At 37.6% G+C, this 61,099-nt stretch overlaps 5 protein-coding genes across 5 annotated transcripts; 4 read left to right on the top strand and 1 right to left on the bottom strand.

Moving 5' to 3' along the window:
- The first annotated feature begins 594 nt into the window (after nucleotides 1-594).
- Nucleotides 595-23,171, top strand: LOC142540730 (polynucleotide 3'-phosphatase ZDP-like). Its single transcript, XM_075647081.1, has 9 exons — nucleotides 595-1,003; nucleotides 1,571-1,630; nucleotides 2,194-2,250; nucleotides 3,310-3,378; nucleotides 3,981-4,054; nucleotides 4,544-4,625; nucleotides 18,771-18,868; nucleotides 18,961-22,172; nucleotides 22,262-23,171. Exons 1-7 carry the CDS (start codon nucleotides 770-772, stop codon nucleotides 18,786-18,788), a joined length of 594 nt encoding a protein of 197 aa, XP_075503196.1. The 5' UTR covers nucleotides 595-769; the 3' UTR covers nucleotides 18,789-18,868; nucleotides 18,961-22,172; nucleotides 22,262-23,171.
- A 1,038-nt stretch (nucleotides 23,172-24,209) lies between these two features.
- Nucleotides 24,210-26,238, top strand: LOC142540728 (peptide-N4-(N-acetyl-beta-glucosaminyl)asparagine amidase A-like). Its single transcript, XM_075647079.1, has one exon. It carries the CDS (start codon nucleotides 24,278-24,280, stop codon nucleotides 26,048-26,050), a length of 1,773 nt encoding a protein of 590 aa, XP_075503194.1. The 5' UTR covers nucleotides 24,210-24,277; the 3' UTR covers nucleotides 26,051-26,238.
- A 357-nt stretch (nucleotides 26,239-26,595) lies between these two features.
- Nucleotides 26,596-27,396, top strand: LOC142540729 (anther-specific protein LAT52-like). Its single transcript, XM_075647080.1, has 2 exons — nucleotides 26,596-26,832; nucleotides 26,939-27,396. Exons 1-2 carry the CDS (start codon nucleotides 26,673-26,675, stop codon nucleotides 27,265-27,267), a joined length of 489 nt encoding a protein of 162 aa, XP_075503195.1. The 5' UTR covers nucleotides 26,596-26,672; the 3' UTR covers nucleotides 27,268-27,396.
- Nucleotides 27,397-46,782: 19,386 nt separating this feature from the next.
- Nucleotides 46,783-51,197, top strand: LOC142540727 (ubiquitin-conjugating enzyme E2 36). The gene is made up of 8 exons (XM_075647078.1): nucleotides 46,783-46,945; nucleotides 47,083-47,110; nucleotides 47,706-47,792; nucleotides 48,544-48,602; nucleotides 50,214-50,255; nucleotides 50,336-50,409; nucleotides 50,627-50,724; nucleotides 50,985-51,197. Exons 1-8 carry the CDS (start codon nucleotides 46,910-46,912, stop codon nucleotides 51,020-51,022), a joined length of 462 nt encoding a protein of 153 aa, XP_075503193.1. The 5' UTR covers nucleotides 46,783-46,909; the 3' UTR covers nucleotides 51,023-51,197.
- A 2,916-nt stretch (nucleotides 51,198-54,113) lies between these two features.
- On the bottom strand, nucleotides 54,114-58,215 carry LOC142540726 (homogentisate 1,2-dioxygenase). Its single transcript, XM_075647076.1, is given in 10 exon segments — nucleotides 54,114-54,513; nucleotides 55,059-55,142; nucleotides 55,360-55,514; nucleotides 55,660-55,729; nucleotides 55,866-56,041; nucleotides 56,137-56,304; nucleotides 56,735-56,814; nucleotides 57,615-57,757; nucleotides 57,759-57,846; nucleotides 57,938-58,215. Coding segments are annotated over 10 exon segments (1,416 nt in total). The 5' UTR covers nucleotides 58,162-58,215; the 3' UTR covers nucleotides 54,114-54,285.
- Between the last annotated feature and the right edge of the window lie 2,884 nt (nucleotides 58,216-61,099).

Genomic DNA, 61,099 nt, shown 5'->3' with positions numbered 1-61,099 from the left:
ATTCTCCGGATATATCACTCACAAAATTTTCACTTACAAAAGTATATTGTACATAAACGAAACTAGCGGAAGCCCATGAGTTGGTACTCGGTAGTTTTGCTTGGGAGGCACGGGCAAGTTACATTGAATTAATAGATATTCTAGAAGTTTCTAGAATTTTCATATCAAATAACAAATTATAGGTCTCTAACCCATCGACTGTAATTCGGTTGAAATCATCTATTACGAACTATGCTACATTTCGTACTACAAATATTAAATCTACGAAGTGGAATATCTTATCTCAACCAATCACCTAAATTAAGAATCACCGTGCCTGTATTATAATTTGTGATTCTTATGAATAATTTAAAATTTTTAATATTTAAAATTTAGGATTATATTTCAAAGATAGAGGTGTCTGTTGGGAAATGATCTCATGAATATTTATTTGTGAGACGAAATATTCACAATAAAAAATAATATTTTTAACATCAAAAATAATAATTTTTGATAGATAATCTAAATAAGAAATTCGTGTGACAAATACTACCCGTGGTTCTGTATTGCAGTTTATCTTGACTGACTTGATTCTCAGTATCTACAGACGCATATGAAACTCAGGTTTGTGCTTAAAAAAATGTTCCATTCGCGCGAAGGAACGAGCATTTCCTAAAAGAACAAACGTATCCCCAAATCAATTTTCCCTAAATCAAATTTGTCTTTAACATCGATCTTGACCAAAATATAAATTGCTGTCATTTGCTCCTTTTCATGGTGATCTCCTGCAATGTCGTCGTCTCCAGCTGCAGCAAAAGTCGTGGTTGAATATGCAAAGTCGGGCCGATCATTGTGTGAAATATGCTCAAAATCTATTGCTTCCGGTGCTCCAAGGTTGGGTATGGTGAGCAAAGACCCCCGAGGGTTTGACATGACCAAATGTCATCACTTGAATTGCTTTCCTTCTAGTGGGTCTAGTTCTATTTCACCAGCTGAGTCCATCGCTGGTTTCTCATCCCTGAAGGTGAACATGTTTTTCTGGTTGTTTTTGGTCAATTTATTCAATATTTCAGCTGCAAATATCTCGTGAATGTAAGAAGATTTGGTTGGCTATATTGACCCGTAATGTGATTTTGTAGAGGGTTTTTCAAAAAAATTGCGAAGATATGAGTTTGTAGTAATATTTCACTTTTGAAAGACAACCATCATCCTATTTGTTGGTCCACTGGCGGTAATTTGAGAAAACCCCTAAAAATTATTAGGGTTTTACGGTATACAACCACTCGCTGTGTTTCCAAAGAGAACACGCACTAACTTAATACAGGAGAACAAAGACCTCACAAATATTATAGAACTAAGCACTTAAATGCTATAGGATGAAAGAAAACTCGAAAAAGAGATGATTTCAGAATGAAGAAGGAGCTCTATTTATAAAGACCCTTTGTCCGTGTAAAACGCGTCTTCCGTCTTCTGAATTATTAATCAAACAACCCACGTTTTTGCCACCAAAATTATTAAATAGAGTCTGTCACCTTTGGCCCCACCAATTGCCGATACTATTTATATATTATCCGATCGTATGCAATTGCAGAGCAGTGATCAGATTTTTTTAAAAAAATTAGAGAATGAAGTGACTCAAGCGTCAAATAAGGTAACGCTGCCACGGAGAATTGCCTACAAGTTAGACTTCTTCAGGAACAGCAATGTAACCGAGAAACTTCTAATATGTAGCATGTTGGATATTTGATCCAGTACTGAAGCTAAAGATGTTGGAGAATGAACTGTTTTGTTTGTTTTTTCTTCGTGTTTTGGACTTGGACCCAGTCGAGACCACGCCAATCCTATCTCGTACTTGGAATTGAGAATAACTATCAGTCACTTGCAACATTGATTTTTAGAATTTTCCAGTCATTTAATCCCCCCTCGGGCTTCTTCCTTGTATTGTCAAAAGTCTTTCTGCGCTTCTTTTTAATGTTAAGGAGCTCTCATTTTGGCATGGCTCACCATTTCAAGATTGCTGATTCCTGAAGAATAGAAGAATTGCGTTTACTCTCCATCATGCTTTATCATCATCAGTTTGAGCATAAATCTAACCTTGGGACAGCTGATGGAGCTTCTAAATGAGTTCCTTGAAGATGGCATACAATTAAATTGTTTTCATTATCTCTCCCTGACTTATATACGTGATACTGTAATTTTTTTCACATATATTAGGTTTGTGTCACAGACGAAGAGGAAGAGTTGGAGCAAGGAAACTTGAAGAAACAAAAGGTAGACTACTGCACGTTTTATCGATCATGGAACCAAATTGATGATACAATTATGATGTATAACATTGTTATTTCCTTCTCTCTTTTTTCGAGTTTTGAGATTTTGGTCATGATCTAAGCACGATAGATATAGATATATGCATCTACTCCAATTTTTCAGCACTTCTCAGAATTACTCTTTTTTATCATATTATTTTTTATTCCAATAAGTTATATTTTAAAATTTTAACATTTTACCACAAATATCAATTCAGTTATAATATTTACTTGACAAAACATGATTTCACCTGCATGCTAAAAATTATACCCCTAAAAAATAATTTTACACCTTTTTTCATCTCCCAAAACCATTTCCCCAAAAGAATATTATTCATGTTTTCTGTTTTAGACATGCACTCCTAGCTACAAAGCGTAGAAGGCCGAGCTATATGAAAGTCAGCCTGGAAATGTAATAATTTTGAAATCCACTTTCTTTTTCTGAATTTTTGGAGATTTAAGATCTGTACGTAGTAAATTGTTTATTGAATTCAGTTATGGATTATATTATAATATATCCTGTAGCCTAGTTAGTGAATAGAGAAAGTGAGACTTTGAGAGGTGTTTGGATGCATCAGCTCTTTGATGTATTGATTTTCTAAGGTGTCATGCCAGCTTAAGCCCTTTAAACCTTACAGTTATGGTTGTCTACTATCTGAGTTTAATGACTGACCAAGCTTCTGTGGATTTTACCAGTGTTCTTGTGGCTGTTTTTTCGAATTTGCCTTTGCAATTGTATGTTCTCTAGTGTGAATAAATTGCTTAAAAAGTCGCTCCTTCCTAAAAGGTTTATCCTTTACAACACCAGTTTTCTGCCTGTATCACTGATTTTGGTGATCCCTACGATCATACATTACTAATTGGGGAGTTATTTTTAAGATATTTATATTCAGTTGTTGAGTCCTTCGATGATGCTATCAAGTATCATGGTGCTTTTCGAATTGTTTTTAGCTAATAAATTTTCCAGGATATTTGGAAGCAATGCTTTTGTTTATATTCTGTTACGTGACAAACTTTCTTATAGTTTGGATATGAGGATGAGGGAAAGATGGAGATGTCCATATCCACTTCTGATAACAAAGACGGGTACGAGGTATGAACCATAATAACTTTTTATGCAAGATTGTATTTGTGGTTGTTTTTGGGAGTTTTCGTACTGTATGATGCACTTATTGCATCTCTCTACAGGCCATCTCTAACTTAAATATTTCTTTTGGGTATTTTATTCTATAATTTTTTGTTTTACCAGAATTTCCGCTTTTACAAAGTTTTTTGAAATCATTCCCTCATTTCAGGATGCTATATTGGCCTAAATGGAAGGCATTCCAGACCATCATATTTCTTGAACGTGTAAAGACATCTCTTAAATGATGGTGTTTTTCATTACTAAGAGTTGCAAGGATGATAGACTACTGGATTACCAAATTTGTATCAATATTGTTTTTCAATACAATATCCATGTTCTGTGTAAATAGTTACTGGTTTATTGACTCTCTCTCTACATGTCCCTAAGTTGCTTCTAACTGAAATATCATTTTAATGTTCTGACTTTGGAAAATTTATTCTTTTATTTCTGCCGATCTAATTTGTATATCTCTGTTTATGTGCGAGTAATAGTAATCAACTTTAGAGAATTTTCATGCGACATAACCCAAGAACTTCTGGAAATCAGCTTTTTGGAATTTTTATTGGCAGGATGTTGGTCTTGATGATTCAAAAGATGCAGCCTTTGATTTTGATGGGTGCCTTGCAAGGGCATTTGTGAAAAGGTATAAGTTTACTGGTGTTGAAGGCACTTTATGATATTTTGAACTGTTTTTTTTAACTGCGAGATTCTTGTATGTATGGTATACTGTATGAGGCCGTGCCTAATTGTTGTAATATGTTGTTCTTGTAAGACCGTGAACAATTGATTCTACCTTACTGAACAGCTGATACAAAACGGAAAATTATTCTAGAGGGTCCTTGAACAAATTATATTCTATTGTTAATGATTTTCCCTTGCTGAGATTAGTAGTTCTATGCTTGCTGCTATTCGTGGAAGAAAATTAACAGTATGCATGAGTCTGCTTAACCTGAAGCCTTTTTTTAGTTAATTGCATCAGATCATTGTTAAATGCAGTAATATTTTGACATATCATGGTCACTTGGTGATTGATCTAATATGACCAGAACTTATTGGATTGATTAAGACTTTTCTGCAGCTGAATCACCTGATGCATTAAAATGATTATTCAATTGTGTTCTTTTTATCCTAGAGTGGGTGCCGATGCATGGTCTATTATGTATCCTTCAATACCTGAGAAACTTCAGAACTTGTATAATGATGGCTACAAGCTGGTCTGTGCTCCTTTTTCTTTCAGGCTCTCTGAATCTGTTTGAATGATACTGTATTATTGTGGATTAACTAAAAATTTGAAATGAATGTTGACTGAATAATTGGTCCCTTCAATGGGTTATTTGTCCAATATAGAGCGCTGGAAGAATAAGAGGCAGGTAGCTGTTGATTCCAAACTTGGACGACTTGAGAATTTCATTAAGCTTGTAAAGGTCCCTATTCAGGTTTATTTGCTGTCTCTACTGAGACTCGTGTTCTGTTTGGCAAAGCTTTGGAACATTTGTGATCCATGATATACTTGTCAAGAATTTTTTTTAGCTTTAATACGTGTTCTCAAATGATAAATGTGCTTGTGACCTCCACATATGATATGTTCTGTTGACTTATCAGTGTGAATTCTCTTTCATTTTGTATGTCAACCTTGTCCTTTTTCCCCGAAATAAATATTATTTTATTGATTGCTTTATGCTTGTGGTAACACTAATATCTATCAGAAATGTAAGGCTCGAGAATTTGATTATCATAATCAGACATGTTTTGTGGATAATTAAGGTGATTGTAGACGCATTGTATCGGACCGGAAGAGACGAGAAAGTAGATGCAAATTGTGTGCGAGATGAGCTCTCGCGCGTATGCGCCACCAGCCCGGCGCATATGCGCGCAATTTCCAGAACCATTGGCGCACATGCGCGAATAGATACGCGCACATGCGCGAGGGGTCCAGAAGACCTCGCGTATATGCGCGAGGGGTCCAGAAGACCTCGCGTATATGCGCGAGATGAGGCGCGCATATGCGCGAGGGGTCCAGAAGACCTCGCGTATATGCGCGAGATGAGGCGCGCATATGCGCGAGGTGTTGAAATGGACATTGCCGAGACCCGTAGGTCTCGCGCATATGCGCGGGTGGTGTCGCGCATATGCGCGAGACGTGTAGTCCAAAAAAATAGGACACTTGTCCCTTGCCATGCATATATGATATATGTGTCCTTCATTCTTCATTCCTTCCTGGATGGAACACTAGGATAACCGAGAGAAAGAGAGATTCAAAGAAGGGGCAAGGTTCTTTCATTTTGAAGCTAGCTTGTGCAAGATTTACTCATCCAAATTTCAATCCAAGTTCAGATTTGTGTTGTTCTCATCAAAGGCTACAAGAGGATGTAAGTATTGTTCACTTTCAACATGCTTTGAAGTTGAGATGTTGGGGAAATCAGATATCGGTTGTTATTATGTGTTCTTATGATGATTCCGAACGTATATTTGAAAACGGATCGAAGAAATGTTACGTATGTAATTGTTATGAATTTCCAGCATATATATGTATGAACTTATGCAGAATTTCAGAGTTTGAAGTGTATATGATAGTGGTTATGAGTTATTGATATGGAGTATTGATATTTGAGTTGATTTGGTATTACAAGACCACGTCGTTATGCCGTCGAAATATACCGAGAATGAATATTGCTACGTACATGTATTGGTTGAGTTGAATGTTGATCTTGTATCTATTGAACATTGCCATTTCAGATTCATCGTGCCTCACTTCGACTTCGAGACCTCGACATCGATAAAGGTTTAACAAGAAAGGTATAATTCATGTTTAATTTGGGAAGACACAACTCAAATGAGATTCAATTTGAGTTTCCCAACAAAATCACATACTAGATTGTTGTTTCTACTTTGATATGTTGTGCCTTGTTTATAGATTCATATTCAAGCCTTTAAGATAGGTGAGTCATTTGGTAGATTCTCCAAATAACTAGACGTTCGGTGGTATCGACGCCTCGGATCAGAATCACTCGGATTGTAGATATTCGATACAGTCAGGACCGAAGTCTAGGAATAAGATGTAACGCCACCCTGAATGGGAGAGCAGGTGGGAGATCTGTTATATCTTATTCACACCGGGATCCCTAGAGTTAGACAAGAGTCAAGTCCAAGATATGAGTTGGATTTTTAGTTGATTATTTTCTATTGCTCATGTTTCATAGACTATGTGGAACATGTTATTATTGATTTCATTCATGATAGTATGTTCATGTTTTATTTTGTATATTCATGTATTATGGTTTGTATTCTCTTGCATGATATGCATGTATACATGTTTTATACTGGGATTTGTTCTCACCGGAGTATCCGGCTGTTGTTGTGTCTGTATGCGTGCATAACGACAGGTGGGACAGGATCTGGGTCGAGACAGAGATGAGAGGACGAGATAGCGTGGAGATCACGGGCCAAGAAGAGGAACTAGGAATGTTTCCTTTTAATATGTAGTATGTTGTGAACTTTAGTGTGTATGATGGAAATAAAACAAGACTTGTATCTATTTATGCTAGAATGAATAAAGATGTTGTTGTGTATGATCTATGTACATTTGATACAATGTTTAAAAGAAATTTTTTTTTACGACCCACATTTTCTAGCAAATATCCAGTTAATCCCAAAAAAAATCGAGTTAGAGCCCGGGTCCCCACAACAGGTGGTATCAGAGCGATAAATCCTTTAGATTGAGATAGAATAGAATGAGCGGGGTAGATCGAGTCGTCTTCCTTGCTCTTATTGTGCTAGCATGATTTATTGCTTTCCCTATTACATGTTGTTTGTTATCTGAGTTGATTTACAGCATGTATTCGCAAAAACTGAATCAGAACCGATTCTGGATCAGAGGTATATGATCAGAGGAGGGCTGAGACAGATTATATAGATTGTGTATTAATCTGTTTGATATTCAGATATGCCGCCTCGACGAGTACCGCAACCAGTAGCAGGTCGGGCACCAGAACAGGGCAGTACATCCAATGATCTGATGGACGTTACTGCTACACCGATGGAGACCTTGTTGAAACGGTTTCAGTCTTTCCGACCACCGACCCTGAAAGCTACAGAAAATGCAGTCGAGTGTGAAAGTTGGCTAGAGGATATCGAGATGCTATTTGATTCCCTTGAGTACACTGATGACCGACGAGTGAAATTGGTGGGACATCAACTGCAAGAAGTAGCAAAGAACTGGTGGTTGACTACAAAAAGAGCATTGGAGCACCGTGGCACACCGATTACTTGGAAGGTGTTCAAGACTGAGTTTTATCAGCGATTCTTTCCTGTGTCCTACCGAAAAGACAAAGGTGCTGAATTTGCCAATTTAAGACAGGGACCGTTGAACATCGAGGAGTATGTTGCCAAGTTCTCGTCATTGCTCAGATTCGCTCCTCATGTTGCTGAAAATGAAGAGGCCGTTGCGGATCAGTTTATTAATGGCTTGAATCCAGAAATCTTTACCCTGGTAAATACCGATAGGCCCAATAACTTTACTGATGCGTTGAACCGTGCCAAGGGGGCAGAAGCTGGATTGCTTAGGCAACGAAATATTCCCTATATTGCTCCGACTCCTAGGCCGCCACAACCTTCAATGCAACCGCCTCGCAGATTTGAGAGTGGTGGTAGTAGCAGCGGGAGGAAAGATCAGCTGAAAGTAAAAGGGAAACAGTTCAAGAGATCAGGGAGCAGTTCGTCGAGCTCCAGTGGGTCACGACAGAGAGGTCCTAGCCAGAGTACAGAGTATACAAGTGTGTATTGCAGTTCTTGTGGAGGTAGACATGCCACCGAGCAGTGTCAGGGTGTGATGGGCAGATGTAACATATGTAGGCAGCAGGGACATTTCGCCAAAGTCTGTCCACAGAAAGGTGCACAGAGATTTCAGGGTGCCGGGTCATCTGCATCAGTGGCTCCGCCTGAGAGGCAAGCTTCGTCTATCCATTCCTTCCAGCCAACCCCTACACAGTCCCAGCCTAGAGCCAGAGGTGGCCAGACAGTGAGCCAGCCTCCCAGACAACAGGCTCAGGTGTTTGCATTGACAGAAGAGCAGGCCCAAGATGCACCGGACGATGTGATCGCAGGTAACTGTTTTCTTTGCGGTTATCCTGCTTATGTATTGATAGATACAGGTGCATCTCATACATTCATATCAGAACGTTTTGCATTGTTGCATTCATTGCCTGTCGAGTCATTATCGACTGTAGTGTCTATTTCTTCTCCGTTGGGAAATGGTCTTATATCTGTGACTTCAGTTAGATATTGTATGCTACAGTTTGAGAGTCATGAGCTTGACTTAGATTGTATTGTGCTTGGGATAGCTGATTTTGATTGTATTGTTGGGATTGATATGTTAACCAAGTATCGAGCTACTGTAGATTGTTTCCAGAAGATTGTCAGGTTCAGACCAGAGATGACTGACGAGTGGAAATTCTACGGTAAGGGTTCCAGATCTCGGATTCCCTTAGTATCTGCTTTGACTATGAGTAGATTGTTACAGAAAAGAGCAGAAGGGTTCCTTGTCTATGCAGTAGATCTACTGAAACCGAGTCCGTCATTGGCATATCTGCCAGTGGTACGTGAGTTTGCCGATGTATTCCCCGACGAGATTCCAGTGTTACCTCCAGCTCGAGAGGTAGATTTTAGTATTGATCTCATTCCAGGTACTGTTCTTATATCTCGAACTCCGTATAGAATGGCGCCGATAGAGTTGAAAGAACTGAAAACACAACTAGAAGATCTTCTAGCCAAGGGATATATCAGACCCAGTGTATCTCCTTGGGGCGCTCCAGTGTTATTTGTACGAAAGAAAGATGGTTCGATGCGATTGTGTATTGATTACCGGCAACTAAACAAAGCAACGGTAAAGAATAAATATCCATTGCCGCGTATCGACGACTTATTTGATCAGTTGCAGGGATCATCTGTCTATTCTAAGATTGATTTGAGATCCGGGTATCACCAGCTGAGAGTTCGAGATATTGATATACCAAAGACCGCATTCCGAACCAGGTATGGACATTACGAATTTATTGTCATGCCTTTTGGTTTAACGAATGCACCAGCGGTGTTTATGGGACTGATGAATCGTGTATTTCAGAGGTATTTGGATGAGTTTGTTATCGTTTTTATTGATGATATTTTGGTATATTCCAAGAATGAAACTGAGCATGCCGAGCATTTAAGAATTGTGTTGCATACATTGAGAACAGAGAAACTATATGCTAAATTGTCAAAGTGTGAGTTTTGGCTGAGACAGGTTGTCTTTTTGGGACATATTATATCTGGAGACGGTATTTCTGTGGATCCGAGTAAAGTTGAAGCTATGATCAGTTGGCCTAGACCGACTTCTGTGCCAGAGATACGCAGTTTCATGGGTTTGGCAGGATACTATCGACGATTCATTAAAGATTTCTCCAGTATAGCGAAGCCGATTACTCAGTTGACACAGAAGAATACACCATTTGTGTGGTCTGAAGCTTGTGAGTCTAGTTTTGTGGAGTTGAAGAGACGACTGACCAGTGCTCCAGTGTTGACGATACCATCAGGTACGGGTGATTTCGTTGTATATTGTGATGCATCTCACAGAGGATTAGGATGTGTTCTTATGCAGCGAGGGCATGTGATTTCGTATGCCTCGAGACAGTTGAAGCCACACGAGATTCGATACCCAATTCATGACCTTGAATTGGCGGCCATAGTATTTGCATTAAAGATCTGGCGTCACTATCTTTATGGCGAGAAATTTGAAATCTACTCTGATCACAAAAGCCTGAAGTATCTATTTTCTCAGTCAGAGTTGAACATGAGACAGCGTAGATGGCTTGATCTGCTGAAGGATTTTGATTGCGAGATCAAATACTATCCAGGTAAGTCAAATGCAGCAGCGGATGCCTTAAGTCGAAAGGTATGTTCCCTACGCAGTCCGAACCAGCTACGTACATGTATTGGTTGAGTTGAATGTTGATCTTGTATCTATTGAACATTGCCATTTCAGATTCATCGTGCCTCACTTCGACTTCGAGACCTCGACATCGATAAAGGTTTAACAAGAAAGGTATAATTCATGTTTAATTTGGGAAGACACAACTCAAATGAGATTCAATTTGAGTTTCCCAACAAAATCACATACTAGATTGTTGTTTCTACTTTGATATGTTGTGCCTTGTTTATAGATTCATATTCAAGCCTTTAAGATAGGTGAGTCATTTGGTAGATTCTCCAAATAACTAGACGTTCGGTGGTATCGACGCCTCGGATCAGAATCACTCGGATTGTAGATATTCGATACAGTCAGGACCGAAGTCTAGGAATAAGATGTAACGCCACCCTGAATGGGAGAGCAGGTGGGAGATCTGTTATATCTTATTCACACCGGGATCCCTAGAGTTAGACAAGAGTCAAGTCCAAGATATGAGTTGGATTTTTAGTTGATTATTTTCTATTGCTCATGTTTCATAGACTATGTGGAACATGTTATTATTGATTTCATTCATGATAGTATGTTCATGTTTTATTTTGTATATTCATGTATTATGGTTTGTATTCTCTTGCATGATATGCATGTATACATGTTTTATACTGGGATTTGTTCTCACCGGAGTATCCGGCTGTTGTTGTGTCTGTATGCGTGCATAACGACAGGTGGGACAGGATCTGGGTCGAGACAGAGATGAGAGGACGAGATAGCGTGGAGATCACGGGCCAAGAAGAGGAACTAGGAATGTTTACTTTTAATATGTAGTATGTTGTGAACTTTAGTGTGTATGATGGAAATAAAACAAGACTTGTATCTATTTATGCTAGAATGAATAAAGATGTTGTTGTGTATGATCTATGTACATTTGATACAATGTTTAAAAGAATTTTTTTTTTACGACCCACATTTTCTAGCAAATATCCAGTTAATCCCAAAAAAAATCGAGTTAGAGCCCGGGTCCCCACAACAGGTGGTATCAGAGCGATAAATCCTTTAGATTGAGATAGAATAGAATGAGCGGGGTAGATCGAGTCGTCTTCCTTGCTCTTATTGTGCTAGCATGATTTATTGCTTTCCCTATTACATGTTGTTTGTTATCTGAGTTGATTTACAGCATGTATTCGCAAAAACTGAATCAGAACCGATTCTGGATCAGAGGTATATGATCAGAGGAGGGCTGAGACAGATTATATAGATTGTGTATTAATCTGTTTGATATTCAGATATGCCGCCTCGACGAGTACCGCAACCAGTAGCAGGTCGGGCACCAGAACAGGGCAGTACATCCAATGATCTGATGGACGTTACTGCTACACCGATGGAGACCTTGTTGAAACGGTTTCAGTCTTTCCGACCACCGACCCTGAAAGCTACAGAAAATGCAGTCGAGTGTGAAAGTTGGCTAGAGGATATCGAGATGCTATTTGATTCCCTTGAGTACACTGATGACCGACGAGTGAAATTGGTGGGACATCAACTGCAAGAAGTAGCAAAGAACTGGTGGTTGACTACAAAAAGAGCATTGGAGCACCGTGGCACACCGATTACTTGGAAGGTGTTCAAGACTGAGTTTTATCAGCGATTCTTTCCTGTGTCCTACCGAAAAGACAAAGGTGCTGAATTTGCCAATTTAAGACAGGGACCGTTGAACATCGAGGAGTATGTTGCCAAGTTCTCGTCATTGCTCAGATTCGCTCCTCATGTTGCTGAAAATGAAGAGGCCGTTGCGGATCAGTTTATTAATGGCTTGAATCCAGAAATCTTTACCCTGGTAAATACCGATAGGCCCAATAACTTTACTGATGCGTTGAACCGTGCCAAGGGGGCAGAAGCTGGATTGCTTAGGCAACGAAATATTCCCTATATTGCTCCGACTCCTAGGCCGCCACAACCTTCAATGCAACCGCCTCGCAGATTTGAGAGTGGTGGTAGTAGCAGCGGGAGGAAAGATCAGCTGAAAGTAAAAGGGAAACAGTTCAAGAGATCAGGGAGCAGTTCGTCGAGCTCCAGTGGGTCACGACAGAGAGGTCCTAGCCAGAGTACAGAGTATACAAGTGTGTATTGCAGTTCTTGTGGAGGTAGACATGCCACCGAGCAGTGTCAGGGTGTGATGGGCAGATGTAACATATGTAGGCAGCAGGGACATTTCGCCAAAGTCTGTCCACAGAAAGGTGCACAGAGATTTCAGGGTGCCGGGTCATCTGCATCAGTGGCTCCGCCTGAGAGGCAAGCTTCGTCTATCCATTCCTTCCAGCCAACCCCTACACAGTCCCAGCCTAGAGCCAGAGGTGGCCAGACAGTGAGCCAGCCTCCCAGACAACAGGCTCAGGTGTTTGCATTGACAGAAGAGCAGGCCCAAGATGCACCGGACGATGTGATCGCAGGTAACTGTTTTCTTTGCGGTTATCCTGCTTATGTATTGATAGATACAGGTGCATCTCATACATTCATATCAGAACGTTTTGCATTGTTGCATTCATTGCCTGTCGAGTCATTATCGACTGTAGTGTCTATTTCTTCTCCGTTGGGAAATGGTCTTATATCTGTGACTTCAGTTAGATATTGTATGCTACAGTTTGAGAGTCATGAGCTTGACTTAGATTGTATTGTGCTTGGGATAGCTGATTTTGATTGTATTGTTGGGATTGATATGTTAACCAAGTATCGAGCTACTGTAGATTGTTTCCAGAAGATTGTCAGGTTCAGACCAGAGATGACTGACGAGTGGAAATTCTACGGTAAGGGTTCCAGATCTCGGATTCCCTTAGTATCTGCTTTGACTATGAGTAGATTGTTACAGAAAAGAGCAGAAGGGTTCCTTGTCTATGCAGTAGATCTACTGAAACCGAGTCCGTCATTGGCATATCTGCCAGTGGTACGTGAGTTTGCCGATGTATTCCCCGACGAGATTCCAGTGTTACCTCCAGCTCGAGAGGTAGATTTTAGTATTGATCTCATTCCAGGTACTGTTCTTATATCTCGAACTCCGTATAGAATGGCGCCGATAGAGTTGAAAGAACTGAAAACACAACTAGAAGATCTTCTAGCCAAGGGATATATCAGACCCAGTGTATCTCCTTGGGGCGCTCCAGTGTTATTTGTACGAAAGAAAGATGGTTCGATGCGATTGTGTATTGATTACCGGCAACTAAACAAAGCAACGGTAAAGAATAAATATCCATTGCCGCGTATCGACGACTTATTTGATCAGTTGCAGGGATCATCTGTCTATTCTAAGATTGATTTGAGATCCGGGTATCACCAGCTGAGAGTTCGAGATATTGATATACCAAAGACCGCATTCCGAACCAGGTATGGACATTACGAATTTATTGTCATGCCTTTTGGTTTAACGAATGCACCAGCGGTGTTTATGGGACTGATGAATCGTGTATTTCAGAGGTATTTGGATGAGTTTGTTATCGTTTTTATTGATGATATTTTGGTATATTCCAAGAATGAAACTGAGCATGCCGAGCATTTAAGAATTGTGTTGCATACATTGAGAACAGAGAAACTATATGCTAAATTGTCAAAGTGTGAGTTTTGGCTGAGACAGGTTGTCTTTTTGGGACATATTATATCTGGAGACGGTATTTCTGTGGATCCGAGTAAAGTTGAAGCTATGATCAGTTGGCCTAGACCGACTTCTGTGCCAGAGATACGCAGTTTCATGGGTTTGGCAGGATACTATCGACGATTCATTAAAGATTTCTCCAGTATAGCGAAGCCGATTACTCAGTTGACACAGAAGAATACACCATTTGTGTGGTCTGAAGCTTGTGAGTCTAGTTTTGTGGAGTTGAAGAGACGACTGACCAGTGCTCCAGTGTTGACGATACCATCAGGTACGGGTGATTTCGTTGTATATTGTGATGCATCTCACAGAGGATTAGGATGTGTTCTTATGCAGCGAGGGCATGTGATTTCGTATGCCTCGAGACAGTTGAAGCCACACGAGATTCGATACCCAATTCATGACCTTGAATTGGCGGCCATAGTATTTGCATTAAAGATCTGGCGTCACTATCTTTATGGCGAGAAATTTGAAATCTACTCTGATCACAAAAGCCTGAAGTATCTATTTTCTCAGTCAGAGTTGAACATGAGACAGCGTAGATGGCTTGATCTGCTGAAGGATTTTGATTGCGAGATCAAATACTATCCAGGTAAGTCAAATGCAGCAGCGGATGCCTTAAGTCGAAAGGTATGTTCCCTATCCTTATCGACGATAGGTGTTTCGAATATGATTGAAGATTGTTGTTTGTCTGGATTAGCGTTTGACACATATAGTAGACCATTGAGACTTGCTACGATTCAAGTTGAGCCAGATTTGATTTTGAGAATTAAAGCAGCACAAAGAACTGATCAGAATATTCAGAAGTCGATTCAGATGGTCAGATCAGGGCATTTGTCAGAATATCAGGTACTTGATCATGTTCTGTATGTGAATAACCGTCTTGTAGTGCCAGATGTCTCAGATTTGAAACAACAGATATTGTCAGAGGCGCACTCTAGTCGGTTCAGTATTTATCCTGGTGGCAGGAAGATGTACAACGATCTTAAGACACAATTCTGGTGGAAACAGATGAAGTCAGATATTGCAGAGTTTGTGTCTAAGTGCTTGAATTGCCAACAGATGAAGGCCGAGAGGAAGAAGCCCGGAGGTTTACTTCAGAGTTTATCTATTCCTGAATGGAAATGAGATCACATTTCCATGGATTTCGTTACGAAATTACCGCGATCATCCCGGGATTGTGATGCGATTTGGGTCATTATTGACAGATTGACCAAATCAGCTTGTTTTATTCCGTACAAAATGACGTACCGACATGATCAGATGGCAGAGATATATATCAGAGAGGTGGTCAGATTGCATGGTGTGCCGAAGTCGATCGTATCAGATCGTGATCCACGATTCACTTCTCATTTCTGGCACAGTTTGCAGCAAGCCTTAGGTACGACATTGCATCTGAGCACTGCTTATCATCCCCAGACAGACGGACAGTCAGAACGGACTATCCAGACTTTAGAGGATATGCTAAGAGCTGTAGTGCTAGACTTTGGCGCTAGTTGGCAAGATTCACTCCCTCTTTGTGAATTCTCGTACAACAACAGCTATCAGACGAGCATTGAAATGGCTCCAGTTTGAGGCATTATATGGCAAGAAGTGCAGATCTCCTCTGTATTGGGATGATATCTCTGAGGTACCAGAACTTGGGGCTGATATGATTCGTGAAATGACTGAGAAAGTGAAGATAATTCAGAAGCGAATGAAGACGTCACAAGATAGGCAAGCCAAGTATGCCAATATCAGACGTAGACCGTTAGTATTTGAACTGGGAGATAGAGTATTCTTGAAGATTTCTCCTTTCAGAGGCATTGTCAGATTTGGCAAACGCGGGAAGTTGTCTCCTAGATACATCGGTCCGTACGAGATTCTTGAGAAGATTGGTGATCGAGCATATAGATTAGCTCTTCCTCCTTCTTTATATGGAATACACGACGTTTTTCATGTATCGATGCTGCGTAGATATATGCCTGATGCTTCTCATGTCATTCAGCCTGACGAGGCCGAGCTTGACGATACACTGAGTTATATTGAGCAACCAGTACAGATTTTGCATCGAAAAGAAAAACAACTCAGAACGAAGAGTATTCCGCTAGTGAAAGTCCAGTGGAGTCGTCATGGCACTGAAGAAGCGACTTGGGAGACAGAATCAGAGATGAGACAGAGATATCCCGAGCTATTTTCATGATGTGAGTATTTAATCAGTTTTGAGTATATTGCATCTAGTATATATTTTGATTGATTGCCTGTGAGTTCGAGGACGAACTCTTATCTAAGAGGGGGAGAAAATGTAAGGCCCGAGAATTTGATTATCATAATCAGACATGTTTTGTGGATAATTAAGGTGATTGTAGACGCATTGTATCGGACCGGAAGAGACAAGAAAGTAGATGCAAATTGTGTGCGAGATGAGCTCTCGCGCACATGCGCCACCAGCCCGGCGCATATGCGCGCAATTTCCAGAACCATTGGCGCACATGCGCGAGTAGATACGCGCACATGCACGAGGGGTCGATCTCGCGCATATGCGCGAGGTGTTGAAATGGACATTGCCGAGACCCGTAGGTCTCGCGCATATGCGTGAGTGAGTGTCGCGCATATGCGCGAGACGTGTAGTCCAAAAAAATAGGACACTTGTCCCTTGCCATGCATATATGATATATGTGTCCTTCATTCTTCATTCCTTCCTGGATGGAACACTAGGATAACCGAGAGAAAGAGAGATTCAAAGAAGGGGCAAGGTTATTTCATTTTGAAGCTAGCTTGTGCAAGATTTACTCATCCAAATTTCAATCCAAGTTCAGATTTGTGTTGTTCTCATCAAAGGCTACAAGAGGATGTAAGTATTGTTCACTTTCAACATGCTTTGAAGTTGAGATGTTGGGGAAATCAGATATTGGTTGTTATTATGTGTTCTTATGATGATTCCGAACGTATATTTGAAAACGGATCGAAGAAATGTTATCGTATGTAATTGTTATGAATTTCCAGCATATATATGTATGAACTTATGCAGAATTTCAGAGTTTGAAGTGTATATGATAGTGGTTATGAGTTATTGATATGGAGTATTGATATTTGAGTTGATTTGGTATTACAAGATCACGTCGTTATGCCGTCGAAATATACGGAGAATGAATATTGCTACGTACATGTATTGGTTGAGTTGAATGTTGATCTTGTATCTATTGAATATTGCCATTTCAGATTCATCGTGCCTCACTTCGACTTCGAGAACTCGACATCGATAAAGGTTTAACAAGAAAGGTATAATTCATGTTTAATTTGGGAAGACACAACTCAAATGAGATTCAATTTGAGTTTTCCAACAAAATCACATACTAGATTGTTGTTTCTACTTTGATATGTTGTGCCTTGTTTATAGATTCATATTCAAGCCTTTAAGATAGGTGAGTCATTTGGTAGAATTCTCCAAATAACTAGACGTTCGGTGGTATCGACGCCTCGGATCAGAATCACTCGGATTGTAGATATTCGATACAGTCAGGACCGAAGTCTAGGAATAAGATGTAACGCCACCCCGAATGGGAGAGTAGGTGGGAGATCTGTTATATCTTATTCACACCGGGATCCCTAGAGTTAGACAAGAGTCAAGTCCAAGATATGAGTTGGATTTTTAGTTGATTATTTTCTATTGCTCATGTTTCATAGACTATGTGGAACATGTTATTATTGATTTCATTCATGATAGTATGTTCATGTTTTATTTTGTATATTCATGTATTATGGTTTGTATTCCTTTGCATGATATGCATGTATACATGTTTTATACTGGGATTTGTTCTCACCGGAGTATCCGGCTGTTGTTGTGTCTGTATGCGTGCATAACGACAGGTGGGACAGGATCTGGGTACGAGACAGAGATGAGAGGACGAGATAGCGTGGAGATCACGGGCCAAGAAGAGGAACTAGGAATGTTTACTTTTAATATGTAGTATGTTGTGAACTTTAGTGTGTATGATGGAAATAAAACAAGACTTGTATCTATTTATGCTAGAATGAATAAAGATGTTGTTGTGTATGATCTATGTACATTTGATACAATGTTTAAAAGAAATTTTTTTTTAACGACCCACATTTTCTAGCTAATATCCAGTTAATCCCAAAAAGAATCGAGTTAGAGCCCGGGTCCCCACAAGAAAACAGTTCCGATTTATTTTGAATAAATCTTCTTTATTTTATTCTTCATATTAATGAGTTTACTGTATTGTGATTTCTACTCAACCCCACTTATATTAGTTGTTAAATATGAGAAACAAGATTAGTAGATTCAGTTGAATCCTATAATGTAATGTGGACCAAAGTGTTAAGATTATGGATTTGAGCCTAATTTCACCCCAAAAATTAACTAAGGGGGATTGTCCTAGTCTATAATCCAACCGATGTAGGACATCTAACGCGGCCTCTCACTCTCAAGAATGAACAATTGGAGCGTGAAATTTACAAGATATTGGCGAGTTATCCATAAGGACAGTTCAACATATAATAGTGGGTCTGTGTTCAGATACAATGTTAAGATTATAGTCTTTGACCTTCAAAAGCTAGCTCAAGGGGGAGAATAGTCCAAATCCATATACACAACTCCCAAAAATTTAATTTAGTCGATATGATACATTTAACATAAATAAAGCTCTTTGAATTTATTGTAAGACTGGAGATCTGCTTGATGCAGTCTCTAATTTGGACTAGTTCTAGCATTTCAAATGTTTGTTGCGTATCCTGTTGTTTTGCTTGAGTGTTCAAAGTTCATTATTAATTGTTGTTTTGCAGACACCAGCTCCAGCTTAGAAGTAATCAAGCTGGAAATATAATGGGAAAAAGGTGGCCTTTGATGATGGAAACTCTGTTTTTAGAGTAAAAACTTCCATGTATACTTCCTTTCTGTATAACCATTATAACAGCCCCAGTATTTTACAGCATACCGCTGCTCTAATGAAAAAAATATGGTTTCTGGATGCAGAAATGTGTGACGTTTCATTGGCTGATACCCCTTTTTTCGAGTGTGCATGTGATGAAGTAATGATTGCGTGAACAACTGGAAACATTAAGAAAAGTAACATTTAAGGTTTTTATTGCTTGTGGTTTGAGTTATGGTGTACAGAGGATCCCTTTCTTAAGCCAAAACCAGGGATGTGGAAAATTATGGAAAAGGAATTCAATTCTGGTCTCCCAGTTGACACGAATCAGTTATTGTTTACTTCCTCTTTCTCCTTATACTGATGCGAAAAATTTATATGCTAGCTTAATGGCCTGACTTATTTACTCTACTGTATAGATCCTTTTATGTGGGTGATGCGGCTGGAAGACCATGACTTGTTTCTTTTAGCTTAGTCATCTCTACAGATTCTTGAACTAATGCTGCAATTAGATCTAAGTTTGGGATTTGGTGGGGAGTTAGAGGAAACAAGGGAACTTGCATACCCCATCTATTCCTTTTCCCCCTTTCTTACCCATGACTGCCTCGGTTTTATTTGAATTTCTACTCAAGTCCTGAGAAACCAACAAAAGCTCCACCGTGGAACTACTTTTTTTTATCTGTCCACCATGGAGCTAATTGGTTAACCACAACATGTCTCATTGCCTCTGCAAGCACTTGCATTGTTGCTCAATCTCTACACATTGTTGTGTGGTTGGAGCTTATGTTTTTTTGTGGATCGCCATGTCTGTGTCATCATAGTGTACCGTACCCCTTTCATAAGCCTATTCAATATCTTACATATTACATTATGATTAACTTCTCTGGAATGTGGATATTTGCAGGCTACCGGACTAAAATTTTATGTTCCTGAGGAGTACTTCATCAATTTGGACTAGCGATTGGTTTTCCTTTTTTTCCTTTATTGGTTGTGAGACCTGAGACATGCTGCCGGTTTACGGTGCTTGTTGAGAAGACGAAAACACGGACATGCAAATTGTCCAACTGTGAATATTCATTTTCATGAATAGGCCCTTCTTGTTCTGATGCCCATGTGATCTGTTCTTCGCTCGATCAGAGTTTTTGCTCTGTTTGAAGAAAAAAAACCGAAATCTGATGTAGGTAAGTTGAATGGTAACGTAGATTGGCCACCAAAGTATGAGAGAGTTTGGATTGAACAATTTAAAATTCACATCATATCAACTGCGAGATTCTTGTATGTATGGTATACTGTATGAGGCCGTGCCTAATTGTTGTAATATGTTGTTCTTGTAAGACCGTGAACAATTGATTCTACCTTACTGAACAGCTGATACAAAACGGAAAATTATTCTAGAGGGTCCTTGAACAAATTATATTCTATTGTTAATGATTTTCCCTTGCTGAGATTAGTAGTTCTATGCTTGCTGCTATTCGTGGAAGAAAATTAACGGTATGCATGAGTCTGCTTAACCTGAAGCCTTTTTTTAGTTAATTGCATCAGATCATTGTTAAATGCAGTAATATTTTGACATATCATGGTCACTTGGTGATTGATCTAATATGACCAGAACTTATTGGATTGATTAAGACTTTTCTGCAGCTGAATCACCTGATGCATTAAAATGATTATTCAATTGTGTTCTTTTTATCCTAGAGTGGGTGCCGATGCATGGTCTGTTATGTATCCTTCAATACCTGAGAAACTTCAGAACTTGTATAATGATGGCTACAAGCTGGTTTGTGCTCCTTTTTCTTTCAGGCTCTCTGAATCTGTTTGAATGATACTGTATTATTGTGGATTAACTAAAAATTTGAAATGAATGTTGACTGAATAATTGGTCCCTTCAATGGGTTATTTGTCCAATATAGAGCGCTGGAAGAATAAGAGGTAGGTAGCTGTTGATTCCAAACTTGGACGACTTGAGAATTTCATTAAGCTTGTAAAGGTCCCCATTCAGGTTTATTTGCTGTCTCTACAGAGACTCGTGTTCTGTTTGGCAGAGCTTTGGAACATTTGTGATCCATGATATACTTGTCAAGAATTTTTTTTAGCTTTAATACGTGTTCTCGAATGATAAATGTGCTTGTGACCTCCACATATGATATGTTCTGTTGACCTATCAGTGTGAATTCTCTTTCATTTTGTATGTCAACCTTGTCCTTTTTCCCCGAAATAAATATTATTTTATTGATTGCTTTATGCTTGTGGTAACACTAATATCTATCAGAAAACAGTTCCGATTTATTTTGAATAAATCTTCTTTATTTTATTCTTCATATTAATGAGTTTACTGTATTGTGATTTCTACTCAACCCCACTTATATTAGTTGTTAAATATGAGAAACAAGATTAGTAGATTCAGTTGAATCCTATAATGTAATGTGGACCAAAGTGTTGAGATTATGGATTTGAGCCTAATTTCACCCCAAAAATTAACTAAGGGGGATTGTCCTAGTCTATAATCCAACCGATGTAGGACATCTAACGCGACCTCTCACTCTCAAGAATGAACAATTGGAGCGTGAAATTTACAAGATATTGGCGAGTTATCCATAAGGACAGTTCAACATATAATAGTGGGTCTGGGTTCAAATACAATGTTAAGATTATAGTCTTTGACCTTCAAAAGCTAGCTCAAGGGGGAGAATAGTCCAAATCCATATACACAACTCCCAAAAATTTAATTTAGCCGATATGATACATTTAACATAAATAAAGCTCTTTGAATTTATTGTAAGACTGGAGATCTGCTTGATGCAGTCTCTAATTTGGACTAGTTCTAGCATTTCAAATGTTTGTTGCGTATCCTGTTGTTTTGCTTGAGTGTTCAAAGTTCATTATTAGTTGTTGTTTTGCAGACACCAGCTCCAGCTTAGAAGTAATCAAGCTGGAAATATAATGGGAAAAAGGTGGCCTTTGATGATGGAAACTCTGTTTTTAGAGTAAAAACTTCCATGTATACTTCCTTTCTGTATAACCATTATAACAGTCCCAGTATTTTACAGCATACCGCTGCTCTAATGAAAAAAATATGGTTTCTGGATGCAGAAATGTGTGACGTTTCATTGGCTGATACCCCTTTTTTCGAGTGTGCATGTGATGAAGTAATGATTGCGTGAACAACTGGAAACATTAAGAAAAGTAACATTTAAGGTTTTTATTGCTTGTGGTTTGAGTTATGGTGTACAGAGGATCCCTTTCTTAAGCCAAAACCAGGGATGTGGAAAATTATGGAGAAGGAATTCAATTCTGGTCTCCCAGTTGACACGAATCAGTTATTGTTTACTTCCTCTTTCTCCTTACACTGATGCGAAAAATTTATATGCTAGCTTAATGGCCTGACTTATTTACTCTACTGTATAGATCCTTTTATGTGGGTGATGCGGCTGGAAGACCATGACTTGTTTCGTTTAGCTTAGTCATCTCTACAGATTCTTGAACTAATGCTGCAATTAGATCTAAGTTTGGGATTTGGTGGGGAGTTAGAGGAAACAAGGGAACTTGCATACCCCATCTATTCCTTTTCCCCCTTTCTTACCCATGACTGCCTCGGTTTTATTTGAATTTCTACTCAAGTCCTGAGAAACCAACAAAAGCTCCACCGTGGAACTACTTTTTTTTATCTGTCCACCATGGAGCTAATTGGTTAACCACAACATGTCTCATTGCCTCTGCAAGCACTTGCATTGTTGCTCAATCTCTACACATTGTTGTGTGGTTGGAGCTTATGTTTTTTTGTGGATCGCCATGTCTGTGTCATCATAGTGTACCGTACCCCTTTCATAAGCCTATTCAATATCTTACATATTACATTATGATTAACTTCTCTGGAATGTGGATATTTGCAGGCTACCGGACTAAAATTTTATGTTCCTGAGGAGTACTTCATCAATTTGGACTAGCGATCGGTTTTCCTTTTTTTCCTTTATTGGTTGTGAGACCTGAGACATGCTGCCGGTTTACGGTGCTTGTTGAGAAGACGAAAACACGGACATGCAAATTGTCCAACTCTGAATATTCATTTTCATGAATAGGCCCTTCTTGTTCTGATGCCCATGTGATCTGTTCTTCGCTCAATCAGAGTTTTTGCTCTGTTTGAAGAAGAGAAACCGAAATCTGATGTAGTTAAGTTGAATGGTAACGTAGATTGGCCACCAAAGTATGAGAGAGTTTGGATTGAACAATTTAAAATTCACATCATATCAACCCTATGTTTTATATTAGTAAATTGCCATAGATTTTAAAAACATTCGAGAATCCATTCAAATTTAGTTTTACTGATTATCTCGATGATCAGTCGAAGTTAGTGAACTTTTTTTATGTGTTGCACTACGAGACTTGAATGCTAGGATTCTTCATTTAATCGTCAATTCTAACATAAGGGAATTCTAGAAAAGAGTGAAGTATTGAGAAATGAATTTGAGTGTATGTTTATACCTCGGAAAGAGACTTCGTTACTCGAAATGAGTTGCGCGACTTAGCTAAGAAAATCGAGGGGAAAGAAACCTAAGAATAAACTATTAATATTGTGGAAGTAAGCTTACACTGCACTTGAATTTGCTGAAAACTACATTTAAAAATTTGATAATTCCATTGCTGATTTCTGTTAGAGGGGATTGAAGGGACTTTTAATCTGTTTCTTGGGGCCTGAGGCCCGTGAGGAAGAAAGAAAAAAGAAAATAAGGGTGAACCGGCGGCACATGAGAAATTTTAGGGTATGTGACAAAAAAATCTCGCGTTCGATGACCGCCTCAGTGCAAGAATAGCAAAGATAAAATCCGGAAATAGAAAGCTCCGCGTTAGGGCGGTAGTTCTTGACCGCCCCAGTGCGGGCATAAGTAATTCCCGATAATATAAGGCTTCACGTTAGGGTGATCAAAATCGGCCGGTGTTTTCAGTTCATCGTATTATCCTTTATCTATTTTCAGATGAACTCAAATATATTTGGTACAATTTTTGGGGCCAAATGATCGGAGGTTTCAAAGTTCAGGAGACAATCGAGGCATTGGACATTTCCTGATAATTACAATTTAACATGTTTTTTAACATGACAAAAAAATCTGAACATTACAAATTTTTGGAACCATTCTATGCTATCAATGCAACTCCTGGCGTGTTTTGCGAACATCTTGTACAGAACATAAAATACTGATCGAGACATATATCGACACATAAATTATTGTTGTTCAGATATTCGTGCAAACATCATGTACAAAAAAAATTATATTAATGAATTTATTTTTTATTGGGATGGCAGTACAAACATCTTGCCTTAAAAAAAACAAACTGGAGGATGTGTAGGAATCACCTCAAATTTCGTTGTGTGACATTCCACCACGTCTACACTCTACACACCAACTACTCTCAAGTCTTCAGTAAATGGCATCATCGTTTATTCTCTTCCTCTTTGGTCTCTTCCTCATCCGCAACCTGCCGCCCTCCGCCGCAAACCTCCTCCAAACTACATCCCTTTTCCGATCAATGCTCATTTCGGAGCCTCCTCCAGGCGTTACCCTTCCCACTACTTTCTTTGAAGTCACCAAACCCATCCCTCTTCCCAAAACCAAACCTTGCTCATATTTAGCCCTCCAACACGACTTCGCCTACACATACGGTAAGCCCCCAGTTTTTGCAGATTACAGACCCACTTCACATTGCTCCTTCCACCAAAAACTTGCAAAAATCGTTCTTGAATGGACAGCAGCTTGCAAAGGTAGGCAATTTGATAGAATCTTTGGTGTTTGGCTTGGTGGGGTTGAGATTCTAAGGAGTTGTACTGCGGAGCCTAGAGCAACTGGAATCGTTTGGACAGTTAAGAAAGATGTTACGAGGTATTATTCCTTGCTGATGACAAATCAGACTCTCGCTGTTTATTTAGGCAACATTGTTGATAGTACTTATACCGGCGTGTACCATGTAAATGTTACTTTTCATTATTATCCTTCTGAAGGAAGTTACATGAATACTGGGGTTGATTCTAACGATTTATTTGATTTTGGGGCCGATTTGATTCAGCCAATTTCAAGAAATTTACCTTTAAATGATGGACTTTGGTTTGAGATCGAGAATTCAAAGGATTTGAAGGGTGAGGAATTCAAGATTCCACCGAATGTGTACAGGGCGGTGCTGGAAGTTTATGTTTCATTTCATGAGAATGATGAGTTTTGGTTTGGGAACTATCCAAATGAGTATATTTACGCAAATAATCTCACTGATGTGGCAGGGAATGGGCCTTTTAGGGAGGTTGTTGTTAGCTTGGATGGTTACACTGTCGGTGCAATTTGGCCGTTTACTGTGATCTACACGGGAGGTGTGAATCCCCTCTTGTGGAGACCGATAACCGGAATAGGTTCGTTCGATCTCCCTTCTTATGATATCGAGATCACGCCGTTCTTGGGTACAATACTAGATGGAAAGGATCATAAGTTTACGTTTAGTGTAACAAATGCTTTGAATGTTTGGTATGTTGATGCAAATTTGCATCTTTGGTTGGATAAAAGGAGCCAGAAGACACAAGGAAAGTTGGTGGAATACAATAGTTCACCTCTTACCTTATCTCTTTTATCCAACTTCACCGGTTTTGATGGATCGTTTGTTACAAATGTTAGTAGGTTTATAGTTTCAAGTGGTTGGGTTGAATCATCCCATGGAGTGATCACAACCAAATCGCTTCAAGAATTTGATTACAGTAATTTTATGTCTTTGGGAAATGAGGGGAATTTGCAGATTTTACAACAAGTAATAAATTTAAATAACAGTATTGATAATATGCTTTCATCACCTTTCAATCTCTCCGCCATATCATTCAAGAAATTTGGATTACACCTCCACTCCGATAGCATTGATAAAGGAAATGGAATGTATGTTTCTGTAGCAAACGTGACTCTAGATCTCGAAGAGAAGGAGGAACAGAGTTCAAAATCTGCATCCTCCTCGAGTAAGCTCAAGAATTTGCAAAATGGACAGGGCTACATGCTTGTAAAAGGCAACTTAGTGGTCTCTGGATTAGGGAGCACCCAACAGGAATACCATTTCATCGGTGATGAGTCATGCTATTTTAGAAATGTGAGCAGCTCGAATTACACCATTCTTCACGACGAACAGAGGGATTCTTGCGGGTATGACAAGCACTGGCCATTTACTGCACTATAGACCTGTCTGATCTATGTCACATCGTGAAAGGAAAGGGATCATTCGATCATTATTCGCTTGTTCCAGGCAAGATTTTTGAATGGACTTGCTTTGCTCTTTTTATGTATTCCAATTGAACATTATAGTGTTAGTTCATGTTTATGATTGTGCTTTTAACATGTGAACACTAAATCAATCCGATTCCTTTTTCTGTTTGTCACCACAGAGGAGCTCAAAAGTTATAAATTACACACAAATACACAATTATTGTAAATTTCACATACTACGCATGTACATCATGCAAATAAGCTTATATATAGAATAAAATAGAGATTTTTTCTTGGAATAGACTTCCAATTTGATAATTTTTTAGCACCCAAAATAACTGAACATAAAAAGTAGGATCAGAATTGGTAGATATATTTTTAGCCTCAAAACCTCATTCTCCAACCAACGGAAAATAAGGAACCACTGTCTCTCCTCAATGGATGTCCTTAAACATAGCAGAGAGAAGATCGACCCTTCATGACTTTTCCTCCCATTTCATCCTCTATAAAATCCCATTCCAACACCAAGTTTACAAATTGTACTACGCAAACAAAAAGAGAGGAGAGAAATAAAGAAGAAAGAGAATAAATAAATAATGGCAAAGGCTGTTGCTCTCATCTCTGCGTTCTGCATCATCGCCTTTGCCGCTGCCACTGCCCACGCCCATTCCCAAGAAGTGTTCAACGTTGAAGGCGACGTCTACTGCGACCCATGCCGAGTCCAGTTTCAGACCAAGCTCAGCCAGAGACTCCCAGGTATGCTTCAACATATATATATATATATATATATATATATATGCATGCATAAATTGCGATCCATGATCCATCTCGTGCGTTAAACATGATGTTCACAAACTTGCAGGTGCTAAGGTGAGATTGGTGTGCACGGACACGATAACGAAAGCGGTGACATACAGCGTGGAGGGTGTAGCCAACGCCGACGGGCACTACAGCCTGTCGGTGGCCGGGGATCACGAGAAAGAAATATGCGAGGTGCAGGCGGTTGCATCGCCAAGGAGCGACTGCGCTGAGATCATGAACGACATCTCATCATCAAGAATCATATGCACCCGAAACAGCGGAATCCATACCGCCGTCCGCTTCGCCAACCCACTTGGATTCATGACCAAGGATATCATTCCCCAATGCCTCGAAGTCATCAAGGACTTGGAATTGTTCGTGGAAGCTTAGATTGAGTTCATAATTTCTTTGTTTGGTCATTTTACTCGACAATTTACATGTACACTCCCATTTTGTGTTTGTTCTATTTCATCAATATTGTATTCTTACTATCAAGAAAATAAAATAACATTAGAAATATATCGTCACATTACAAATTAAATTAAAATGTTATTTATAAATTTTTTTGTTTGTTGTATACTATAATACTGAGGATTATATTCATTTTCTGACCAACTAGCCAAAATTACCTTCCCGTATGATTTCCCTTTCATGTATTTTCAGGCTGAAAATACGAAAAACGAGGTCAATTTTTTTTTTTTTAAATATGTTTGATATGATTTTTGTGATGTGATAAATTAAGGATTATCTAATTTATAACAAAAATACCTCTGCAATAGAAGAGGAAATAGAATGTTGGTTTCTTGCAAAAAGACAATTGTGAAATAAAATGATATATTTAAAATATGAATTTTTAATAAAGGGGGACATGCGTTTATTTGCGTGAGTGATTCATGGAGTTTGTTAAAAAAGTATCAACCAAAAATTAACACCCCAAAACCAACCCACAATTACACATTATCACACTTATCAGACAAGATTTAAAAGTGAGACCGGGCTTTGGCCCAAGTGGTCTCATCCACTTTCTCCTGTAAGTGGTTCGAGTTCGAGTCCTCCCCACCTTATAATTTAGGAAATATTTTTTTTTAAAAAAAACAAGGTTTAAAGTGAGAAAATAAACTCACCAACCTTTTTTTAATCAACATTCTTTCTTTTAAACCCCCAATATTTTCCAAAAATACCCCTTGTCCTATCAAAACAGAAGGGAAAAATAAAGCTTGGTGAGATTTGTAATTATTGGCTGTTAGGAGGGGAATTATGGTAAAAAATGGAAATATTTTTAATTTATCTCACCCACAAAATCATACCAAACATAATATTATTTTATCATCATGTTTATTTTTCTTTTTCGATCATTTTATTTATCATTTATTTATTATCATTTAATGATCACATCATTCGATATTGCTATAAACTTAATATGAAAAAAATGATCTATTAACTCTCATTGTTTTCAAATTTTGAGCACATACATCCCCATATTTTCAAATTTTGAACACACACCCTCTTGATAGTACGTGTTTTCAGATGTATGTATGCTAAAAATTTGAAAATATGGGGACTAAATAGTCATAGGGGTTTTAAGAAATATCGTTATTTTACAGGGTGTAGGACCGAGCGCTTGCCGTTTTACCAAAAGCTATAGCTAGTAGTAATGGAGCAACTCAAATCTTTTAAATCGCACAGCAGCTCAAGCGCCACGGTTCGATCGTTCTACCAAGCAGGGACAATTATTGCATCCAATAATTTCCGATTCAATAATTGCACTCCTTGCAATCAATGAGAATCGAACCCGTGACCTTGGCTCTGATACCAATTGTAGGAACGAGCGCTTGCCGCTTTACCAAAAGTTATAGCTAGTAGTGATGGTGCAACTTAAATCTTTTAAACCGCACAGCAGCTCAAGCACCACGGTTCGATCGTTCTACCAAGCAGGAACAATTATTGCATCCAATACAGGGGTATTGTATGTAATTAACCCTCCCAGAAAATAAATATGCCAAAACCATGATTAATTTGGAAATGAGGCCTGATGTAGCAAAAAAATGATATTAGACAATCTGACTAGTGTGTGAAAAAGAATCAGTTGACCTAATAATATTCGAATAAGCCCAAATAACGAAATTTGTGGGTTGTTATCTGCATCACCAAAAAAAATGAGTGGTGCCTATGATTATCTGGCGAAGACACTCTGATGAATAGGTCAGTAATTTCCCAGTAAAAATTCAAAAGAACCATAGCATTTGACTGAAAATAAAGTGTATCTTACAAATGAGGTGACTTGAGCTATTTATAGAATTTTGAAGTGTTTTACAAGCTTTTGTATCTATGGGCCAAGTTGATATTATGGACCTTGATAAAAGATCTCAATAAATAATTAAAAGGAGACTAAACCCGACTTAGTGCCTGAAAAATGGGCTCAATCTAGTGGGCTAAATAATAATTAGGTTGTAACCTATCATAAGCTCCCCACTCAAGTAGTGTCAGCAAGTTGTGAGTGGTCGAGAGTATAGTTTTCGAAGGACTCTAACAGCAGAGTTTCATTAGGAGTTTAATTGAAAACGTTGAGTTTCATTAGGAGTTTAATTGAAAACGTTAATAATAGAGTTTCATGGGGACTATAATAGTATAATTTCAGTAGACCTTTATCAATAAAATTTCATAAAGACTCTACTTAATGCAACCTTTATAAATTGACCAAGGAGAACATAATTAAGGTTGGGGTAGTGAGGTCGTAGGTAGGCGAGGCACTACCTCGGAAGGTGGTCGCGGTAGGGGGCAGTGTCGGTCGTAGGTAGGCAAGACATTGTACCAGTGATAGTAGTGTCGTGGGCGACAATACTTTAGAGAGAGTTTGACTGCGAGTGGCGGCAAAAGTTTTTTTGACCGCAGATGGTGGCACGTGTGAGATTTAAGCCGCAAGTGGCGACGAGAGACGGAATTTGGCCGCAGGTAGTGGCACGGGCGAGAGTTGGATCATGGGTGGAGACAGGAGGTTGTTTTGGCTGTAGGTGGCATCATGGGCGTGAGTTGAGGTGAGCGACGGCGAGAGAGAAAGAGTTTTGAGACAGAGGCTGCTTATCTCTACAAATCAGTCATCTTGCAGAAGCATCTACGATATATTAAACCATTGGATCGAGCCAAAATTTGGGTCACATATTTATAAAGAAGTGAAATAATATGTGAATGGTGAAGATTGGTTCTTTTATTTTGTTTGAAGCATTTTCAAGACTACGAACATAAACTGTTATTTTATCGCATATAATATGTGCAATATGCTTGCAAGCAAAGGCCATTTTTTGCAATCTAATTGTTAGATTGAGCTGAAATTTAGATAAAAAATTTAGGAAGTTGTGTGGTACATTCTGAACGGTGAAGATAAGATTTGGATATTTTTATCCACATAAACAGGTTCTGTATAGTTGGCCTTTGGATGATATCTTTCTAGTTCTCTTATTATTTTACAATTGTGATATCTTGATAGTGATTTGTAATTGTATATTGTTTGATTTTGGTTGTGGACTATTTGTAATCTCGTTATTATTATATTGGAGATTATTTTGATAGACCCCAGTTTCATGATTTTACTTTTCACACCGCGAGGTTTCTCACATCAAAAATTGTTTGTGTCGTTTATTTCACCTCATTGTGCTTCCTGATTTTTAGTTGCTATGTCTGAATTGTTATGTACTAGTTTCATAGAACATAGAATAATTTTGTTCCACTGCATTATTGTTTTATTTGTGTTTATCCCAACACATGGATAGCGATGTGCGTGAAGTGGTGACGGAGGCGATGAAGTGGGCTTGTTGGCCACAAAGAGACGACAAATCTAGTATTTTTTATAGTCGTTGGGACTTGCTGTCCTTCTTGATATATTTTTTATATTCGGTATCACTTACTCGTTTTTTACAGTCGGTACGAATTTCACAATTTATTTTTTATAATCGTTATGATTTCTTCAATTTATTTTTAGTGGTGATGGAGGCGATGAAGTGGGCTTGTTGGCCACAAAGAGAAGATAAATCTGGTATTTTTTATAGTCGTTGAGACTTGCTGTCCTTCTTGATATATTTTTTATATTCGGTATCACTTACTCGTTTTTTATAGTTGGTACGACTTTCACAATTTATTTTTTATAGTCGCTATGATTTCTTAAATTTATTTTTATAGTCACAGTGACTTTAATTTGCAAAAAATTTATAATCATTGTGATTTGTTGAATTTTTTATTGTCATTATGATTCTTGATAGAATTAGTGAATGGTAACATAATGTTTAACTTGAGATATTTGAAAGTGAATCATGTTCCCAAGAATTTGCCTCAAGGATAAGTCCTAAACCCATCGTTTGGGTGGTGAGTAGGGTTGAAAAAAAATACCGAAATTTCGATATACTGTGCATACCATATCGAAATATATCGTATATACCGATATTAACGGGATACCGGTATCGATATCGGTATCGGTATCGGTTTTTGAAATATTCGGTAATTCGGTATATACCGAAATACCGAAAAATTATTATAATAAAATTATTTTGTTGTGATTGTGATGAGATTAACAATTTTTTTAAAAAAATTTCGGTATAGACGGTATTATACCGATACTGTACCGAAATTACGGTATACCGAATTTTTTTGGTAAGAACGGTATCTAATTTATGTCATACCGAAATTTCGGTATATCGTCGTACGGTATCGGTATTCATTTTTCGGTACCGAAAAATTTCGGTACGGTAGACGGTATTATTAAAAAAATCAGTATACCGTACCGAACCAGGCTTAAGTGAAGAGCATCCCGAGACTTAATTTTATCGTTCTGATCTCTTACAAAGTCAGTGATTCAGGTTATCATATAGGGCTGGCCTTGCCTCTTATGCATGACTAATTTTTATTGACTATCCAGATCTAATAACGTATAAGAAAATTCATACAAATATCGTACCGAAAATTTCGGTACGTATAACTAGCATACCGATTATACCGAAATTCTACGATATACCGAGATTTCGATACGGTATCGGTATATACTGTTTTATACCAAAAAAACCTTACATTTTTTAAATTTATATTTTAAAATATTGTATATTTTAATTTTTTTATATATTTTTTTGGTATTTCGGTATTCTGGTATATACTAAAATTTCAAATTCATATCGTTACCGTACCGAAAAATTCGGTATTGTTACCGTACAGTACCGAAATCTTCGGTATACCAAAATTTCGATAAATTCAGTATTTTTTCGGTACGATAATCTCGATATACCGAAAATTCGGTATTTTTTTCCTACCCCTATGTATGCTACTATTAATTTTGTCTTCTATATGTGTTGCCTTCTTCCTTGCATTATTGTGAGCGACAGCTTTCGTTTTAGCTGTTCTTTTCTTTGTTGTATCTTCTTTAGACCATGCATTGATGACTTCCCGCTCCTGACTGTTTTGGTAGTGACACTATGCCGATGAGATACTACAAATTGAGCCATCGCTTTGGTTGCAGCGTGTGCAATTATCTCTTTCATTAGAGCCTTCAATGTTTTTGTCGAGAAACAGAAGACTTGTGTCCGTTGCAATCGGCATCACGAGAGGTGTGTGAACGAGTATGTATTCCTAAATGACGAACCAGATCATACCGAATATACTAAAAATTTAAGGCTCAAATTCAGCTCTAAATAGATATATTCGAGTTTGAGCTCGATTCAAAATTTGAAAATTTTAAAAAAATTATTCACGTTCGGTTCGAATTAGGGCTCAGGTTCGAGTTTGGCTCGAAATATTCAAACACATTCTTGATGTCGGCAAGAATAATCAGAGACATAATTAATGGATGAAAGGGACATTTGGCAAATTTGAATCAAATTTGCCGAGGAATGTTCATACGCGTTTTTAACGCGTATTCACACTGACAGAGGCTCTATAAATAGAGATCTCCCCTTCATTCTGAAATCATCCATTCTTCGAATTTTCTCTCATCTTATAAGCATTTGAGTGCTTAGTTCTATAAAATTTGTTAGGTGTTTGTTCTCCTGTATTAAGAGAGTGTGTGTTCTCTTTGAAAACACAGTGAGTGAGTTGTACACCACAAAATATTATAGTGGAATTCTTTTCATCTTGCCCGTGGTTTTTACCCTAATAATTTTTAGGGGTTTTCCACGTAAATCTCGGTGTCCAGTTTATTCTTTATTTTCGGGTTTTATTATCTCAAATTCCGCACGTGGGACCAACAAGTGGTATCAGAGCCTTGTTTTAAAATTTCTTAAAATTCTGAGTATGCTCTGTGGTTGCAGCCTAGACTGGTCTTCCACATCAGAAAAGATTTTTTGAGATTTTTTATTGAGGCGAGATTATTTTGTCCAGTCTACTAAAATTGTTGTATATATAATGGCAGGAAGGTACGAGATAGCAAAATTCAACGGAAGCAATTTTATGCTGTGGAAAATAAAGATACAAGCAGTTTTAAGAAAGGAAAATTGCTTGGCGGCTATTGGAGATAGACCGGTGGAGATTACGGATGATGAAAAGTGGAATGAGATGAATGATAATATTGTTGCTAATTTACACTTAGCTATAGCTGACGAAGTTTTGTCGAGTATCTCTGAGATAAAAACAGCCAAAATTATCTGGGATACTCTGACAAAGATGTACGAGGTCAAGTCACTACACAACATGATTTTCCTAAAGAGAAGGCTTTATACTCTTCGGATGGCGGAATCCTCATCGATGACCGACCATATCAACACACTAAATACTCTATTTGCCCAACTCACTTCCATGGGGCATAAAATAGGGGAAAATGAACGTGCGGAGCTTCTACTTCAAAGTATACCAGATTCATATGATCAATTTATCATCAACATTACCAACGATATTCTCGTAGGCTTTCTAAGATTCGACGATGTCTTAACTGCGGTTCTCGGAGAAGAAAGCCGGCGCAAGAATAAGGAAGATAGGTTGGTAACTTCAAAGCAGGTAGAGGCTTTGCCGATGATAAGAGGAAGATTTATGGACCGTGACTCCAGTAGGAGCCAAAGGCGAGGTAGATCAAAGTCGAGAAGTAAGAAGAAAAATATTTACTGCTTTAAATGTGGCGGTAAAGGGCACTTCAAGAAAGAGTGTACGAGTATCGATAAAAGCACAAGGAAATGTGACCAGTACTTCAGGTGGCGGTGAAATATTATTCAGCGAAGCACCAACTGTTGCAGAAGGCAGGCACAAATTTTGTGACACATGGATTATGGATTCAGGTGCGATGTGGCACATGACGTCTAGGAGAGAATGGTTTGATCATTACGAACCAGTCTCAGGAGGATCTGTATTCATGGGAAATGATCATGCCTTGGAAATCGCTGGGGTCGGTGCTATCAAAATTAAAATGTTTGATGACACCATTCGCACCATACAGGAGGTACGACATGTGAAGGGACTGACGAAGAATCTTTTGTCCTTGGGGCAATTGGATGACATCGGATGCAAAATACGGATCGAGAACGGGATCATAAAAATTGTGAAGGGAGCGCTTGTGGTTATAAATTCGGAAAAAGTTGATGCAAATCTGTATGTACTTTTGGGAGAAACACAAAGAGGCAGAATTATCTGTTGCATCAAATGGTTCAGGAGAAGAATTAACAGTGTTATGGCATAGAAAGCTCGGGCATATGTCAGAACGGGGGTTGAAAATTCTCTCAAGACGGAAGCTGCTGCCGGGACTTACAAAAGTGTCACTACCCTTTTATGAGTACTATGTTACCAATAAACAACACAGGTTAAAGTTTGGCACTTCTACTGCCAGGAGCAAAAGAATATTGGAGCTGATTCATTCGGATGTTTGGCAAGCACCAGTTGTATCCCTAGGAGGAGCGAAATACTTTGTCTCGTTCATTGATGATTTCTCTAAGAGATGTTGAGTGTATCCAATCAAGAAGAAATCAGATGTTTTCCAGATCTTCAAAGATTTCAAAGCGCGGGTTGAACTTGATTCAGAAAAGAAGATCAAGTGTTTGAGGACTGACAATGGAGGAGAATATACCAGTGATGAATTTGATGCATATTGTCAACATGAGGGCATCAAAAGACAGTTCACGACGGCTTACACACCTCAACAGAATGGAGTGACGGAGCGGATGAACAGGACCTTGTTGGACAGAACAAGAGCTATGTTGAGGACTGCAGGTCTAGAAAAGTCATTTTGGGCAGAGGCAGTCAAAACCGCTTGTTATATTATCAATCGTTCTCCTTCAGTGGCGATTGATCTGAAGACTCCGATGGAGCTGTGGACTGGAAAGCCGACAGATTATTCTCATTTGCATACATTTGGAAGTCCTGTGTACGTTCTGTACAATGAGCAAGAAAGGATCGAAGTTGGATTCAAAATCTAGAAAATGTATCTTCTTGGGTTATGCTAATGGAGTAAAGAGGTTTCGCTTGTGGGATCCTACTGTTCACAAGCTTGTCATCAGTAGGGATGTTATTTTCGAGGAAGATAAATTAAAGGGAGACAAAGGCACTCCGAATTCAGAAACTACTATTTTTCAAGGTGGAAAATAAGACGGACGAAGGTCAAGTTTCTTGTGAAGCAATACCAGGACACGAAGAACAAGAACATGTTCAGTCTGAGGTTTCCAATGTGAGGCAGTCAACTCGAGACAGAAGACCACCAGGTTGGCTTTCAGATTATGTCACTAAAAGCAACATTGCATATTGTCTATTATCAGAGGATGGTGAGCCATCGAGTTTTCACGAGGCTACTCAAAGCTCGGATGTATCCTTGTGGATTATAGCAATGCAGGAAGAATTGGAGGCATTAGACAAGAATAAAACTTGGGATCTTGTTACACTATCACGAGGAAGGAAAGCCATTGGAAACAGATGAGTTTATAAGATCAAGCGTGATGGCAATAACCAAGTGGAGCGGTATCGTGCTAGATTGATGGTAAAATGATATGCTCAAAGAGAAGGCATTGACTTCAATGAGATATTTTCTCCTGTGGTTCGGCTTACAATAGTCAGAGTAGTGTTGGCATTGTATGCGGTGTTTGACCTACATCTAGAACAGCTAGATGTGAAAACGGCATTTCTTCATAGAGATCTTGAAGAAGAAATCTATATGCTTCAGCCAGAAGGTTTTGCGGAAATAGGCAAAGAGAAATTGGTTTGCAGGTTGAAGAAATCTATGTACGGTCTCAAACAGGCGCCGAGGTGTTGGTACAAGAGATTTGATTCCTATATCATGAGCCTTGGATACAACAGACTGAGTGCAGACCCTTGTACATATTTCAAGAGGTCTGGTGATGATTATATCATTTTGCTGTTGTATGTGGACGACATGTTGGTAGCAGGCCCCAACAAAGATCAGGTATAAGGATTGAAGGCACAGTTGGCTAGGGAATTTGATATGAAGGACTTGGGACCAGCAAACAAGATTCTAGGGATGCAAGTTCACCGAGATAGAAGTAACAGAAAGATTTGTCTTTCGCAGAAAAATTATTTGAAGAAAGTCTTGCAATGCTGCAACATGCAATATAGTAAGCCAATCTTGATCCCTCTTCCTGTTAACTTCAAGTTATCCTCCGAGATGTGTCATAGCAGTGAAGCAGGGAGGATGGAGATGTCTCAGGTATCATATGCATTAGCAGTGGGAAGTTTGATGTTCGCCATGATATGTACAAGACCGGACATTGCTCAAGCAGTGAGATCAGTTAGTCTGTATATGGCGAATCCTGGAAGAGAGCATTGGAGCACTATTAAGAGGATCCTTAGATACATTAAGGGTGCCTCAAATGCTGCATTATGTTACGGAGGATCAGATTTTACACTCAGGGACATTTCGATTCAGATTATGCAGGTGATCCTGATAAGAGGAAATATACTACTGGTTATGTGTTTACACTTGCAGGAGGAGCAGTAAGCTGGGTTTCAAAACTGCAGACAGTTGTGACATTATCTACAACAGAGGCAGAATACATGGCAGCTACTCAAGCTTGCAAGGAGGCAATATGGATTAAAAGGTTATTGGAGGAGATCGGGCACAAGCAAGATAATGTTCCTTTGTTTTGTGACAGTCATAGTGCCTTGCACATCGCAAGGAATCCAGCCTTTCATTCCAGGACGAAACACATTGGAGTCCAATTTCACTTTGTACGGAAAGTAGTAGAAGAAGGAAGCGTGGATATGCAGAAGATTCATACGAAGGACAACATTGCTGATGTTCTGACCAAGCCTGAACACTGATAAGTTTGAGTGATATAGATCCTCAAGTGGTCTAGCGAAAACGTAAGCAGTAGGGAATTGCAAGATTGAAAGGATGTGTGGAGATGTGTTTGATTGTCACTCAAATCTCCAAGTGGGAGAAATGTCGGTAAGAATAGTCAGAGACATAATTAAATGGATGAAAGGGACAGTTGGCAAATTTGAATCAAATTTTCTTAGGAATGTTCATACGCGTTTTATACGCGTATTCACACTGACAGAGGCTCAATAAATAGAGCTCTCCCCTTCATTCTGAAATCATCCCTTCTTCGAATTTTCTCTCATCTTATAAGCATTTGAGTGCTTAGTTCTATAATATTTGTTAGGTGTTTGTTCTCCTGTATTAAGAGAGTGTGTTCTCTTTGAAAACACAGTGAGTGAGTTGTACACCACAAAATATTATAGTGGAATTCTTTTCATCTTGCCCGTGGTTTTTACCCTAATAATTTTTAGGAGTTTTCCCCGTAAATCTCGGTGTCCAGTTTATTCTTTATTTTCGGGTTTTATTATCTCAAATTCCGCACGTGGGACCAACACTTGAGCTATTCGAACCATTCTTGAAAATACATACTTGAAATGCTCGAAATCTATTTTAGGGGTTTTTCACGTAAATCTCGGATTTTATTTTAGGGGTTTTCCACGTAAATCTCGGGCGCGAGAATTCTACCGCCCGAGCGCGAGAGAGATGAGGATAAGAGTAACTTTTCTTCTCTTTCTTTCTTCATTTGCAATTCAGAGGTTTCGAGAAAGAGAAAAGAAACTCGATTTTCTTCCGTCCAAATCGACTTCGAAGCGCTGTCTAAACGCGAAACAAATTATATATTTGTAATCGTCGCGTCGAGGGGCTTCTGACTGAGGTAATTTTCTTCTAGTTCCAGCAGCTCTAAATATCAAAGTGCTGGAATAGCATGTATTTGAAGTTGAATTTCTGATATGTAGTAGAATAACCGACAAGAAACTTATATTCGAAGTCGGAATTGAATTATGATATGATTATGATTTGATATGAATTTTTGAAGTTTCAAATGATATTTGAAACTCATATTAATGATTTTGGAATATGTTATTGATTGGAATGAGTATGTTATTGATGTAGATAAAGTGTAATATCAATATCTTCAGGCTACATCAACTGGAAACGAAGAATTGAGGTATGTTGCGACCGGGTAACATACGACATGTATCTGTATTATATGATATATGTCGGATTGATTTGGTTGATTGGAATGAGATTATGTGTCTATATGCCTTAATTGTTGATTGATGTGGCATACATGACATTGAGATTGAGATATCGATGTATAAAATAAATGTTTTGTTAACACACATCATTTTATGCATACATCGATACATGACATGCACGTTGAGCTATGATCCTGGAATACCCTGATATGATTTGATTGAATTCCGGGGTTTGTGAACACAATCGCTATGCCGGTATTATATGACCCGTAAAGCATAGACAATTGTGGCCCCATATGATTGGATATGAGATTTGGGATTTGATGGCGCTTTGCCGACGCTATCATACGAGTATCCCATATTGGCCGGTGTGCCAGCTCGAGCATTGATTTGATAGCGATTCGATTGATTCTGACATGTGCTCAGTGGATGAGCATTTGACCTGATACCTCCACGACATACATGCATTGCATACCATATATCATTGTTTAGATACTTGTGGTATATATGATTGGTTGTTCCATACGGAGCTTTGCTCACCCCCAATGGGGGCTGTTGTTGTCTTTGTGTGTGGACAATGGCAGGTACTCCAGGATATCAGGAGATCGGAGAGGATACTTCTGGAGGGAGTCACAGCTTGGGCTGAGGTTTTATGTTTATGTCTTGTTCCCAGTATATATGTATATGTATCTATATACCGGAGCATGTCCCGAGGATATGAGTTGTTTGTATATGATTGGTTTTGATTACGTGTGGGCATGTTTTATGACGTGAAATGAAATACTACTTTCAGTATTTAAGTTATAGAAGAGATATCTTGGGCTCATTGTAAAGAAATTTTAAGCTCGTTTTCCGCTGTAATTAGTTAACCTTAATCAGATTGCATTGTAATAACGATTAGGAGCTAAGAGCCCCACACAGAGTGGTATCAGAGCATAGCTGGGAATGCTCGATTGAGTTTTGTGTACACTTGAATAGGCACAAATGAATTATGCGCTTGTGTTTGATTTATTTGTATTACTTGCTCCTACTTGATTTGATTCGAGTAAGTATTTGATGAGATTGATGATATGAGATGATGAGATTATGAAATTGACATTGATTTGTGATATTCATCCTTTGATTTGTAGATGGATCCCACAAATGAAACTGCGAGTAGCAGTACTGAGAGGATTGTTGGACAATTTGAAGGATTGTCCATGGATGTTGTGATGGCTCGATTCCAGGATCTAAAACCCCCGAGGTTCTTTGGCACTGAGAGTGCTGAAAGAGTAGAGGCCTGGTTGAAGGATATTGAGCATCTGTTTAACATTGTTGAATATTCCAAGGCTCGGAGACTGAAACTTGCTTTGTATCAGCTGAAAGACCGAGCTAAATCTTGGTGGGAAGCCGCTGAGATTGGACTGAAAGAGGCCGGGATTGAAGTCACATGGGATGTCTTCAAGGCCCAGTTTTTGGAGCAGTATTCCCCTCCTTCTTATTATACTGCACAGTAGAATGAATTCAATAATCTGCAGCAGGGAACGATGTCTGTTGCAGAGTATGCTTCGAAATTTTCTACTCTGTTGAAGTATGCACCTCACGTAGCTGGGAATGCGAGGGCAAAATATAACAGGTTTGTAAATGGATTACATCATGCTTTATATACTTATGTAGTTTCTGGATTGCCTACCAGCTATGCAGAGGTAGTTGAACGAGCCAAGGCAGCCGAGGCTGGACTTAGGAGAGGAGGTCCACAGTATACCCCTCCACCTCCGGTGTCAGCTCAGCAGCCTACTTTGAGGCCGAGAGGTAAGAAGTTTAAGAAGAATGGTTCTGTTTATTCGTCTTTTTCGAGCTCTAGTGGATCACAGAGAGGGAGTCCTGTGATTGCTCCCTATTGTAGCTATTGTGGAGACAAACATACTATCGAGCAGTGTCGAGATATGTTTGGTACTTGTTATCAATGTGGGCAAGAAGGCCATTTCTCTCGAGTATGTCCAAACAGGGGTACAACTTCTGCTCAACCCCAGCCAGGATTTAGAGGTGGCCCTGGTATGACGAGACCTGCTGTTCCTGTTCCATCTTTTCAGCAGTCGAGTGTCCCACGATATCGAGGACCGGGTGGTCAGAGTGCCCAAATTCCTTCTCAAGTGAGAGTGTATGCCATGACTGAGGATCAGGCGAGAGAAGCTCCTGGAGGCGTGATTGCATGTATTTGCACGCTTTGCGATTATCCTGCACGTGTTTTATTTGATACAGGAGCATCTCATTCATTCATATCTCATGCATTTGTTGCATCTCACGATATCGAGTGTACCCCGTTGTATGATACTTTGTCGATAGCCACGCCAGCAGGGAAGATTATTTTGTCTGAAAGAGTTGTGCATAATTGTGTATTGATATATGAGGATAATGTGGTATTTCTGAATTTGATTGTCCTCCCAATGCACGACTTTGATTGTATTGTTGGCATGGATATCTTGACAACAAATCGAGCTACTGTTGATTGTTGTCATGGAGTGGTTCGATTTCGACCGATTGATGGACCCAAGTGAAATTTTTATGGCAAGGGTTCCCAAGCCAAAATTCCATTGGTATCTTCCTTGGAAATGTCCCAATTGTTGACTAGCGGAGATGAGGGTTATCTTATCTACGCTATTGATATTTCGAAGAAAGAGTCTTCTTTATCTGAGATTCCAGTTGCGAAAGAATTCCCGGATGTATTTCCCGATGAGATTCCCTGATTTTCCTCCTCATCGAGAAGTTGAGTTTAGTATTGATCTTGTGCCGGGGACTGCGCCTATTTCTAAAGCTCCCTATCGCATGGCACCATTGGAACTGAAAGAATTGAAAGAACAATTACAGGATCTTCTCGATAAGGGGTATATTCGACCGAGTGTATCACCTTGGGGAGCTCCAGTTCTATTTGTTCGAAAGAAAGATGGTACTATGCGAATGTGTATCGACTATAGGCAATTGAATCGGGCTAGTGTGAAGAACAAGTACCCACTTCCTCGTATTGATGATTTGATCAGCTTCAGGGTACTTCTGTATACTCGAAGATTGATCTTCGTTCTGGGTATCATCAAGTACGAGTTCGAGACGAAGATGTGCCCAAAACTGCTTTTCGTACGAGGTATGGCTACTATGAATTCTTGGTTATGCCTTTTGGTCTCACGAATGCTCCTGCTATTTTTATGGATCTAATGAATCGTGTCTTCCGAGATTATCTTGACCGATTCGTTATTGTATTTATTGATGATATTCTTGTATATTCGAAATCGAAAAAGGAGCATGCTGAACATCTGAGACTGGTACTTCAAACTCTTTGTACTAGTCATTTGTATGATAAATTGTCCAAATGCGAGTTCTGGATGGACAAAGTGGTATTTCTGGGCCACGTCATTTCGAGACATGGCATATCTGTTGATCATGCGAAGGTCGAAGCTGTATTGAATTGGCCAAGACCTACGAATGTTCCTGAGATCCGTAGTTTCATGGGTTTAGCTGGATATTATCGACGTTTTATTGAAGGATTTTCAAAGATAGCTAAACCTATTACTCAACTGACACAGAAGAATCAGCGATTCATTTGGTCAGATGAATGTGAAGCTAGTTTTCTTGAATTGAAGACGAGATTGACCACATCACCTGTGCTTACTATTCCCTCAGGTACCAGAGGATTTGTGGTTTGTACAGATGCGTCTGGTAAAGGTTTGGGCTGTGTTCTGATGCAACATGGCAAAGTGGTTGCTTATGCATCTCGTCAATTGAAATCTCATGAAACACGTTATCCTGTTCATGATCTCGAATTGGCTGACATTGTGTTTGCTTTGAAAATTTGGCGCCATTACTTGTACGGAGAAAAGTTTGTTAGTCTATTCAGATCATAAGAGTCTGAAATATCTCTTTTCTCAATCTGATCTGAATATGAGGCAACGCAGGTGGATGGATCTCGTGAAGGATTTTGATTGTGAGATTCAATATCACTCTGGATCGGTGAATGTTACTGCGGATGCCTTGAGCCGTGAAGTTTATGATTCTATTTTAGCTTCTGTTTCTGTCGCCAAAGTACACGAGGATATATGTACTTCTGGCTGGACTTTTCACTCGAATTGAAATTCTGTCACTGTCTCAGCATTGCAAATTGAGCCGAATTTGATATCGAAAATACGAAAGGCCCAACGAAGCGATGCTCAGATCCAAAAGTCAAAAGAACTGATATCGGCAGGACATCAATCTGGATTCCAGATTTCTTCTGATGGTTCTTTACGACTTAATGGTCGGCTGGTAGTCCCTGATGATTCTAATTTGAAATCTGCCCTTCTTCGAGAAGCACATTGTAGCAAATACAGTATTCACCCTGGAGGTCGAAAGATGTATTTGACATTGAGACCTCAATTCTGGTGGAAACGTATGAAGAAGGACATTGCTGAGTTTATTTTTAAATGTCTTGTCTGCCAGCAAGTGAAAGCCGAGAGAATGAAACCGGGAGGATTACTCCATAGTCTTGAAATCCCGAAATGGAATTGGGAACATATTGCTATGGATTTTGTGACTCATTTACCTCGTTCGCCCAAGGGATGTGATGCTATTTGGGTGATTATTGATCGGCTTTCGAAATCTACGCATTTTATTCCGTATGAACGGACTTATCCTTATAAGAGAATGGCCCGTCTATACATTGAGAATGTTGTGAGACTGCATGGTGTGCCAGTCTCGATTGTATCTGATCGTGATCCCAGATTTGCTTCTAAATTCTGGGGTAGTTTTCAGGAAGCAATGGGTACGCGTTTGGCTATGAGTACTGCTTATCATCCTCAAACTGATGGCCAGACCGAGCGTACGATTCAAACGTTAGAGGATATATTGCGTGCTATTGTGATGGACTTCAGAATGGGATGGAAGAATGCCTTACCATTGGTTGAATTTTCTTATAATAATAGCTTTCAGACGAGTATCGGTATGGCACCGTTTGAAGCTCTATATGGGAGACGATGTAGATCACCGTTATTCTGGGATGAAATTGGTGAGAGACAACTGACTGGACCTGAAATGATACAGGAAATGAACGATAAGGTTCAGTTGATTCGACAGCGGATGAAAGCTACTCAGGATCGTCAAACGAGTTATGCGAATAAATGAAGACGACCCTTGGAATTCCAGAAAGGTGACAGAGTGTTTTTGAAAATATCTCCCTTTAGAGGCACTGTTCGATTTGGCATGCGAGAGAATTATCTCCTCGTTATGTTGGTCCATACGAGATTCTGGATCGAGTTGGTGATCTTGCGTATCGATTGGCATTACCACCAGCTTTATCTGTCATTCATGATGTATTTTATGTTTCTATGTTGAGGAAATATGAACCGGATCCATCACATGTGCTTGCACCTGATGAGGTGGAACTTGATCATTCTCTTTCCTATGTCGAACAACCTGTTCGAATTATGGATCGAAAGGAGAAGATATTGAGAAATAAATCGATTCCTTTAGTACGAGTGCAATGGACACGACATGGTGTTGAAGAATCAACGTGGGAATTGGAGAGCAAGATGCGAGATTCGTATCCGCATTTGTTTGATTCTATGACATCCGTTCCATTGTATTCGATGTATTCCGATCCTTTTTCTGATTTTAGTTTTGATATGTACTATAACTGGTGACATATGTATGTTTGCCAATGTTATGTATATAAAGATGTTTGAGATTTCGAGGACGAAATCTTTTAAGATGGGGAGAAATGTAAGAACCGTGTATCGTATTATCGTAAATCTTATATGATTATCGATAATTCATGAAATTGTTATGTGATTATGTAATTGATGTATATTATGACAATGAAATTGAGAAAATGAATATTGAATATGGGTTGACGTTGTAAGAGCTCGAGTGAAGAAGCCGGACGCCAATATAGTACAAACATAAATATTTGTACAGAAGATGTGGCGCCCGGGCGGTAGAAAGTGACCGCCCGAGCGCCAAGGTAGAAATTTTAGTGTTCGGGCAGAACACACCGCGCCCGAGCGGTAATTTTTGACCGCTCGAAGCGCTGTCTAAACGCGAAACAAATTATATATTTGTAATCGTCGCGTCGAGGGCTTCTGACTGAGGTAATTTTCTTCTAGTTCCAGCAGCTCTAAATATCAAAGTGCTGGAATAGCATGTATTTGAAGTTGAATTTCTGATATGTAGTAGAATAACCGACAAGAAACTTATATTCGAAGTCGGAATTGAATTATGATATGATTATGATTTGATATGAATTTTTGAAGTTTCAAATGATATTTGAAACTCATATTAATGATTTTGGAGTATGTTATTGATTGGAATGAGTATGTTATTGATGTAGATAAAGTGTAATATCAATATCTTCAGGCTACATCAACTGGAAACGAAGAATTGAGGTATGTTGCGACCGGGTAACATACGACATGTATCTGTATTATATGATATATGTCGGATTGATTTGGTTGATTGGAATGAGATTATGTGTCTATATGCCTTAATTGTTGATTGATGTGGCATACATGACATTGAGATTGAGATATCGATGTATAAAATAAATGTTTTGTTAACACACATCATTTTATGCATACATCGATACATGACATGCACGTTGAGCTATGATCATTGAATACCCTGATATGATTTGATTGGATTCCGGGGTTTGTGAACACAATCGCTATGCCAGTATTATATGACCCGTAAAGCATAGACAATTGTGGCCCCATATGATTGGATATGAGATTTGGGATTTGATGGCGCTTTGTCGATGCTATCATACGAGTATCCCATATTGGCCGGTGTGCCAGCTCGAGCATTGATTTGATAGCGATTCGATTGATTCTGACATGTGCTCAGTGGATGGACATTTGACCTGATACCTCCACGACATACATGCATTGCATACCATATATCATTGTTTAGATACTTGTGGTATATATGATTGGTTGTTCCATACGGAGCTTTGCTCACCCCCAAGGGGGGCTGTTGTTGTCTTTGTGTGTGGACAATGGCAGGTACTCCAGGATATCAGGAGACCGGAGAGGATACTTCTGGAGGGAGTCACAGCTTGGGCTGAGGTTTTATGTTTATGTCTTGTTCCCAGTATATATGTATATGTATCTATATACCGGGGCATGTCCCGAGGATATGAGTTGTTTGTATATGATTGGTTTTGATTACGTGTGGGCATGTTTTATGACGTGAAATGAAATACTATTTTTAGTATTCAAATCAAATGATTTGGGCTCATTGTAAAGGAAATTTTAAGCTCGTTTTCCGCTGTAATTAGTTAATCCTAATCAAATTGCATTGTAATAACGATTAGGAGCTAAGGACCCCACACAGAGTGTCCCTTAGCCTTAGGCAATCTTTAATTTGTCCCTAGCTTTAAGTATTTCTTTTTTTAGAAAAAATAATATTAGCATATGGTTTTATGGAGTCTCCAACCCGATATTTGTCTATTTTTAGACACATGTTGCCACGTAGTCACTTGGCCCATGACCTCTACGGAGTCATATATGTGTTCGATGAAGTTTGAGATAAAAAATAAAAAATTGATTATCTTATCATGATAAATAATTGTAAAGTTCAGTTATCAAATACAACAAATAAGACATAAATACATCAAAAACAATATAGTACATCATTATCAAATTAACAAATATTTGAAATAATAACAGAAATATTACACTTCTAGTTGTGTTATAGTTGAATATTTTTATCAGATATGTATAATCCAGTAGTTGGACAATTTTTTGTCAAAAATTGTCAAACGACAATATAACTAGAATATTTAATTTATTTTGTGACATTGTTGAACGAAAATATTTCTTTATTAACTTCAATTTCGATAAGTTTTTTTACGTTGATGCAATTGTTGCTCGTGTGATTAACAAAATCTTATAGGAAATATAAATATTGATAATAAAATAGTCTATTTCGTCGAACACTCTAATCTATCTTTTTTTTTTTTCATTTGTAAAATAACAACTCACGATCATCAACTCCAAAAACAACTTATCACCATCGTCTGAATGTCCATCATGACTAAAAAATCGTTGAAACTTCATACAATACTTGATCAAACTAGTTAAATGATTATTCTAACTTTTTCAAACTCAACAAATGCCCAAAAATATCTTGACATTGTGTAAATTATTTAAATTGAACCTGAAGAAAAGATCGAGTTTGATCAATATATGTAAATAAAAAATATTTAAGTTGATCTTCTTTTTATTTAATATTGAACCAAATTTTTTTATATTTCAGCGAGCCACCTAATCAATATATATAATCATACAAAAATGGTCCTCACCCCTCAACAATATAAAATATCATTATTATAATATTACTCGTATTTTATTAAATAAAAGAATTGATCAAAATTCAAATAAATGTTTTGAAACAATAATAATTGTATAAACACAAATATTAAGAAATGTTCAATTTTTTGAAAAAAAAATAGTTTTTTTTATTTAAAAAAATGAAAGTAATCAAACTTCAAACCCCTGAATTTGACAATTGATTTTAGAAAGAGAGAAACAGAGAGAAGCTGTTTTGTTAGCGTAAACTCTCCGAACCCAAACCGTCGAGGAAGAAAAAGCATAGTAAATTCAATCCTATGGCCAACAGCAATCTACCCCGAAGGATCATTAAGGTATGTTGATATTCAGATATCAGTCTCGATCCCTCTATCAATTTTACCGCTGACCATCGATGGGTCTCGATTGCTTGATTGTGATTCAATTGATTCGAATAATATTTGTTGATTATGCTTCCTTTATGATCTGATAGGAAACCCAGCGTCTGCTGAGCGAACCAGGTAAATCCTTAATTTCAACGCATGCATGCATTGAATCGAAGGTGTCAAGGTGTTGGCTTTTAGTTTCAAAATTCAGTGGTTGAGCTTAAACTGAAAGACGTCAAGAAACAATTTTTTTCTTTTTATGCTTTCAATCGCATGTTCTACCTTCTGTTGAAACGTTTTATTTATATTTTATCAAGTTACTTGGTGTCTCTTTGAATTTTCTTTCTCTGAATTGACAATCACATTAATGCTTTTATATCTGCACTTTCCTAGCTTCGTTTGTCATTTAAATTTTTTCGTTTTTTTATCTATGTTTGATTCGGGTAGATTTATTTGTCTTTTGTGTATGTCCAAATAATGGAATTTTTTTTTGTTCCCATTTGAAGTTTTTAATTTTAGATGCTAACAGAAATGTTATTCCAGTGAAACTTGTGGGGAATGCAACAAATATGACATGCACCACTAGATTTTTAGTGCAACCTAGTAATTTAGTCCCGACATTTTTTATTTTAGTTGTTGTTGGCTTGTAGGATGTGTGATATTTGTATTATTTTTGGTTTCATGTGACAAATCCAAGGGATTTAAGTTGTTATTTGGTTATGTGTTGCAGCGCCAGGAATAAGTGCATCTCCATCAGAAGACAATATGCGGTATTTCAATGTAATGATTCTTGGTCCAACACAGTCTCCTTATGAAGGTAATATTGGAAGTGACATTTTATGTTATGTGAATTGACATACCTGCAGAATCGTATGTTCATGTATGCTCCTTCTATGGTCTCAGTCTGGATGCTGCAGCGGGCCATTTGTAGTTTTCATATTGTGTATAATTTGCTCTGGCCATGTTAGTTTCATTTCAAGTGTTGATTAATATAAAATGCACGTTTTATGTTTAACCATTTTTACTTCTTATTTACTTGCATTCATGATTTAGAAACATTAATCGCTGAAATGTTTGAAACAAGTAACATATTCAACGAAAACCTCGTTTCTGAAATTTGATAGCGCTTTTGTCTTCCTGGCCTTCCTGTATTGTTTGGTTGGAACTTGGAATGTAATTTATGTTCTTGAGGTTACTGAGAATATTGACAGTTGGTAATCAAATAATTTGATTCTCGATTTTATGCCGTGCTTAGTGTTTGTCAAGTTATTTGAACACGCAATTATACTTTTTTGTTTTTTGTGTGTAATGGAAATTATATCGAGGTCATTCACTAAGATCTCATTGTAGAATTCCTAAATAGTTTAGTATTGATGTACATCTTTCTTAATTGCTGTTGATGGTGACCAGAAATTGCCAATTGTGGTCGACTGGAAACCATTTTCAATTGTTTGTTAAGTCTATGTTATTGAATCTTTGTGCCAGAACTCTGAACTTTGAGATTTCCTTGCCAGCTAATGATTTTATCTGCTTTCTGTATTGTTTACTGTCTTATTTTCTCCATACAGGAGGTGTTTTTAAGCTGGAATTGTTTCTGCCAGAAGAATACCCAATGGCTGCTCCAAAGGTAATTTAAAATGGCAGCATTTTGTGAGACGGTGATTAATTCATCATCTAATGCAGTTGTTGGAGATAATATATTGATGTTTTTTCTATCATTTAGTAGCATGAATCATTGTTTTTTCTCTATATTGAGTTTGCATATTTTAATTTATTTTCTGTCATATAGTATCGCGGATCTGTCTTTTCATACATCTAATTGCTGCTTCTTATCTGGTAATTGCTTTCTCTATAATCTGGTATTGATTTTCATATTATGTAAACTCGGCAACTAAGTATTTTGTTTGTTTTTGTTTTGATATTACCAACTATTCGTTCCTTCTAAGTCTGCTTTTGTTTTTCTTAAGTGACTGAGATTTCTCCAAGTAGAACACTGTTTTGTGGTGTCTTTACCTGTTTGAGCTCTTTCATATTTTTTTATGCACGTGAAATTTGTTTTGAACTGCATCCCCTCACATTGGGTGAGTTGTAGTGCCTATTTTGTAACCATTTTATGGCCATCTCTTCTCTCTTATTACTTAAGAACTTCCATATGAAATTAAGAATCAATTGCATTGGTGTGCTTTAGGGCACTATCCAGATCAATTGAAAGTGACAAACCAATTATGGTGTTGCCGTCGTGTATAGGAATGCTCTTCAAATAAACTTACTAGAATAAATAAGGGCTAGAAAGCGCATTTTAGTGCTAAGATGGTTGCAATCAGGGGCGGACCCCGGACCCATAAAGGGTCCAGGGCATTGGGCCATGGGCCCCCCCCCTAAAAAATCAGTATAATACCCTTACTATTTACTTAATAAAATAAAAGATCGTAAAAACCAAAGGTCAATTGTAAGTTACTTTGGTCGTATATATTGAAAAAAATATATTTAACTACTTATCAAATGATTATATCATGAATTATTATGAATTGATGATATTGTCTTAACTTTTCTGCTCGTCATTAGTCGATATAAATTTTTACTTTTGTGGTTTTATATGAGTTGTGCCCATCCTTAACAAAATTCCTGGGACGGCCCCTGGTTGCGATATGGTAGTAAGCAGATTGTACATGAACTTTCTCAGTCTTGTAGTTGTTGTTTCCCCATGGTTTTTGTTGCAATTTTACCTTGGTTTCATGTTGTGTTGGGTCAATACCCTGTATGCATGCTGAATTTTCCTGTTCATATCTCATCTTGATAAGCAAATATGCATAATTAAGAATCTCAAGCATTTTTCCATTAACTTTATAAAACAACCGTCTTAAGTTCTTGTAGCTGTTTTTTGAATGAAGGAAAAAGAAATAAGAGAAGCCATTTCTTTTTTTGAACCTTTGACTTCATTTTCACTTTAGCCAATGCTAACTAGCAAACTGCTCCTGCTCCTGTGTAAAAACTTATGCCGTGGTATATATTGAGAATCAATGCAGTATCTTCTCTTCTGAAAGTAGACGATTATCTGAACTTTTGGGCTAACCATCAAGTCTGAGAAAGGCAAAGGGCCTGAATATCGTGAGGATTTGTTACGTTGGTGGAAACTTATTTTATTCTGAAGTTTAATGTGTGCCGAAGTTCTATCGATGATGGTTTAATATTCTCTACTCTCTCATTCCCTCGTATTTCTTCCCTCGTATTTCCACAGGTTCGCTTCCTTACAAAAATTTACCACCCAAACATTGACAAGGTTTGTCATCCTTTTGATGTTTTGATGATCTCTAGTGGAGCGAACTGTTACTGGATATTACCTTGTGAACTTTTGTGCAGCTTGGAAGGATTTGTCTGGATATTCTTAAAGACAAGTGGAGTCCAGCGCTCCAGATTAGAACCGTACTTCTGAGGTATCGAAATCCATGATTTCACTTGTGTATTTGTGCCAAGAAAAAGCAAAATATATGGCATATGTTTTTAAACGACTTGGTTTAATTTTTACTTGGAACATTCAAATGATTTATGGCTAGACACGGCCTGCTTTTAACAACTTTGGATATCACTTTTATATTGGTTGTGCCAAAACAAACACAAGTGCGCTTATTTAAACTTCTTGCCTCTTATTAGCATTCAAGCACTTTTGAGCGCTCCAAATCCAGACGATCCACTTTCTGAAAACATTGCGAAGCATTGGAAAACAAACGAGGCAGAAGCCGTCGAAACAGGTTGGCATTTCATTACGATATCAAATATGCAATAATTGTCATGCATGCAAGATACTGAATATGGTTGTAGGAATACACTTTACAATATTTACTGGCTTCTGCGGGACTCGTATATCGAGATGATATTTTCTAAATGTCTAATTATTATAGTATGATTAATGAGATCTTACAGCAAAGTAGCATGAAATTTAGCAGAAATTCTCACTGTTGATAGCATGATCCATATTTAACAAAAAGTAGTTGTGTCTTCAATCCTGCAGCTAAAGAATGGACGCGGTTGTATGCAAGTGGTGCTTGAGGTGCATGGAACTCCCATAAATAACCTAAAAATGTATGTTTCAATTGACTCTGAATGAATGTGGAAAAATTCGGAAGATGCTCTAAACAATCGGAAGTTGCCATCTCCAGAAACTGGCATCATTTGTACTTGTTATTATCTTCAAGAATGCGATAAGATACTGTACTTTCGATCAGTCAGTCTGCTTATAGGCTTATAAATTATAATAGCCCTTTTTTAAAGCCATAATTTTATTTTTATTTTTTCCGGTTCTGTGGTCTGTACCATGCAATTTGCCTTATGAGGGAAATGTGGAATAAAAGAAAATCAGGAAATAAAAAAGCAAAGAAATGTAACATATTTTGGGGAGACAATGGATTTACTTTTTCATTAATAACAAAAATAAATTACTCAAATAACAACATCATCAAAAGCCCGGTACTTCGTTCAAATTTAAATCTGTTTTCTTGAAAAGGTTTGATTTGATATCGAAAGAGAATCGAGTTTGTGGAACAATTGAGAAAATTGAGTTACTCGTGATGTTCTGTCAAGAAATTTGAAACTGAAATCATAACTTAAAACATGCAAAATATAAAAGCTACTAAAAATTACTATTTTTCAACCTGAATACAACTATTTCGTGACAATCTGTAGTCTTATTTGTACCCATGTAAGCTGAGGATCTTTGGATTTCTCTTCCCCCAATCAACAGCGGATGTTATTTTCCATTAATGTAACACCGAACTGCCTACACATCTGAACTCACTCCGGCCAACGCCACAAGTGTAGCATCCCATCACATTCATTTGGGTCTTGGAGGAGGCGGCGGCGGTAGCCTAGGCGGAGGTGGCGGCGGTAACGGCGGGAGTGGAAACCTTGGAGGAAATGGGCGAGGGGGTGGTATTCTTGGAGGAGGTAGAGGTGGGGGCGGCCGAGTTCTCGGCAGCTGAGGAGTTTGTGCCGGTGGCTGTATCGTTACTGCCCGACTTTCTTGTGCTTTTTTCGTGGATAAACTTTGATAAGCCCGTTTGCCGCTTGCCACTGATAGATATAAATAATAAAAACAACAATGGTGCAAATTTTATTTATTATTTCAATGAATAAAGTTTGTCATTAAATATGTTACTCTATCTTGACTTTGTCTATTATTTTACAGTTTCAACTTTCAAGTAAAAACCTATATCATCTAGGTGTAAATTTGAAAATTGAATCAATAATACAAATTTGGATGTAGTCTCAAGTGGAGAGTATATTTCTTGTATAAACTGTCTCACGATCTATATTCATGTGTTGGGCAATGATGAAGATTTCATATCTTATGTCCACATTTATTATATCCATATTCATCATCTTCATCGAATATTCAATTTCATCAAGATCTTCAAACCAAGATTGAATATATATACTTTATCTAATTATCATATTATCATCTATAATTGTATTTTCTTAAATTTTAATTATTTCTAATAACTTATGAATATTTAATAAAGTGTTCAGAACAATAAAGAAAAAAATTAAATATAAAAATTAGCAAATTAGACATTATAGAAGAAATAACAAAATATTAGAAACATGATTATCCTACAAAAATAACATTAACTTTCTAGTAATAATTTTATTTATTACATCTAACTAATATCATTCAAAAAAAGATATTAGAATTAATATCATATTCAAAAACTAATATATATATTAATTTAATCGGGTATTCGGGTTGAATGTGTATAATTCTTTAAGACCCGTCTTTGTACCTAACTCAATTATTCATTTATTTAATCGGGTAAAAAATCTCTTTCATACCCTCTTCCATCTAAGTTGGATATCAGATTCATCGTCAGGTTCGGAGGAAATTGTCATATCTAATGTCGAGTTGAAAATCTGTTATACAAATTTGATTCATGAAACGATTTTTTTTTTAAAAAAAATTTCGTTTAATTAATGATGGCAAAATATGAAGGAAGGAAGTTTTTCTTTCAATCACTTGAAAATATATTATTTTACTTTTAAGCTCTTAAAATCATATAACATTTCAGTTCTGCCCAAACTTTTTAAAGAAAATAACTAGATGCAAATTATTTTAGATTCATGTATCAACTTTTTTTTATTATTTTACATTGATAATTCCTCACACATATATATATACTTGTTTAAATTTGACTACAATCACATTCGGACGACAAAAATCCATATTTTATGTTAAAATCTTCTATGTTAAATATTTTTGAGTGTTTGTGAAGCCTACTATTTTTATTCTTCATAATTTTCTATGTAAAAATGCATGCTGCTAAATCTTATAATTTATTTAAATGAATTCTTTTACATAGTTTCATAGAAAACAATAACAAAAGTAAATATTTGAAATCTATTATGTGATCACCAAAATATCATAAAATATTTGCAGAAATTTTAAAATTATTATTTGAAAATAAAATACAAAGTTAACCAACAAAATTATACATCAGTCAACGACTCATTTCTACTTTAAATTTTTATTTCCTTATAACAAAGTGCAATTACCAAAGTCAGGTTTTTTTTTATTATTATACTCTTGTTCTTTACTTCTCCAACATAAATTTAATAAGCCTAATAATTTCATGAACGATAACATTTAGAGTTTGCAAAAGATTATACTTTTCTACGAATAATTAAATTTGTAAATCATGAAAAAAAAAATAGGAAAAATAAGAAGCCTGTGGTGTTGAAAGCAAAGTAAAAAAGTCGAAAAATCAGAAATTGAGTAACTTTTGTTTGATGGCAAAAACTTGTGTGAGACGGTCTCACATATCGTATTTTGTGAGACGGATCTCTTATTTGGGTCATCCATGAACTAGTATTACTTTTTATGCTAAGAGTATTACTTTTTATGCTAAGAGTATTACTTTTTATTGTGAATATCGGTAAGGTTGACCCGTCTCACAGATAAAGATTAATGAGACCGTCTCACGAGAGACCTACTCTTGTTTGATAAATAAGTAACTCCAATTCTAACTTTTTAACATGATCACTTTCTTTAGAAACATCCCATTAACTTTGGTTTCAGTTAAATTAGTAAACGCAGAATATGATTTATATGAAACACACAAAACTAATTTTCCAAATAAAAAACCAAGAATCAATTTTTTAAGTGATTAATATTCCTTGATGCTGTGGATGAAGATATATAAAATATGAATCATATATATAGAACAGTTTTCACCATATATTATTTACAAAAAGTAATACAGATACGTGCAGAGTGCTATCGGGCTATTTATTACCTTTCGTTCGAGGCAATGTAACAACATTCATTTCTTCTCTACAGCCCCATTCTGCAGTTCTTGATTTTGTTGATTCACGAGTTCAAGGGTAAAATGTGACTTCAGACCGATCCAGCATTGGTAATAATCGTGATCCATGTACGGAGATTCAAGCGCCCACGAGCAGACTCGAGGAATTAGACATGACTCAAACATGAAAGCCATGGTATTAGCAATTCTCTGTGGTCCTACATCATTTCCACGTGCAACTGTGGCCTGATGAAATTGGAAAAGATAAAATAATATCGATTAGAAACAACATTTTCGAGAAGTTTGGGCTCATGAAAAGTGGACAAATCCAAGTGCATATTAGTTGGGCACTCAATAAAGGGTAAAAAATTAGGACTCAAAACCAACTTGATTAAATATTAAAAAAAAATGGCGCACCAGGTGTTTTTAACTTGACATCTACTGACCTGATACCATATTGTTGCCACAAGTTTGAGCCAATCGAAGGTAGACAGGGACCAACAACAATTTATATTTTAACACAACCAGTGTTAGTACCCATCGCATACACTAATATAGCTGGTCCATGTTTCAGAATAGAACATTAAATCATGCTGTAAATAACACATGAAAACATAACATCAAATAGAACAATCAAGTCCAAAGAACTTGCGTTCTACATCTAATCTGCATCTTCTATTGCATTTTTCCTTTGCACGATGTGCAAATGTTATAGGAAAACATGATAATTAGTAAGAAACATGACAGGATTTTTTTATGGGTCCAATTTGTGCCACTAGAAGGTGTTTTACCTCGAATGTTTTCGTATCAGGACCGTGGGGAGTCATGCTGCTGTGAAGACTTGCGCCTCCTGGTAGAAATCCATCAGATTTTGCCTGAGACAATATTCAATTCACAGAAAATGCAATCAGACGAAAAATCAATAAACCGCTTCTCTCTGTTTTCATTGTCTATGTAAGATATATCTCCGTCATTGTTGGTAGTTTACAACTTGATAAAAGTTATCGGGGTATTTGAACCACGTTGATTGCAACAGAAGTAGAAACAGTTCATGGCAATCTCACAAAAAAAATGACGGATCCATGACTATACCTCGTATCCTCCGAGAATTAGGCCCATGAATTCACTCATACAGTTGCGATGATAATACGGAGGACGGAATGTATTTTCAGCAACCAACCACCGGGGAGGGAAAATGACAAAATCAAGCAATGCCACACCAGGTGTGTCGGTAGGTGCTGTAAGAACTGCATTTTCATTGAATTGAATGTGACTGACAAGAACAAAGATAACCTTGCCATCGAAGAATATTTTTAATTGTAAGAAGCAAATACAAGTCAAACAAGAGCACTGATAAAGATAAGTAGATAAAGTGGTCATTCAGCAACCTACCTGTGTTGATTGAAGGATCACTATGATCCATCAAAACGGTATTATACGGGCAGAATTTGCTTAAATCATACTGAAAATATAAACAAGTATTCCATCAGATCAAAGAGAAAAAAAATAATTTAAAAAATATAGGAGATGGGATAAAAGTAAGCAGGCTGGTCTTGTTCCAGCCACAGGACTGGAATACTGGGTGGAAAAAAACACACCTTGTAAGGAACATAATTTCCATGCCAAGCTACCAAATTGAAGGGAGAAAAATCTTGCTTTGCGGTAAAGAGTTGGCCACCAAACTTCTGCACAATGGTGAAACCTGGATGAGAGCAATTCTCGAACCAAGCAACAGGAACTAGAAAATCCCTTGGAGCAGCAAGCCCGTTGGCACCTACACATGTTAAAATACATACGATGCAGCATTAAATAGCTTATTGGACGAACAAGCCCCGGGAAGAATGGAAATAATAGAATTTTTAGATGCACCTATTGGTCCAAGGTCAGGAAGTTGGAAATGAGTTCCAAATATTTCAGCAACATAGCCCCTTGACGGTCCATCAGGCAGATCAATGGCAAACCGCAGGCCTTGAGGTAATACTACAATTTCACTAGGAGATACTTGCAATCTTCCACATTCGGTGGTGATCCACAGTCCTAGATGAGAAGTGATGGGTTGTAATTTTCAATACATAAAACTAGTTGCCGAACCATTAAGAACCATTAATCACGGTAGAATGACATGTAAGCAAGTTCTTGGGCCAAAAGCAACTCTTGAATAAATTTGGAGAGAAGGGGGTGGGGTTAAAGATGAGAACCAAACAATTATTTAAATTAAATTGGAACCACAAATATCAAGATGGCACTGGCGCTAGGAGATAAAATGAATATTTGAATCAAGGATATGCAAATTTTACATAAATATCAAATTATGTTCTAAAAGACATTTCAACTCCAACAACTCCAACATCTGATTACTGATATATGGAAATTAACTCAATCAAATGACATCCTAGGTTGGATTAACAAGGTAACAACATTACAAAACAAAATATGATGGAAAGGCAAATGGTTAGGCTCTACTTACTTCCTTCTTGAGGAACAATCAAAAAGTCCCCATCAGCACTACAGAACGCACAATCAGCCATTGATTTGTTGGCGGTGTACCTAGAGTAGAGCAAAATTTGAGTCTTTAAAAGAGGGCGCTGTGACTCATCAAATTCATCCTCATTGACTTCATTCAAGAGCTACTCAGTTAATGGTTAGAGTTGAGAGAGCAAGTATTTCATGAACTTTTCATTTTTAACTCAATTCATGGACAAAAAATCCTTTATAATTTAAGGTACTGGAGGAGATATAATCTTGGTGAGAGTTGGCTATATTAAAACGCACAAAGTAAATGGCATTCCAGCTACATTAAACTTCCCCCTCTATGAAAAAGTTTTGAACTTAATTAAATAGTTTTAGCCACAATACCTAGTTATTCTATTCTCATCAAAAGGGGGGCAATATAGGGAAAGTACGTTAATAAAGTTCCAGCGACTTAACTATGCACACTAAATTTCTTTCCTGCGAGCTTAAATGGAAGAATATCAAACAATCTCCCTCCTGATAAGTTCTCACCCTCAGAAAACCTTCGATATCTCCCTAAAAAGTAGTAACGTATAACAAAAATCCCTTAAAACCTACAATTCAGTAGCCAAATATAGGAAAATCAACGCTGCAACTCAACAAAATGGCAAGTACACTTGTGCTTATCAAGGCAGCATATTTATTTCATTAATCAGGAAATGAATAGCAAAGTGATAGTGACTTCATTGCCATTTCTGTATTTAAATTCAACTATTTTTATTTTATCAAAAGCAGATTGCTTAATCGATCATATGAACTCTCAGATCCATTGCTTCAAAGTAAACAGAAACTGAAACATACTGACATTGCTTAATCAGAAAGCGCAAAAAAATTACATGTGAATCGCAAAACCATGGCGAAGATAGGAGCTGCCAGCACCACATACAGTATACAAGCCGTCGATGAAATCGGTCGGAGATTCAGGTACTTCCACCGGCTTCCATCGCAACTGAGTTGGCGTCGCAGAACTATTTGAATCAGTTAAATTCGCTCACAAGCTTACCATGAGTCGGTACTCTAGCTCTAAACGGTTCGTGCGTGACAGATGGCTTCACGCGATACAGCCAACTGCGAACAAGCAGCCATTAAAATAATTATTTTTAAAATAAAAACGTACCAACGGCTACATGATTACAGAATCACATACGCATCCTACGACCTGCGTTGATTATGTTTGCGAGGAGAGGTGAACGAGGTGCCGGAGATCTGCTCGGCGTAAAGGCCGTAAGGGCAGAGTAATGGGCTGTTCTGACCGTGGGGAAGAGCTCCGGCGATTGCTTCGGAGGAGAAGTGGTTTCCAAATCCAGATTGATACTCCAAGTCCGCCGGAAAATCACGTAGCGGCGGCGCGTTGGTGGTGGCGGTGGCGGTGGCCGTGTCCATTAGTTAGTGTATAAAAATGGGTAATGATACTATATCATGAATAATAATTAATACAACTCCTTTTAATCATATTAAATATATGTGTGATTAAAAAAAACGTGTGTGTGTTTACTATTTATGGCATGTAATTACGTGTCAATCATCATCCACAACAATAAAAATAAATAAATAAATAATAATATAATATATTTCGAGACGATTAGTCTTGAAACAAGTCAAATTTTTTTATATTTATAATAAAAAATAATATTTTTGACTTAAAAAATATTTTTTATAAATTATCAAAATATAATATTTGTATCACAAAATTGTCTTATGAAACCGTATCATATTAATTTTTGTGATAAATAACATTATTTAAACATTCCATAAAATCGAGACAAAAAAATTTGAAGTGTTGATTAGTTTAGTTTTGATGACAAATTAAAAAGAGTTAAGATTATTTAGTTTGGATGAAAAATTGAATAAGAAATTAGAGAAATGTTTCATTAAAATTATAATATTTTTAAAAAACATGAGTATCAACATCAGTTAAAGAAAAAAAAATTATAATTATTATTTTAATAATTTATAAACATTATCTAAATTAAGATTTTGTTTGGATAAATATTTTTAGTGTTTTATAAGTGAAAAATTATAAATTTGGACAAGTATTTTAATTTGTTTTTATATTTTTGTTTATCACGAAAATTGCGGGCGTGTCAGGCACGTGTTCGTGCCAAATGTGAAATGATCTGACTTCGTTTATCAAGCGTTGCGAGTCTCGATTCGATCGTTAGTTATAATTCCTTCGAAATGGCTTCAAAGCTAAACGTGTAAACTGAGAAAAATACAGAAATTATAGAGAGAATCCATTGACAACATCAAACTTAAATATGATGTTATGAATTTTGATCAACATTCTACAATAAAGTTGAAGGAATATGTAAAAAATTCAAGTACTTGACTGTTGGAAATCGAAATAAACATGCATAGAATTGAGAGAATTCTGCAGAGCTTTGCTGTAGATTTTTGTGTTGATTTTGTCGGTAGCCTTTTCTGATTCCCTTCCCTCCCTTTTTGTCACATTCTACACATCAGTTTCTCCTTTTCACGATCACTCCACGATCTTCCACCTTGGGTAATGGCCGTAACTGGCAGCAACGTTCTCTCGCTGGGTCAGCTGCCACTTTACTTGGACTTTATTTATTTGGGCTTCATTTATTGGGCTTCATAATTATGTTTTAGGCACAACAATTGCCCCCTAGCCAATTTGGGCCATTGGCCAATTTTGGCCCAACTTTGGCTATTTGGTAATTCCACTAATTCGGCCCAATGGGCCAAACTAGCTATTCATACACTACGTAGAAATCATATCGTTAAGAAAGGAATGGTTCTGTGGACTTGAATATGAATTGACCGAGACACGTGTTTTTCTTCCATCGGGCTAAATCCAAGTGTGCATTCCCTGAACCCCCTAATTCCTCTCACCTTCCTTAAACCCTTCATCCCTTTCTTTCTCACTTCCCCCAAACCTCCATCGGTGCCCATCGATTTTCCCGAAGAAATTGCCGCTCCATCGACTTTGTGATGCCATCCAAGTTTATGAAAATTGCCATCATCAGTCTCCTTTACATCAAACCACACATTCTCAAGGTAGGTATATTTAACCATCTTTCTCAATCCTCCATCACAAAAATATTGTAGAATATGTCACATTTCATGCTGCACGCAAGATGTTTGTGAATATGTCTGAATGAATTTTTGATAAGTAACATTGGGTGTTGCACTTCAACAAAGGGGCTACCTTGCTGTGCATATTCAGAGCTTGGCCTATGGCTAGCGCAACTTCTGTAATCTTCATATTGAGAACACAACCACACGAGTTGCTCTTCTTTTGCCCAGATCATTAGCTAGCACTGTATAAATTAGCTTTGATTGAGATGGCAGAGTCTGATGGATTTCAGAAGATGGAAATGAGGTATGTATAAATCATCCAACTGTCATTCACTTGGTCATCTTCCATCCTGCTTAGTAGATGCTCTTCTTCCTCGCTGTTATGTTGCACTATTATTTGAGCATTCATAGTTTGCTGATCAACACTCCGTTATTCATCACTTGGTCCCATTTATTTCGCAGGAACATAGTTGGAGAAATCGAGAATTTATCTCAAAGGCCAATACAAGAAAATATCTTAAAGACCAATAGAGATGAAAATTCCTCGTGGTAGTGTCGCTGGACTATCAAAAAGAAAATTACCAAGCTTTGATGAATATCTCTGCAACCGGCTGAGCATATATGTATGGAGGAGTGTCAGACACATCGAGAGGAAATAAAATATGTAGGCTAAGGACAGTAGGTGTATGTTTTTACACTTGTTTACCATGATTTGGCAAGTGTTTTTTCTGATGTGTAGAGTTGAGAAAGTGGCTCGAAAGCCAAATTTTGTTGGTAAAATGCATTGTTGTTCTTGTATATGTTGCTTGGGATATATTTGCAGGTGTTTACAATTTTGGCATATCACATTTATAAAGGAAACTCTGCCAAAATTTTTCTAAAAACTAAAAAAAAAACGGCCAAAAGCATGTTTTCTTCAACATTGACGCAAACATTGCGGATCAACTCTGTTTGTTACCAACCAACAGTTGAACAACATTTTTCAAATAATGCTCCCCAAGGTTCCAAGACATGCACTGAACGAAATTCATTTTGTCATCAATTTGACCAAATAACACAACAAATATTCCTCTCCAAAATTTATCAACTATAGCGGATTCCATGAGCACTTATTTTTATTTATTCACAGATGCTCCATCGTTATTTACAAACAACTTCAGCAAGGAATGGCTTAAAAGCCTATTCCTCACATATTTACATAAACTTCTTATAGGCCAATATGACAAAATTAACCAAAGTGGCCATCCAGCCTACTTTGTACAATACTTCCCATCTTTTCCAT

This window comes from Primulina tabacum, chromosome 3 (genome assembly GCF_025594145.1).
Source record: "Primulina tabacum isolate GXHZ01 chromosome 3, ASM2559414v2, whole genome shotgun sequence".
In the NCBI taxonomy this organism is placed as follows: domain Eukaryota; kingdom Viridiplantae; phylum Streptophyta; class Magnoliopsida; order Lamiales; family Gesneriaceae; genus Primulina; species Primulina tabacum.
Note: the sequence above shows the minus strand (reverse complement) of the source record. Positions and strands in the feature narration are given on the sequence as shown.

Bases quoted from the DNA above. Each gene is read 5' to 3' on its own strand.
- LOC142540729 (XM_075647080.1), top strand. From the start codon at position 26,673: ATGGCAAAGGCTGTTGCTCTCATCTCTGCGTTCTGCATCATCGCCTTT. The intron at 26,833-26,938 runs GTATGCTTCAAC...ACAAACTTGCAG, and splicing joins GCTCAGCCAGAGACTCCCAG to GTGCTAAGGTGAGATTGGTG.
- LOC142540728 (XM_075647079.1), top strand. From the start codon at position 24,278: ATGGCATCATCGTTTATTCTCTTCCTCTTTGGTCTCTTCCTCATCCGC.
- LOC142540727 (XM_075647078.1), top strand. From the start codon at position 46,910: ATGGCCAACAGCAATCTACCCCGAAGGATCATTAAG. The intron at 46,946-47,082 runs GTATGTTGATAT...ATGATCTGATAG, and splicing joins TACCCCGAAGGATCATTAAG to GAAACCCAGCGTCTGCTGAG. The intron at 50,725-50,984 runs GTTGGCATTTCA...TCAATCCTGCAG, and splicing joins GGCAGAAGCCGTCGAAACAG to CTAAAGAATGGACGCGGTTG.
- LOC142540730 (XM_075647081.1), top strand. From the start codon at position 770: ATGTCGTCGTCTCCAGCTGCAGCAAAAGTCGTGGTTGAATATGCAAAG. The intron at 2,251-3,309 runs GTAGACTACTGC...ACTTTCTTATAG, and splicing joins GAAACTTGAAGAAACAAAAG to TTTGGATATGAGGATGAGGG. The intron at 3,379-3,980 runs GTATGAACCATA...TTTTATTGGCAG, and splicing joins ATAACAAAGACGGGTACGAG to GATGTTGGTCTTGATGATTC.